Below are 72,089 nucleotides of genomic sequence, written 5' to 3'. Positions count from 1 at the left end.
GATTGAAATAAAAATAAATCTCATTTGTAGCATCATTCGTAGTATTGTGGTGATCTGATTGTTTTGCTTAGTCAATCTCTCATTTTTTTTTATATCTAATATCCATATGTTTTAGGTCATGTTGTGAGATGGTTTGACTTTCTTCTTTAATGTTGTAATAGATACTTTGGAATTTCTTTGCAATGAGGAGTCTATGTTGCATTTTCTGTCGCCATTCAGGGGGAGCTCTTTGTTAAACTTCTTATTTTCTTAGGGGGAGAATTTGGTTTAGGACAATATTATTGACATGGATTATGCTTAATGAAGGGAGAGACATACTTGCATTTGCTGTTTGCTTTTCTGTTTGTTTAGACTCTGTTATATTTTGATGGTTGCTTTGTTTTGCACTGGTATTGTTGTCATTGACCATAATTTGTCAAGGGGGAGATTGTAAGAACCATTATTTCTGTAGTGACAAATTATGTCTAGTTGCATTCCAGTTGCGTCTGGGACTCGGAGTGTTTTGTCTGGAGTTCGTACTGTTAGTGTTAGTCCACGTCAGCAAAGATATTTTAGGTTTTAATTGTTCAGATGGCAACAACTGTCTATTTCGGGTTTCTTGGTTTAGCTGGGTAGAAATACGATTTCTGGGTATTATGTTGACGAACTTTTTAATCGGAGATTAGGGATTACATTTCTTTCGTCTTGTTTCTTCTTTATGTTCCATGGCAGGTGATCTTTGAGCTTGGAGGTATTACTCCATAGTTGCAGATCAAAGCTTGAAGATGTTGAGTTCAGACTGAAGGGATTTCAGTATCATCTCCATCACCAAATCTGAAGGGAGTTCAGATTGAAGAAGTGTTGAAGAGAGCTCATCATTCACACAAGGGGATCTTGTGTCTCCAATCAAGGGTCTTGGTTGGTATGGGTATAGATTCACTGTATTTTGTAAAAGAGTGTATTGTTTACAATATTGTTGGTTTTTGTAAGATACATCTTTGAATATAGTGAAAGGTATTACCCTGGTTCGGGGAACCCAAGCACTAGCCGCCTAGAATGAGTTTCTAGGGCAGGTGAAGCTTGTAAAATTCTGGTGTTGAATCTTTGATTTTGTTCTTTTTATATTCAAGCTTAAATCAAGATAAAATCAATCTAAATATGAAAAAGATAGGTTAGACAAGAACTTGGGGCTAATAGAATTTTAGGCTTTTGCCATTCCAAGCTCGTGGAATCGCAGTACCATCGAGTGCTGGGAGTCGGTATGTAGCGTCACCAATCTTTTTCGCGATTAGATATGGTCCTTCCCAATTATCCCCGAAGACCCCGTGTGCTGGGTTCTTGGTATTTGGCATTACTCTTCGAAGGACCAAGTCTCCTGTTCACAGGACTTTTGCCTTGACTTTGGAATTGAAGTATCTTACGGTTCGCCGCTGGTAAGCCACATTTTTTAAGTACGCCTGATCTCGTTTTTCTTCCAGAAGATCAAGGTAGAGTGACTGTTTTTCTTCATTTTGCGAGATGTTGAAAACATCTCTTCGTAGGGAACCTGCCCCAATCTCGACTGGTACCATGGCCTCGCACCCATAGGAAAGCGAGAAGGGTGTTTCACCAGTCGTGGATCGAGGAGTTGTATTGTAAGACCAAAGAACTTGCGAGAGCTCGTCTGGTCAGGTCCCCTTACGTTCTTCGAGTTTCCCTTTGATGGTGTGCTTTATTATTTTGTTAACAGCTTCAGTCTGTCCGTTGCTTTATGGGTAAGCAACTGCGGAGAATGCTTTCTTAATTCCCAGATCGTCACATAATCGTCGCATCTCTTTACAATCGAACTGCTTTCCATTGTCTGAGATGAGTTTGTAAGGGATACAAAATCGACAAATTATGGAGTTGTAGACAAACTCGTGCAGCTTAGTCGCTGTAATGGTTGCGAGTGCTTTGGCTTCGGCCCATTTTGTAAAATAGTCTACTGCGACTACTGCATATTTGACTCCACCTTTTCCTTTGGGTAGCTCGCCTATTAAGTCGATCCCCCATACTGCGAAAGGCCATGGACTTGTGATAGAATGTAGATTACTCGGAGGTTGGTGGGTATATGTGGCTATCCGCTGACACTTGTCGCATTTCTTCGCAAAAGCGAAAGCATCCTGTCGCAAGGTTGGCCAGTAATACCCTTGTCGCATGATTTTTAATGCAAGGGAGTTACCCCCTGTATGATTGCCACAAATTCCCCCATGTACCTCACGTAGTATGTAGTCGCAATCTTCACCGTCGATGCATTTGAGTAGCGGTTGATTAAAACTTCTGCGATATAACCTTTTATCGTACATGACATATCGGGCAGCTCGTTGTCGCAGCTTTCTTGCTTCTACCTTGTCATCAGGTAAAACACCCTTTTCCAGGTATGCGACTATTGGAGTCATCCAGGTGACTTCTTGAGTGGTATCTATTTCCATGATCACTTCTTGATTGATAGTTGGGCGAGCCAGTACGTCTACCGGAATTACATCGAGCAATTCGGCTTCTCTAGTTGAGGCCAAACGGGCCAGTGCGTCTGTGTGTGAATTTTGAGCACGCGGTACTCGAGATACGATTACTTTCTTGAATTTCTACATGAGCTCGCATACAATGGCTAAATACTTAACCAATCTTCCGCCTCTGGCCAGATATTCCCCATTTACCTGGCACACCACGATTTGGGAATCGCTAAAAGCCTGTAGATATTCGATTTTCATCTCGAGAGCGAGCTTCAATCCTGCGATTAAAGCATCATACTCGGCTTCATTGTTAGATGCAGAAAATTCAAAACGTAAAGCAGCGTGTACCTTAAAGTTGCTAGGACTGATTAATAAGATCCCGCCACCAGAGCCTTCGCTATTTGAGGCTCCGTTGACGTACAATGTCCACATCTCTCTATTGGTTATAACAGTGTCGATTTTGTCTTCTATGAGTGCCACTTTGGTGCTGGGGAATTCAAGGATAAAATCTGCCAAGGCTTGCCCCTTGATCGCAGTTCTTGGTTTATACTTGATGTCGAATTGGCTTAACTCCATTGCCCATTTCAACAACCTCCCTGATGTCTCTGGTTTTGCTAAGACTTGCCTCAAAGGATAGTTTGTCAAGACTTCAATACTGTGAGCCTGGAAATAAGGTCGTAATTTTCTCGACGATATTACCAAGGCGAACGCCAGTTTTTCCATTTGGGGATAGCAGGTCTCAGCATCCAGTAATCGTTTACTGACATAATTCACCGGGTATTGTCGCCATTGATCTTCGCGTATTAGTACCGAACTAATCGCGTATTCTGACACCGCTAAGTAGATGGATAGGACTTCGCCGGTCACGGGCTTTGATAAGATTGGAGGTTGCCCCAAATGCGTTTTTAAGGCTTGAAAAGCCTCCTCGCATTTTTCGGTCCATTGGAACTTCTTATTGCCTTTTAAAATCTGAAAAAACTCTTTGCACTTATCAGAAGATCGCGATATAAAGCGATTTAAGGCAGCGACTTTACCTGTGAGGCTTTGGACCTCTTTTGGCTTAGTTGGTGATGGCATTTCCACCAATGCCCTGATCTTCGCGGGGTTGGCTTCTATTCCTCGCTGGTTTACCATGAATCCAAGGAATTTCCCGGAGCCAACTCTAAAGACGCACTTTAGAGGGTTTAGCCGCATCTTATATCGACGCAATATATCGAACATTTCCTGTAAATGGGCAATATGATCCTTCACATGTTGAGATTTTACGAGCATATCATCAACATATACTTCCATGGTGTTTCCAATAAGATCTGCGAACATCATGTTTACAAGTCTTTGATAAGTCGCTCCTGCGTTTATCAAACCAAAAGGCATTACTTTGTAACAGTATAACCCTCGATCAGTAATGAACAAGGTATGCTCCTGGTCGGGCTCATACATCGGGATTTGATTATATCCCGAGTATGCGTCCATAAAGCTCAGAAGTTCATGACCTGCAGTGGCATCAACAAGTTGGTCAATGCTACGAAGGGGGAAGTTGTCTTTGGGACAGGCTTTATTTAAATCTGTAAAGTCAACGCATGTGTGCCATGAGGCATTAGGCTTGGGCATGAGTACGGGATTTGCTAACCAGTTAGGGTAAAACGACTCTCGTATAAAGCCGCAGGCTAGGAGGCGTTCGACTTCTTCTTTTAGCGCTTGGTAACTCGCGGGGTCCATTTTGCGGCGCTTTTGTCGGACACCTCGCACCTCGGGGTCAATGTTCAAGCGATGACACATGACCTGTGGAGATATTCCGACCATATCTGAATGTTTCCAAGGAAAAACATCAAGATTTTGTTTCAAAAAGGTCGTTAGTTATTCTCGCTGCTGAAAATTCAACTTAGAACCAATTTTTAAAACTTTGCTATTATCTACAGGATCTATTGGTACCTCAATGTTGTCTTCCGCGGCTTGGGCTGCGGCGGCATGATCAAGGATTCTTGGATCCAAATCTGGTTCGTCCATGTGCGGTACCTCTTCGATTCTGAGGATCTCCTGGCGAGGAGGTGGTGCCTCCAATAGGTAGATAATATTCACTGACCTTTTCTCCGCGAGCTTGACTGCTGCGTTGTAGTACTCTCGTGTGTCTGACTGGACTGTTGGAAATTATTTTACCAGGATCTTAGATCTACTCACAAGTATGTTTATTAACATCCTAAATAAGAACTTTCTAAAACGATAAATTAAACACATATAAAGTTTAAGAAACCTTACATTGGGTGCAGCGGAATATAATGACTCCTTCCGTTCAGATATCTAGCCCTTGATTCCTTTCTGTAGCAGAGCATTATCAATATCTGAACCTAGATCTCTTTCTCTGAATCTTTGATGCTGAAACTCCTTTGCTGATGATCTTTCTTCACGATCTTCCTCACTATGATTGAGGTATCACCTGATGTGTGTGGGCACTACTCATACACTAAGGATTTCGAAATTATCAAGGGAAGGAGAAAGAGAAGGGTCAGCCAAAGATAGGGAGAGAGAAGGCTCAGTTTTTTCTGAATGAAAAAGTAGAAAATTTAAGTGTAGAAATTTAGTGTAAATTTTCTGAAGCCTTCACTATCTATTTATAGCATTCCACTAGGGTTAGGTTTGAATTATTTGGCATTAAAATAATGAAAAAATCAGTTTAAATTTCCTACAAAAGTGGCTGGCCCTATACAAGTGGATTTGGGCCTCACTTTTTGCAATTTTGCAGTTTTATCTTTTCTGCATCTGATTTTCTCAAAAACGCCAATTTTCTAATTCAACCATTTAAATGTCAATTCTAACTATTTAATAACTATAAATAATTATTAAATAATATTGTCATTTATCATATTTATTAATTGAACCATACAAAGTATCATAATTAACAAATATGCCCCTATAACTCTTTCTTTACAATTTCGCCCTTACTTAGTGAAAATTTCACAAATAGACATAGTCTAGTTTGAGAATTATAATTGATTAATCAAAACCAATTACATGAGTCTTACAAGCAATATTATCTCAACTAGTGGGGGGACCATGGGTCTATATAACCGAGCTTCCAATAAGTAGATCAAGAATTTAGCACTAAAATTCACTAACTTATTAATTCTACGTTGAATCCACGCATTGAACTCAGAATTGCACTCTCAGTATATAGAATGCTCTATATGTTCCACCATATAGACACATCATTAGTTATCCATTGTTATAATCCTAATTTGATCAATGATCCTCTATATGAATGATCTACACTGTAAAGGGATTAAATTACCGTTACACCCTACAATGTATTTATTCCTTAAAACACTTGACCCCGTATAAATGATATTTCAGCTTATGTGAAATGAGTACTCCACCATTTATGTTCATTTGGTCAAGCTCGAAGGAGATCATCCTTTGCTTACTATTCGCCAGATAGAAGCTATAGATGCCATGTTTATGCTAGCGCTCCCACTCAATTGCACTACCGTGTTCCCAAAATGTACGTATCACCCTGACCTAAAAGTAGGCTTAACTAACAAATCAAAGAACACGAATAGCCTCTCGAGATTGAGCCTAATCATATCAGGATTAAGATCATTTGATCTAGGATCAACTAGGCGATATTGACTTGAATAGATTTTACGGTAATTTTAATTAAATCTAAGTCAAAGTTCAATATCGGTCCCTTCCGATGCATACTCCATGCATCCAACCTGAGCTTTACTTTAACCAATGTTCTGGAAAGAACATAGTATTTCTCCAAATACAAGTAAACTCTTGTTGTAGATTATCATATCAGTAAAACCCTGTGTCTGATAAATCTAGGAAACTTTATTCACATAGTCATGTTTACTTTCCAATGTGTTGACGGCACAATAAACAGGATCAAGTATGTGAAAAGGGTTTCAGATGAATTTATACATTATGTACATATAATCATGAAATAAATCATGTGAACCATGCAACATTAAATGTTATTTCTGATCTATATTAATAAGTAAATCTGATTATATTGAAATGAGTTTTATTTAGGGCATAAAACCCAACAAACTCCCACTTGCACTAATATAAAACAAAAGTGCGTTTCAAATAATCTCAACACCTTGATATACAAATCAAGTGTAGTAGTAGTAAACTCCTCGTAATAGGATCTGAAAGGTTGAATTAACAACAACCTTTTCTCCACCATTACTCTTCCTTTAATCACAAAATCATTGATAATGTGAAATTCCTCTCTATATGTCTACTCTCTTGGGATACTGGATTCTATACTTTTGGCAACTACTTTTGGTTAATCAGGAAATTAACACTAGTAGTTTAAGGCAATTTGGAATGGTGCCAAAAATGTATAGAACTTTCCTTAGACTGAATAAGTACCTTTCCTGCAACTTTAACATTCAGTCCCTCTCTGGTAGACCTAGAGACTTCAGATAGGTTTTTACACTTCTCCAAAATCACTATTCCACCCCCAGAGTAATCACCATCTTATCAGAAAGATTTACTAGCACAAAGGCAAATTTCGAAATCTGATATGGTGTAGTCTAAGAGTTTTAAACATACCCTTATAGACTAACATATAGTTCCTCTTCTTAATCTTAAGATTTACATGATTGTCTTCCAATGTTCTTCTCCTGGATTAATCTGATACCTACTCATTACTCCCACTCAACAACAGGTGTCTGGTCTAAGGCATACAAAAGCATATCTAAGACCTCTCACTGTTGAAATAAGAAATTCTTTCATGGCTTTATCTTTTCTGGAATAGTTGAGACTTTTCCTTAGATAAATAAAATCTATGTCTAAGAAGTTGTGAAGCTTCTATAGATTGCCATTAGAAAGAAAATGCTTCAACATCTTACTAAAGTAAGTTGCTTGCATTAGAGTAAGTAATTACCAGGTATACCACAAGCCATAGGTTTAGATAAACTCAAACCTATAATACTAGGAACAGGAAGTTTGTTAAGTCCATTGAATGGACTTATAAACGAAATTTCCTTCTATATCCTTGTAATAGAAAACTTTAGGTTATTCCATGTGAATGGATTAAACCATAGTTCTATTGGCTTTCTTCTTATTTTCTTATCTTGACAATCCATTACTTGTTTAAACTCACAATGGATTTTAATCACTAGTGTCTCCCAAGTCATAAGAAGTGAAGTCCCTAGGAACTCTCCCACTACGACAAGGTACCGTGAATTATGTCTAAGAAAACTAAATGATGTTAACCTCTTTGGTTGTGACAAGACAACAGAGGCAGTGGGATCATCATATGTCAAATGAGATGATAGAACACTTTTGGAATCAAGAAAAATATCTCCTTTATTTGCTACTTGTTTTTCAGACTTAGTCATTATCTTAGAAAAGTAGTATTTGTTTGAACAAACACTTTTTTATCTATTGACAATGGGATGGTCCACCCCTAATCACTTAGAATAGCTAACAAACCATGGTTAATAGTTCTAGCTTTTCTTAAGATTTTGATTAGGTCATCCATGAATCTAGTAATGATTTACATTAAGTATACAACCATTACATCATTTTGAAATTGTATTACCATAGAAGGAATTAGGCAACGACTAGTAACTAATCATCAACATGCAACTCGAAATTTCTGGGGAGGTAAGTTTGGATATAATTCAAAAATCAATTTAATGATCTTTGAACTGCATATCTACTAACTATTTCTCCACCCCTATCAGTTCGCAAGATCTTTAACCACTTACCTTAATGGTTTTAACCATTGCTAGAAATTAATGAAATTTTTCAAACATTTCAAATTTCTTTGCTAAAAGGTATAATCTAGAGTTATCGTTTTAAGAATACAACGAAAAACTCATATCCACCCCTGAATGTACATCCATCTGCGAATGAGATGAACTACTTTCAGTGGATATAGGCATATTAACTCTTTGCAGAGATTGATCTTGTCAAATCCACTATGAACAAGATACAAATGCCATAGATTAAAAAAAAATGGTAGTGTCTTTTGATGACATAGGTTTAGTTACATCAAAGAGTTCTTAGAATACTTCAAGTGGATCCTGGTCACAGAATACCTAACTCATATTCCATACAGTTTGAATCCATTAATAGAAGATGGATATTAAACACTTGAGTAAGTGTAACTGTATTGTATTCTGGAATTAGAAATATAAGAAAATTTCTGTTTGGATTCTAAAATTAAAGTCAAAGACTTAAATTCAACCAAATATAATGAGTAATTCTTTCTTGGACCACCACTACTAATACAAACTCTAAGTCAGATTTGCCCATACAAGTAGGAGATTTCTAAGATTGAGGATTTATATCAATTGGGAATAGAATTTCGGGATTATAATCATATGTGTCATTTAATTTCTTAAGAGAAAATATAATGACATGAAATGATTTATAGACCATTCATCCAATGATATGTTTTGAAGCTAATTCGAAATGAATAAGCTAAGAGGAATTAGGATAATTTCGTTTATAAATAAGAATCCAACGATGCTTCGATTAGCGAAAGACAAAGTAATCTTATTTATGTAATCTTCTTGTTTCATATTGTAAAAATACTAGTCTAAGGTGTCATCAATTGATGAACAGTTAGATGTCGCATATACAATACTTATCTTTCGAGATCTTACACTATTATGTATGTCTAATGGTGAAAATCCATTAGGGATTTATCTCATTAGAAAAACAAACATGTTAGACCAACAATGAAGATTCGAAATTAAACTACAACTTAATAACAGAAAATAACATGGTTCAATATAAATCCATACACAATTCGGAAATTATAAACATATAGCAAGTAGGAATGACTAGTGAAAATACTAAAACATACAATCCTATATAATTTCCAAGGTTTTCAACAAACTGATACAGTGTCCCGGTAGGCGAGAGTCAAAGCATCATTTATTGAATAGAGTTGTCAGCTCATCTAAAATAGAAACCATTCTAGCAACCTTTTATTCGATCAAAATAAGAATCCAACGTTGTCCCGGTAGGCGAGAGTCAAGGTTATTCTCATTTTATGAGCTTCCACCATTGTTTCATGTTTTATAAGTTTATCTCTAAGTAGTCACCGTAGGGGAGAGTCTAATAGAGACGAAAACTTACAAAACACTTACCAAATGAAATCTTACGGTGTTAAATGCGTTCAACGAATAACCATCCATAGGGGGATGAAGTCTAGCGTCTGGAGGTTATATTGAAAACATTTAACTTTTGCAAGACCAACAATGGAGATCGAATATCTTAATAATAATCAAGCTCATTATTTAAAGTGAGTTGTATTTTCTTTGATTCTCTTTATTTAATTTATTTATTTTAAATATATATTTATTTAAAATTTCCAATTTAGAATGAAAAATTCTAAATATAAATTTTAATTTAATATTTATAAATTTTACTTAGATGGATATAAAAATAACATGAATTATTTCCATCTTAGTAATAATTTCTAATAAATATTTAGAAAAATATTCAATTTAAGTTGTTACAAAATTAATATAAATTAATTTACAACTCAAATTTAATTTTCTATAAATATATATTGCATTTCGAAAAATTAAAGTATTTAAGAATACAATTTTCGAAAATGCATGTTAAAATAAAAAATTAATCTTGGAAAAATTATTCTAATTTAATGTTGGCCCAAAATTAATTAATAAAATTAATTTGCAACAAAAATATAATTTTCCTATTTAATTAAATATATAAGAAAAATTTCAAATATTTAAGTATGATGATGAAAATCAACTTAAATATTAATTTTCTATTTAATTAAATATATTAGAAAAATACTTCAAGCAAAAATATCATCTATCTAGATTTTCCTTTGACTAATTAATTCAATTTCTAATAATATACTTTAATTTAATTTATTTTAAATTAATCAATAAATGAAAAAATCATTGATTTAAGTTGATCCAAGAATTAATTAAAATAAATAATTAATTTACAACTTAATCTATTTTTCAAGATAAAATTCGAAATTCTATCATTTAAGAAATGCAATTTCGAAAATTGATTAATAAAATAAAAAAAAATATATTTTGAAAATTATTTAAATTTAGTTGAAAAAATAAATTTCAACTAAAAATAATTTTCTATTTAATTAAATGTCATGAAAAAAGAAATATTTAAGTATGATGATAAAAATCAACTTAGATATTTAATTTTCAAATTAATTAAATGTATTAAATTCAAGAAATAAATAATTAAGTGTAGAGAAGGCTTAATTATTAATCTCTAGTTTAATACTAGGAAAAATATACTTAAAATAAATTGTACCAAAATTAATTATATAAATAATTAATTTCACAATTTATAATATTTTCCTATTTAATATTAGAAATAATAAGTAGTCTAGAAATAACTATCTAGAAAATATCTTATTTGACTAAGTATCTTTTCTACAAAATTTGAAAAAATATCTAATTTAAGTTGTATTAGAAAAAAATCTAGAACTTAAATATTTTCAAATTTAAATTTAATTAAATATCAGAAATTAAGTTGTAACCACTTAATTCAAAAATATTCCATTTTAAGTTAATATTCGAAAAGATATCAACTTAAAAAATATCTAAAATATTCCATTTTAAGTTAATATTCGAAAAGATATTAACTTAAAAAATATCTAAAGAATCTTAATAACCAATGCCTAAAATTCCTCAACTTAATTTTGAAATTTTGAATTCAAAAGATATTCAGATTTAAGTTGGTTAGTTGAAGATAACTAAATATCAACTTAAATAGGAATATTTAATGAAAAATTTAAATTAAGTTCCAGAAAGAATCTAGATGGTTATAATTCTATATTTAATTAAATACAAGAAAATACATATAGTTTAGCTTAGAATATAAAATTCTTTAAACTATAATTTTCTTAAATTAATTTCAAAATAAATGAAATTAATTATGTTGCTAATCAATTTTATTAGGTTAAACTAGTGTAATTAACCTAGTACAGTTGTTCAAATCAGGCAAATGGGCCTTCACAATTGGGGTAGTTTGTGTGAGGGGGTGCTGGGTTCAGTATGTCGTACCCACTTCTATGGCTCCCAACTCTCACACAAGGCCCAAAAGAGAGGAATTTAACCTTAATAAGAACAACTGTTATTAATTGAATAGGCCCAAAAACTAAATGGGCCTAAATAAATTCTATCAAGAACTATGATAATTTATTTTAGCAACAATAACCTATATGCATCTATAATAAAATTAAACACATAGGCTCACACAGGCACACTTTGGATGGGTCCTATCATGTTGCTAGGTCATACACAGATGAAAGAAGATTGTAAATATACCTGTTACAAATTATTATCTTGACCAAGGGAGCCATCAGATCATTAGATCTGGCAAAAAGTAACCATGGCTATTTGCAATCAAGTAATAATAGGTTTTGAAAACTTACACATAAGCTAAAACACATACTCCTGCAACAAGGTTAGTTGGATAGTTGGATGTAGGATTTATTTAATTTTAAATTAAATTTTTAATTTCAAAATAATTAATTAATTAAAAAATAATTTTTCGAAAATTTTTAAAAAAATTTGAAAATTCGAAATTTAAAAAAGAAAAATTTAAAATTAAACCTACAATTTTGAAAAATTAGGTTTCAACCAACCTAAATATCATTTCAAAATTTGCTAACTACTTTTAAAAAATTAAATGTTATTTTAAAAATAAAAATTAAATAAAAATTAGAAAAGATAAATGAAATATCTTTTCAGATTTTAAATTTAATTTAAATAAATAAAATAACAAAATTTAAAAGTTAGCAAAATATCTTACATCTATTTAAAATTACATGATTATAAATATCTTATTTTAAATTTAAATAAGGTCAAAATATCTAAAAATATTTAATTTTAAAAAAAAATCTTAAAAGATAAGATATAATTAAAAATATCTTAAAAGATAAGGTATCTTAAAAATATCTTAAAAGATTTTATAAATATCTTATAAAATCTGACCTTAAATTTAAAAAATAAGATAAGATATAATCAAATTTAAAAATAAGATAGATTTTTAAGCAAGAAGATAGATACTAATTCTATTCAAATTCAAATTACACTAATATCTGAATTAAATTTAAAAAATATTAAATTAATTCAAAATGATAATTAGAATTGAATTAGGAATAGTAATAGTATAAATACAAAACTATACCAAAAATTGGAAGTTAATTCCATGAAAAAGCATGAAAAATTGAAGAAAAACAAAAAATTTCGAAACTGTACGGACAGATTTGCGATCGCAGGAAAATATCAAGACAAATTTCCGATTTTTTCAAATCTTCAAAAAATCATAACTAATTCAAATAAAATTCAAATTAAGTTCTGTAAAAGACTAACTTGCTTAATTTTTTCCATACTATCCAATAAAAATAATTTCAGAGATAAAATCGCAATTATTTTTCACGAAAATTTCGCAAACATCAATCAATCATCAAATAACACTCAATACAACATGATACCATCCAAAGAACATACAAACAATCGTTTTAAAGTCCAAATTTCTTGCAAGTAAATCAATTACCATGGCTCTGAGGCCAGTTGTTGGAAATTATTTTACCAGGATCTTAGATCTACTCACAAGTATGTTTATTAACATCCTAAATAAGAACTTTCTAAAACGATAAATTAAACACATATAAAGTTTAAGAAACCTTACATTGGGTGCAGCGGAATATAATGACTCCTTCCGTTCAGATATCTAGCCCTTGATTCCTTTCTGTAGCAGAGCATTATCGATATCTGAACCTAGATCTCTTTCTCTGAATCTTTGATGCTGAAACTCCTTTGCTGATGATCTTTCTTCACGATCTTCCTCACTATGATTGAGGTATCACCTGATGTGTGTGGGCACTACTCATACACTAAGGATTTCGAAATTATCAAGGGAAGGAGAAAGAGAAGGGTCAGCCAAAGATAGGGAGAGAGAAGGCTCAGTTTTTTCTGAATGAAAAAGTAGAAAATTTAAGTGTAGAAATTTAGTGTAAATTTTCTGAAGCCTTCACTATCTATTTATAGCATTCCACTAGGGTTAGGTTTGAATTATTTGGCATTAAAATAATGAAAAAATCAGTTTAAATTTCCTACAAAAGTGGCTGGCCCTATACAAGTGGATTTGGGCCTCACTTTTTGCAATTTTGCAGTTTTATCTTTTCTGCATCTGATTTTCTCAAAAACGCCAATTTTCTAATTCAACCATTTAAATGTCAATTCTAACTATTTAATAACTATAAATAATTATTAAATAATATTGTCATTTATCATATTTATTAATTGAACCATACAAAGTATCATAATTAACAAATATGCCCCTATAACTCTTTCTTTACAATTTCGCCCTTACTTAGTGAAAATTTCACAAATAGACATAGTCTAGTTTGAGAATTATAATTGATTAATCAAAACCAATTACATGAGTCTTACAAGCAATATTATCTCAACTAGTGGGGGGACCATGGGTCTATATAACCGAGCTTCCAATAAGTAGATCAAGAATTTAGCACTAAAATTCACTAACTTATTAATTCTACGTTGAATCCACGCATTGAACTCAGAATTGCACTCTCAGTATATAGAATGCTCTATATGTTCCACCATATAGACACATCATTAGTTATCCATTGTTATAATCCTAATTTGATCAATGATCCTCTATATGAATGATCTACACTGTAAAGGGATTAAATTACCGTTACACCCTACAATGTATTTATTCCTTAAAACACTTGACCCCGTATAAATGATATTTCAGCTTATGTGAAATGAGTACTCCACCATTTATGTTCGTTTGGTCAAGCTCGAAGGAGATCATCCTTTGCTTACTATTCGCCAGATAGAAGCTATAGATGCCATGTTTATGCTAGCGCTCCCACTCAATTGCACTACCGTGTTCCCAAAATGTACGTATCACCCTGACCCAACATGGACTCCTCACACAGAACCTACTCTAGCGGGAGTAGGGAACTTCATTGTGAGATGATAGATAGAAGTTATGATCTTCATCTCCTTCAAAATTGGTCGACCAATCACGGCATTATATGCCGAATACTGGTCGACTACTGCGAAGTCAGCCATTGATTTGGCTGTTACTGGGGCGGTTCCCAAGGTGATTGGGAGTTTGATCATTCCTTTTAATGCGATGATGTCGCCAGTAAAACCGTATATGCTCGACGTCACGAGTCGCAGGTCCTTCTCTTGCAATCCCATTTGTTTGAAGGCTTGGAAGTTCAAAAGATTCACTGAACTTCCATTGTCCACGAGTATGCGGTGCACATTATCTCCGCCAATATTGGCGATGATAACTAGTGCGTCGGAATGCGGGTGATGGACCATCTTGCATCACTCTCCATAAAGGTGATTTCGTCGCATTGTTTCTTAAATAATTTCTCTGGCCGCTCACTAAGATTGTTTACATTAGTGAGCGGCTTCTCCTTGGCTTCTTTGGCATATCGCTCTTGCGACTTGCGGGAGTCTCCTGCGATATGGGGCCCTCCAATGATAATTAAGATATTGTGAGGTGTTCTCGAACCACTCGCGTTTTGATTTTCTTCCTTGTCATCCGCTCGGGGATGACCTTCCTCGTTCTTCTTATACTTATCGAATTTTCCTCTCCGAATCAGCTCCTCGATTTCGTCCTGCAAGACCCAACATTCTAAAGTGGTATGACCAATATCTTTATGATACTTACAGAACTTTTTGGGGTCTCTTCTGTCGCGGTTTCCCCTGATGGGGGGCGGCTTCTTGAAGACTCCATTCCTCTCTTCAATCGCATAAATGTGGTCTCGGGGCACCGCGAGTTCGGTATAATTAACAAAACACGGTCCACCCTTCCTCTTCGGAGAGGACTCCTTCTTGGGAGGAGATTTGGCCAACTTTGGACTTCGTTGTCTCCGTGGGCTGCGTCTTCTCGGGCTTCGACCTCTAGAATTCTTCCCTCGGGGACTGCGAGATCTTGATCACAGTATTGGTGATGTACGTTTATCCTTGCCCTTCTCCAACTCTGTCAGAGAATTCTTAATTCTCTTATGAGGTTCAGCCATAGCGAAGAATTCGACTAGCGATTCTGGCCTTCGAGCTTGTAACTCCTTCCAGAAATCAGTTCTCGGTAAAATACCTGTTATCAACATGCAAACAAGCGAAGACTCGGGAGCCTTCTCGACTTTTGTTACTTCTGCATTAAACCGTTTAAAGTAGTCTTGTAAAGACTCACCGGGTTCTTGTTTGATGTTGGCCAGAGTTGTATAAGGGGGCCTATAGGTCATCGTGGCCTGAAAGTGCGTGAGGAATAGGTTGACAAAGGTTTCCCACGTCGATATCAAGGCCTCAGGCAATTGGGTAAACCAATCGTCGGCGTTTTCCTCGAGCGTTGTCGCAAGAATCCAGCATTTCGCAAGCTGCGGTACCTGATCCACTTCCATTATAATATTAAATTTTTCAAGATAATCTATAGGATTAGAGGTACCTTTATATTTTAGGGATTCGGATAGCCGGAATCCCTTGGGAAGTTGAGCTTGTCGCACTTCCGTAGTGAAAGGAGAGGTCCCATGCAGCTTGTATATGGGCTTTCTTCGCTGCTCGAGCATTTTCAAAGCTTGCAAAAGCATGCTTTGATCAATTCCTCCAGCCATAGGAGTCGGGACTGCTGCGACTGCAGGAGTCGCGACTACCGTGGTGAGGTTTGTTGGGATAGTGACCCCAGTAGTCGCTATCAGTGCGCTAGGCGGGTTGTTGTGAGTATTTACACCTTGATCACCTGCAAGGGGATCACGGGGGGTTTCGTTGTTATGGGGGGCACGAGAGCACGCTCTGAAAATTGCGTTGAGGTGATCACGTAGATCACCTCGATGTACCTGATAGTGTCCTCCCTGCTGCGTTTCTACAGAGCCGGACCTTGTGTATCTGCTTGGTGTACGACCATGCGAGGATGAAGAGGCAGATTCTGCGTCGTTGTCTCTCGATGGTCGACTGCGAGGATTGCGTCGCTCAGGATCTTCGTCAGCCTGCGTTCCTTGGTTAGGATATCTCACAGATTGGTCTCTCGAGGTTGGCCGATTCAGGTCCAGACCCTCAGGGTTGGCTCTTCGTTCCCTGCGAACACGGTTATTACGACGTCTAGAATTCGTTACCTGAGGGTTGTCTGTGCGAGTAGTAGGGGCTCGAGGGGGGCGTCGGGCCCGGTTTTGTCCATCCACTTCGGCCTGTAGTGCACGCAGTTGGTCCTGGATCGCAGTATATTGATCAGTTGTGAGCTGGATGATTCCCTCAGATACCATCGCCGGAGTGACCGGTGGAAAGTGCATGGTTGCTGGTGGTGTGGACGTTTCCCCGACTTGAGGACCAGCTGTTTCAGGGAACAGATTGAGAGGTCTGATGTTGCTCCTCCCTACTCTGCCATTAACGACGTCCACAGGTGGTGTTCTAGCTCCAGATAACGGTACATTCATCATTCCGATGTTGATGGACCCATTGTTTGCACCTCCGTTTGTTTGATTTCCAGCCATGATGGTATTCTTACTTGAAATGAATAATATTTTAATTCTCCTTTTCCCACAAACGGCACCAAATGTTGTCGAGTGAATGTCGCAACACCAATTTTATATGATATTATTAAAAACAGAAAGAAATCTATATGAAGAACAAGTGCGAGTATTCAACCTAGAGTGGCGAGTACTCAAACTAGGAATGAGAAATGATTAACAGAAAACTGGAAATAACAATGAGACAAAGGATTATAGTGGTTCACTCAGATCACGGTCTGCTTAGTCCACTGTAGCAAGAGTTTCGTAGGTGCCATTTCACGGTGGATCACCCCTTTATATACAAAGCAGGTGTCCGATCAGTTATACAAAGATTGCATTCATTGTCAATCCGTTTTTACACATTGAATTATAATAATTAAACTAAACAACGTTAACATTAATAAATGAACGGCAGTTACTAAGTTCATCAACGTATGCGTCTTCCGAATCTGCGAGTTGACTGTTCATATTCCGATGTTAAACTCGCAGGTTTATCATTATGTTTAGGATGTCTGCATCCTTGGATAGTCGCCTTTTGTGGACATCACATGACGAGCTGATAGAACCTAGACATACGAGTCTATATTTGTTTATCAAGGCTGTAGTGTTCTTAGGACCAACTCGCATTTATAGAAAGTCGGTCTCCTGGTTTATACACGGACATGGGGAGGATACTCGCACATAATTCGATATATGCGAGCTACTCTCTTGTCTCGAATGCGATCAGACTTTGGTCATGCTCGCTACCTCTCGCTGATTCTATCTTAAGCGAGGTTTGTAACTTTGAGGAGTCCCTCATGGACATCTCAGCTTTCATTGGAAATCTAAGTATACGTGTCCTCTAAACAAGGGTCTGGTCTCGAGTTTCTAGGTGAGAGAAATCTCACTATAACAACGGGTAGGGTTAGGTTCTAATGCGTTCAAGCTTCTAATCTTTCTACTCCTTTTTAGATCACGGTTGGGATTAGAGATATTAGATTCTAGTTTTAATTAAAATTCACTCATAGAATCTGAACCTGTCTTCCCCACCTAAAAAATTTACCTCAAGTGATTAAATGACCTAAAGTATAAATTGTAAGTCATGGTGTCTTGTCTTTTGACATGCAAAGTTTGTATTGATTTTGAGTGCTCTATTTTTTTTCTTCTTTTGGTTCTTTGGCAGTGGTACCATGGCACCAGACATGGCTGAAGCTTTAGCCATTAAAAAGGTGTTAAGTTGGATCAAGGATCATGAATGGCATAATGTTGAACTCGAGTCTGATTGTCTCTCAATTGTCCAAGCTTTTCGAAGTAACATCACCATAGTTTCGCCTCTTGGGGGAGTGGTGGTGATGGACTATCGATAATTCAAGGAGCATTCCATCGTTCATGTACATGGCATATATGTAACAATGTATTCAAACGTGTTTGTGATCCTCATTTCAAAACAAGCTTCAAAAGGCTAATGTACAAATACATGTCCGAAGAAGAATTTGAGATGGAATGGAAAAATCTAATGGACGAATACGATCTACATGGAAGTGAGTGGTGCGTAAACAGTTATAATGAAACGCACACATGGGGAGAGGCATTTGTAAGGGATCATTTTTGTGGTGGAATGAGAACTACACAGAGGAATGAGTCAATGAACTCAGCCTTGAAGAAATTCCTTGAAGCTTGTTATATCCTATCCGAGAATTTATCTCATGCATTGAATTGGCTTGCATGAAGTTGCAACACACAGAAGCTCAGAAAACCTTCATAAGCAAGTTCGCCACTACTCAATTGCCGCCGTTCACAGATCCGGTGAGGCCCTACTACAAAAATGCAGCTAAAATATACACTCAAGACATTTACTATAAAGTTGTCGAACAAATAAAGGATGAGCGTGCATATGTAGTTTTTATCCCAGAAGACTTTGGGGATCACCTCCTTCTTAGCCTTAATAGGTTTCAACATGGGAAAATACGCTACAAGGTTCGGTAATACAAGATTAACAACCACTTCAGTTGTGATTGTTTATTGTTTGAGACTGACGGTTATCCATGCAAGCATATATGGGCATGCATGAAATACTTGAACATAATGCTTCTACCCCCCTCGTTGATTTTCAAGCGTTGGACAAATGATGTGAAGCTTACAACGCTAACCACAAGCAATGAAGTTGGTTCCACTGAACAAGACGAGCTCATACAAATGGTAAGGTATGGCTCCCTTAATTCGGACACTAACTTGTTGAACTTTTATGCTTCGAAACTAGACAACTCTTTTGCATATGTAAAAAATGAGATAGCACGCCTCACTGCATACTGTAAGAATGCTTTCGATCAAACCTCATCAAACCAAGATGGACAAGCGTCAGAATCATCTCGTGGACATCAAGACAATCCAAACATTGTGAGGGATCCGATAAATGTGAAAACCAAAGGCATGGGAAATTAACAATGTAATATATATTCCTGACATATGAACACAACCATTTAACAATTTGTTTTGAATTTTGGTTTTGCTTAATAAAACTTTATAATAAAAAAAGGATGAAAACAATAGAAAATTATGAGTGACAATTCTTGTTATTGTGTCATTTATAGGTTAACTGTTTAATTAGTCAACCTTAATCCGATCTACTATACTATAAAAAATCTTATGTTTAGTCACAAATCACAATAAAATTTGTGCCTAAAAGTAAAATAGTTGTGGCTAATTACAAATTATTATTCTTATGTTGTGACTTAAAAATTTGTGGCTAAAAATATTAGTCATAAAAATCACAAATTGTTGTGCCTAAATGTATTTTAATTAGTGACAATACTTATTGTGACTAAAACTAAATTAGTGACAACTTTTGTCTAAATACTATATTTTAGTCACAAGTAACTTTTTGTTGTGATTAAAAATCACATTTGGTCAAAAGAAAATTATATTGTGACTAAAAAATTGTCACTAAAAATAACTATTTTTTGTAGTGATGTTTAGAGTTTTAACACATTAAGGATTCGTTTGGAACATCGTATTATAGGTCGTATTGTATTGTATTGTATTATATTGAATTGGATTATACATCATATTTTAATATAATACTATATTAAACTTTAATTTATATTAAAATATTATATATTTAGGTGTCCATATAAAAATTAAAACCACATATAGTTTTACATAAAAATATTACATAAAATATAATTTAATATAATAAAATACGATACCATACGACCTAATACGGCGTTGAAACGAGCCGTAGCTGTATTCATATGTATCGATTAAACTTATCCTATATATATATGCAGTTGATGGATATAGCCGTAGCTGTATTCATATGTATCGATTAAACTTATCCTATATATATATATGCAGTTGATGGATATAATTAGTATCACATATTTTGTTTTTAAATATATATGTGTTTATTAATTTGTTTCATTTATTTGAATAATAAACTGAATAAAATTATATAATTAAATAATTTATCATAAAATATCAATACAAATAATAATCTTCTTAATATCAAGTGTGTACAAGTTATCATATGTAGGGAATTTTCTTTCTACTCTAAATATATTTTTTTTTTTAAAAAAAAATATATTTTTTGTATTTAGTTGTAAATTAATAATTTTAATCATGAAATTCTTAAAATAAAGGTCTTAATTCCTGTCAACTTCATTTCACACAAATTGACCCTAATTCATCTAAAAAAATTATTGTGTCATTGGATTTTATTTAAATTTTCACTTCTATCTGTCATTTTATATTAGGTCTCAGCTGTCATGACGTCCTGAAATTAATTGCCACAAAAATAAAATAAATTACCTTTAAAGTTTTGTAATAAATTTTTATTTTAATATTTTGTCTTTCTCAATTCTTATTATTAATAATTTTTTGAGTAAATGATTTTGTTTAATTTATAATAACACCTTTTTAAAATATATATTTGATGCGCATGATGATATATGTGATGCATGCATACACACATTTATACATCATATATTAGTGTAGTATTGACAGTATATATAATTAGTGTAGTTTCTTTTTTCTGAAAAAGTATAATTAGTGTAGTTGGCAGTTGCTTTCTTTCTTTTATTGAACCGAAGTTGCTTTTTATATATATGACGAATTTGATCATTTAATAAATCACTTCCCAATAAAAAGAAAAACAATGTATACATATACGATACAGCTCACAAATACAATTAAATAAAATAATTATAAACTACTCTAGGCTAATTCAAGTTATAAACTACTCTAGGCTAATTCAAGTATGTATGTGTTGAAGGTTCTGCTGGTTCAAGTTCTAAATTATATATTGTAATATATAAATATTTAAATTAAAAAATATTAGTTATAGAAAAGAAAATTATCCTTAAATTTCCATCATATGAGAGAGATGCCATAATACGTAACGACGTATATATCTACACCATTATATCATCATTAATATTTGATTTTATTTATTTCATTACATTTTGAAACTTAAAGGGTATTATATATTTCGATGTATATATCCTTTGCTAATTATACTCGATGCTACCTAGCAATGGGTTTGATTTTTCTAAAGGGACATACATGCCTCTGTACCATAAACAAACATTTTTTAAAAAGAAAAATATATCTTTTGCGTATCAACGTTTGTCAAGCGAAAGAAAAAGTATATATATAGAAAGACCAAATAATTACAAAGCGTGAGAATTAGGCAACAATAATAGTACTATGTATAGTAATTATATATGAAGCTGTTGATGATGGGGCTTTTGTTGTTTTGTGCACATATAGACAAAAATTCATAATTTTTTCACATAATAAATTTATATACATGGGTTTTTTTTCTTACCAATTGATCACTAGTTATAATTGAATTATACAATATATAACCACTTCAGGCTAACTGGCCATAAAAAGTTGAGTTTGAATTCAGAGGAGAAAACAAAATTTAATGTGAAAACAAACTCCTTACTAAGCAACCGAATATTAAGGTTTATATCAGCCTTATTATATGTTTATATATTAAAAATGCCTATTTAACAGCAATTCTTGGTTTAACAGAATATACTTAAAAATAAAAGAATATTCTATTAAATTTAACGATTAGGTTTAATCTCCCGTTAACAAATAAACCCAATAATTAAACTAAAAAATTAAACAATCTTTTAAATATTAATAATCTCTTTTTAAATTAAAAAAAAAGCCACATATCTCTAACAAACCTATTTTCACCTCCCTGAATTCGATTTTTCCACATATCTCTCTGAATTCGATTTGGCCGCACTCGCTTCTGATCTCGATCTCAAGGAACGCCAGATGATGATCCAAGGTGCTGCTGCTAGCTCCGGAGATTTCTTCTCTGAAGAGTCACATAACGTCTCTTTGGACGGTGATTTCAGTATTCAGGTTCAATTTCTATGACACCATTCATTCCTTTTATTTTCTTTCCTTAATTGGTTTGACTTCCCATTTTTGTTTAACTTGAGTTTTCAAAACCCAATAATTACTTTCTATATTTGCTTGCTTGCTTAGTGGGAAAGGATGCAAAATGAAATAGAACGAAGAAAAGGAAAAAAAAAACGAAATGATTTATTGTTTATTTTAGCAAAGAAAATCTGTGTATATTTATTAAAAAATGGAGTGAAAGGATATTATTTTACCCTCATTTGGAATTTTTTCTTAGTTGGTCTTCAATTACTATAAATAAGTTATCTTTACTGAAATTACGATTGTGGAAAACTTGAGTCTTTGGTTCATATGGCTGCTGGCTGTGTTTAGAGTAATGGTCCTTTTTTGTTTGTGTATATTTATGAGAGGGCGGGCGTCCCCACACACACACATATGTATACATATAAGGGCTGGTAGGTCTTAGGCTTATTTCTTGACTTGTCACTATGGATAATGAAGAGTAAAAATCATCATAGCAGATATACCACTGTCATTTACCTACTTTTTAGCTTTATAAATGGAAATGTTCATATAATAAATATAAACTTACATTACGTTAAAAAAAAAACTAAATAAAATAATCTACTACTCCAATAATAAATTTATTTACAATTTTATAATTACACTAATATTATTTTTAATACATTATTAAATAATATTTTAAATATAAATATTTAATTTTTTCAAACAAAAAATTTGTAATCTTTAAAAATAAAATATATTCAAAATCTTAAAAAGAACAAAATCTTAAATAAAACTAGCAATACGTGGCTCGGCACGTACATTTACCTAGTATAAATATATATATATATGATTTTTTTGACTTCATCTATCTCTCTCTCCTGTTTACATTATAGCTTAATTTCCCTTCATCTATATATATCTCTCTCTCTCCCTCCTGTTTACATTATAGTTTAATTTCCCTTCATCTATATATATCTCTCTCTCTCCCTCCTGTTTACATTATAGTTTAATTTCCCTTCATCTATATATATCTCTCTCTCTCCCTCCTGTTTATATTATAGTTTAATTTCCCTTCATCTATATATATCTCTCTCTCTCCCTCCTGTTTACATTATAGTTTAATTTCCCTTCATCTATCTCTCTCTCTCTCTCTCTCTCTCTCTCTCTCTCTCTCTCTCTCTCTCTCTCTCTCTCTCTCTCTCTCTCTCTCTCTCTCCTGTTTACATTATAGCTTTTTTTTCACTTCGTCTGCGCTCTCTCTCTGATCTAAGAACTGAAGATATACAGCCATTCACTTCCATCCCCCTCGTCTCTTCTCTCTCTCTCGGCAACCAAACGAACACATGGATATGGCTACACTCACAGTTGTCTTCGGTGTCTTAGGTAACATCGTATCTTTCGTGGCATTCCTTGCTCCAATGTAAGAAAATCGCTTTACTATATTTATAATTTTATAGATGCAGAAGATTATTATTAGTATTAATATATTTAAATTTAAATTATGTTTATTTCAGACCAACATTTTACAAGATTTATAAAAATAAATCAGCAGAAGGGTTTCAATCACTGCCATATCTCATAGCATTGCTAAGTTCAATGTTATGGATGTACTATGCATTGATTCATGAAGGTGTTGTGCTGCTCATTACTATTAACTCATTTGGCTGTGTCATTGAGACCATCTACATTAGTTTGTTTATCTTTTACGCTCCCAAAAAATTTAAGGTATTCATCTACTATTAATATTTTTAATTAATATTTTATTTTAACAATATTGAGTTCAGAGGATATAATATTTTTTGCTAATAATTACAGTGAAGATTAATAATTACAGTCAAAGCTCCTTTGTTTTAATTTTTCTTTTTTATTTTGTTAATAATTAATAAAATATTTATTAATTAAATATAATTGATTAATGCAGATTCAAACTGTGAAGATTCTTCTGTTACTGAATGTTTTCGGTTATGGGCTAATGATTTTATTGACTACTCTCCTTACTAAAGGAGAGAGACGACGCCTAGTAGTTGGATTGATTTGTCTCGCGTTTAATATTGGTGTATTTGCTGCACCTTTTTCTACCATGGTACTTCTTATATATACTTAATATATGAATATAACATATATATATATATCTATTCAACTTATGTATAATATATTTATTAATTATTAATTATTTTAATATAATATATATGCAGAGACAAGTTATCAAAACTAGGAGCGTAGAGTTCATGCCATTTTTGTTATCATTTTTCATCACACTAGGGGCAATCATGTGGTTCTTTTATGGTTTTTTAGCCAAAGACTTTTATATAGCTGTAAGTATACCCTTTTTTTTTATATATAAAAATAATAATATTTGTTATTAATTTGGCTGATCATTTATTAATATATTTGTTTTTTGTCTTATATTATACACAGCTTCCAAATATATTGGGATTTTTTCTTGGCATTGGTCAAATGATACTTTACTTCATGTACAAGAATGCCACAAGTGTAATAGTGGTTCACGAGGATCAACCAGAACTAGAGCTAGTATAACTTTATGGCCAATCCTTGGAACAAATAATGTTAGATATATATATATAAATAAATATTTATATAAATATACTAGACATAAAAATAGGGGTATTTTAATTAGATAATTTCTGAGAAAGTTTTCATACTTTTTTTTTTCTTTTATTTTTCTTTTTTTTTTTGGAAAAAGGTATAGTTGTTAGGATCTTACTTAAAAGATGTGTTTGTTTATTTTGAATGGAAAATTGAAACCACGTCATTTCACATTTGCTTTCCAAATTATCCCTATAAATATAATTGTGAATAGTAGTGTAAATTTGTGTTTATAATTTTTTCTTTTAATAAATTATATTTTATGTATTTTAATTGTTGAAATAGACCATATTTAATATGATTTGATTAAATAATTATTGAGAATACAACTCCCTATTATTTAAGATTAGTTACCGTTAACCTTAATAAAAATAAAACTTAGATGTAATTTTTTGTATTGAAAAAAGTGATGCAATTCTTTCACTAAATAAAAAAAATCATTATAAAAAAAATGTTAATTCATCAAAAATCAAACTATCTTTCGAATAGTATTCTACATCTCATGTATGATATGGGCTATAATATAATACAAAATTAACCTCACTCAAACTTGTCAAAACCAAAATAGAAATGCACACCGTGGTGGTTAGAATAAACACTAATTAACTTTTAAAATATGTATAGTGTTTCTATAAATATAATTTTAATTGGTAACTTATGCCAAGAACCCAATATATATATAAAAAATCAAAAATTTTGAAACATATCCACCATTATATTGAGCACAAAGATCATAAATAATAAAGCTGGTTTGCATATAAAATATGTTCTCTCATACATTCTCCACCCAGATGAGATTACAAATACATTGCATTTGAGAATTATAAAAATAGAAAACAACAAAAGCAGCCAATGATATTGATATACGTATAAGTTATATATCTATTTGGAATGCCTTCCATTTTGATGAGAGTTGCATCCTAAACAAGAAAATAATTTTTGTCAATTAAGGAAATCATGCTAAACTTGAAACTTTGCAAGCTAAGGGAAGTTGGTCCCTGCCAAATTTATAAACTTTGTAATCTCTTGTAGTATATGGAGAATGAAAATCTTTGAAGGGTGAAATTATAGATGAATGAAGACTTGTAATTATTCAATTGACATCAAAAACTGAAATCGCTTCATCTGAATCTTCACCTTTGGAAATAGATAGTTGCAAGCATAATAAAGATTGCAAAACAATATTCATTAACGAAGTTGCTTAAAAAGGGGTACAACAAGCACCACAATAATTGTGCTAAATAAATGGCATGTATTGGATTGGACTCTTGTGTTACATCTAATATAATAAATAAATAAATAATAATACAGTCAAAATCACACATCATAAGGCACCAACGGTAAAATATTAAAAAATAGTTAGATTTCCCCTATCAATATTTGTGAGGCTATAGCACAAATTTGTTCTAACAGACAAACTGATTTCAATGAATACTATTATAGACTAATATTCAAAACACATATTTCATAATTTTGAAAAAATGATATAGTTTACAATCATTCAACAATTTCAAGAATTCATGGATTTGAGCTTTGAAAGTACAAAATCTGTTTTTAAAATGGAAGTTTTATTAAATCCCTTTATCCTAAAATCTTGAACATTAATCCATGAAGAATCATCATATGGATGACATTGATTACAAAGTGATCAAATACTAAATTAAAATAGCCTATTGTAGTTTTCTTAAAGTATATATGTTACTATGATGACACATAATTAAAACATTAATGAAATCAGAGAATCTTCATAAAAAATTAGAGAACTCTAAAAGTAAAGAGAATACCTCACCACCATTGATGCCTGCTTCAGAGAATGTCTCAAAGTAATTGCATGCTCAAAATAAGGTGTACAATGGCCAGTAATAGTATATCACTTCTAATCATTTCAACACCTCCTTAATAATAGTATTGTTTAAACAATTATTGCACCCAAACTCATTAAATTCATGGCAAAATTTTTTATAGAAAAAGAGAGGAGTAAACCAGAAGAAGCAGTGAACATTAGGTTTTCTTAATTACATGTTTAGAATGATAAGGAGAAAAAGTAGTTAGTAAACCAATTATACCTCAAGCACAATTCTTAAGAAAGACTCTTCAAAAATACAACTCGCATTGACATGTTTCATACATACCAATCATACAAGCAAATGTTGTTATAAGAGGTGTATGTGTATAGCTTTTTAAAATTTGGAGGAAGCTCTTTAGTGTCAAATGCATTACCAGACACAACCAACCAAAATGTAAAAATTCATCTTTCAACTTTGAGCATGCTGGCTGCAAAATAGAAAAAAAAAAAAACAAAGTATAATTTGAATAAACTGGACTCATCAATTTTGACATGCAATTTTAAACAAATACATAATGTGATATAAAAAAAATATTGTAAAAAAAAAAAAACTAATGATTCATTATAAGAAAAAGACTAATAATTCATTATAATAAATGTAACTTACTATTTGTACCTAATTTAGCCCTTGTATTAATGAAGAACTCCTAATGAAGGTCATACACCAGATGACATTGAAAACTAAAGCAACATATATATAAGAAAATTAAGCTAATTTGCCCACTGAAAGTTTAAAATAGCTAGCTTCACATATTTCTCAATCCCATTTTTAGAGAATAAACTTCTACTATCTGTATCACATTTTAAGAGGGACATGCAAAAATAATCACCAATTAAGAGAATAAAACTACTCTCTTTAAAGACATAGCACCTAAAAATTAACTTGCTAAACAATTGATCGATGATAATGTCCAGCAGCCATGACATACTCTGCATATTGTAATAGTGCAAACCAATCATTATATAGTGATTTTCTTGATGATTTCACTTATGCATACTATTATAGTCTTATAGACTATATTAGTAATTACTTTTATAATAAAGAAATATTAGTTTAGGATATTATAATGTATTTATTGATTACCTATCAACTTATTTCGAAAATTCGGTATAAAGCATCTTTACGAATATTTATTGCCAATATGAACACAATATAATTGGTTGCTAGTAATAAACTCCAAAGACTTAAATTCATTGACAAACTCACCTCTATAATCTTTGTTGGGAACGTCAAGATATGAATCCGGTAAAACCCAAAGAATACCAGGTTGTACTATCTAAGCAAAATAACAGATCAGACAAATTCTAGAAAAGGGTCTATATTGCAAAGCTTAAATCATTATATAAAATGAAAGGCCAAGAAAACCAATACATTCAATAAAAATGATAAAAATAAGATCAAAACACAACTCAAAATCTTATCAGCAGAATAACATCTTTTGAAAAATAAATGGTTAAATGAGGTCATTAATAACTGTTGGAAATATTGTGAATATTTTAACAAAATATATAAGTGTCTTAGTGTGTGTGAGTTGGAAAGAGTCCCACATGGGATATGAACCCTCATTGACAAGGGTATAAAGAGTGCAACTTTGGCATTTGGGTTTGGGCCCCAAGGGGTACCCAGTTTTGTGCGAATGGGTGAGGACACACACACTTGACCCACCACACACGCGCGCGCGCGCCGTCCGTCCGATCCGAGCTTACAGAAAAATTATTTAATAAAATAATTATTTTTTATTTATTAATTTAATTAAGAAACGTGTTTAATTAAACTGATTACTTAGTCGTATCAGTTATGTTTATTCAATCCATTCAGAAAACGTTATTCTTCCCGTTATGTTTATTCAATCCATTCGCCTATATAATGCGATTGAACTCATGGGAAGAAAACATCTCTTTTTCGTATCAGAAAAATACAGTTTTTCATAAAATTAAAATTCCATCTGCGATATCAAATTTTTGGGTGTATTCGACGGTGCTCTACAAAGTGCGATTGGGGTTCCGATACAAGACAACGGACCGGGCTGTTTTATCCTGGGGACGGCGACGGCACTTCCGATCGCTTGCACACTCTGGGCAAAGGCCGCGAACGTCTTAAAGAGAGCGACTTAGTCCGCGACTCAACCCAGAATTCTTCATTCGGTAATATCGTTCCTCTTTTATTTTGCTAGCAGTTTACTCAACAATTTTAAGACGTTCTTTCTGCTATGACTACTACCGATGAATGTTCTGGTTCTTCTGCTGATATTAACAAGCCTTTTCGTTTTGAGGGTTTGCACTTTAAACGTTGGAGACAGAAGATGTTGTTTTTCTGACCATGAAAAAAGTTGCGTATGTGCTTCTTGTTTTGAAACCAGCTTGTTTACGAGACTCCACCTCGCCGAGAAGAAGGATGAAGTCGAGAAGTACGAATCGCGAGGTTAAGGAAAGGGACTCTTTGGGTAGAGAATGATTTTCTGTGTAAGAATTTTATTTTGAATGGTTTGTCTGATGATTTGTATGATTATTATAATTCTGACAAATCTGCCAAGGAGATATGGGAAGCATTACAGAAAAAATATGACACCGAGGAGGCGGGAACAAAGAAATACGCTGTCAGTAAGCTACTTGAAGTTTCAAATGACCGATGATAAATCAGTCGAAGCCCAGTCTCACGAGCTTCAGAAAATAGCTCACGAAATTCTGTCTGAAGGTATGACTATCGATGAACAATTTCAAGTTGCTGTTATGATTGATAAATTACCCCCTTCGTGGAAAGATTTTAAAAATACTCTCAGGCATAAAACAAAAGAGTTTTCGTTGGAAAGTCTGATCACTCGTCTTCGAATTGAGGAGGAAGCTCGAAAACAAGACCAAAAGGAAGAGGTGCTTGTTGTTGGAAACAACAACAACACTAATAAAAGATCCACTGCTGTTCTGAAACCCAATGGGAAAAATTTTAAGAATCAGAATCGCAAAGCGAATCCAAACCGCAACAATCAACCTCGAACCAATAACAACAATCAGAATTGGAACCATCAAAGGAACCATAATAACAGACAGCAACCCCCTAATAGAAATGACTCTGGTTTGTTCATGTGTTACAACTGTAACAAGCCAGGTCATATGGCACGAAAGTGTAAGAACAGGCCTAGTTCTGCTCCGCAAAGCAACTGGCCCAGAAGAGCTGCCTTTTACGGCTATGATTTCGGAGATCAACCTTATTGGTGGATCGAAGGGTGGTGGGTAGATGCGGCGCTTCTCGCCATGTTACGTTATGATAGAAATATGTTTAAAACATATGTTGCTGCTACTGAGGATCAGAAAGTGTTGTTGGGTGACTCCCACACCACTATAGTTGCTGGTACTGGAAATGTGGAATTGAACTTCACCTCTGGAAGAACTGTGATTCTAAAAGATGTGATGCACACTCCAGAGATGAGGAAGAATTTGGTCTCGGGCTACCTTCTCAACAAGGCGGGGTTCACTCAGACTATAGGAGCTGATTTGTTTACTTTAACTAAGAATGGGATATTTGTGGGGAAGGGGTATGCAACTGAGGGAATGTTTAAATTGAATGTTCAAGTCAATAAAGTTAATGCTTCTGCTTATATGTTGTGTTCTTTTAATACTTGGCATGCTAGACTTTGTCACGTAAATAAACGCATAATCAAGAACATGAGTAGTTTAGGCCTAATTCCTAAATTATCTTTAAATGACTTTGAAAAATGCGAATTTTGTAGCCAAGCCAAGATTACTAAAACACCACATAAATCTGTGTTAGAAAAAGAAACCGAGCCTCTAGATTTAATCCATTCTGATATTTGTGAACTTGATGGAACTTTGACTAGAAATGGTAAGCGCTACTTTATCACTTTTATTGATGATTGTTCTGACTTTACCTATGTGTATTTAATGAAAAATAAAAGTGAAGCTCTTGATATGTTTAAGATTTTTGTGGCTGAAATTGAAAATCAACTTAGTAGAAAAATCAAGAAGTTTCGTAGCGATAGAGGCACTGAATATGATTCTACTGCTTTTATTGAATTTTATAACTCACATGGAATCATACACGATAAGACTGCACCTTATTCACCTGAAATGAATGGCAAAGCTGAAAGAAAAATAGAACTCTTACCGAATCATGTTGCTATTTTATTGAATTCGGGTGCTGCTTCTCATTGGTGGGGAGAAATTTTATTAACTGTATGTTATGTGCTTAATAGAGTTCCTAAATCTAAAAGGAAAATTTCTCCATATGAAAGTTTGAAAAATAAACAACCCAATATCTCATATTTTAAAACTTGGGGTTGTTTGGCATATGTTAGAATTCCTGATCCTAAGAGAATTAAATTGGCTAGTAGAGCATATGAATGTGTTTTTATTGGATATGCTGTTAATAGTAAAGCATATAGATTTTATGATTTAAAAGCGCATACTATTTTGGAATCTAATGATGCTGATTTTTTCGAACATAGATTTCCATTTAAATTGAGAAATAGTGGGGGTGCATCATCTAGTAACATGACTGCTTTTAGGGATAATGAGCATGAAAAGGGTATAGAAATTGAACCTAGAAGAAGTAAAAGAGCTAGAATTACCAAAGATTTTGGTTCTGATTTTTGTGCATATACTCTAGAGGAGGATCCTTCTAACCTCCAAGAAGCCTTGACTTCACTAGATGCTGATTTATGGAATGAAGCTATTAATGATGAAATGGACTCTCTTGAGTCAAATGGAACTTGGCATTTAGTTGTGTTACCACCAAAGTTGTAAGACAATAGGTTGTAAGTGGATTCTGAAAAAGAAATTAAGACCCGATGGTACTGTTGAAAAGTACAAGGCACGACTTGTTGCCAAAGGGTTTAGACAAAGAGAAAATGTAGATTTCTTTGATACATTTTCACCTGTTACTAGAATTACATCTATTCGTGTGCTTTTGGCTCTTGCTGCTATTCATAATCTTGTTGTGCACCAAATGGATGTTAAAACTGCCTTCTTGAATGGTGAATTAGAAGAAGAGATTTACATGGACCAACCTGAAGGTTTTGTTGTTCCTGGTCAAGAACATAAAGTGTGTAAATTAGATAAATCTTTGTATGGTTTGAAACAGGCACCTAAGCAATGGCATGAAAAATTTGATAATCTTGTCATCTCACATGGCTTTAAAGTAAATGAAAGTGACAAATGCATTTACTATAAATCTGAAAATAATGTGTGTACCATTATTTGTTTATATGTGGATGACTTGCTAATTTTTGGATCTAATATTCATGTCGTGAACAATGTGAAATCTTTGCTATGTGAAAATTTTGACATGAAAGATCTAGGTGAAGCGAATGTAATCCTTGGTATACAGATCACTAGGACTGAAAAGGGAATTTCTTTGGATCAATCTCACTACATTGAGAAGATCTTAAAGAAATATAATTACTTTTAATCAACTCGCTTGTACACCATATGATCCCTGTAAAATTATTTAAGAACACTGGTGATGGTGTAAGGCAATACGAATATGCGAGCATCATTGCGATCTTCGGTATGCCACTGATTGTACTAGACCCGACATTGCCTATGTCGTGGGATTACTATGCAGGTTTACTAGTAGACCTAGTGCAGAGCATTGGAATGCTATAGAGAGGGTCATGAGATACCTCAAAAGAACATTGACTCTTGGATTACATTATCAAAAGTTTCCAGCTGTACTTGAGGGGTACAGTGATGCTGACTGGAACACTTTATCAGATGACTCCAAGGCAACCAGTGGCTATATTTTTAGCATAGCTGGTGGAGCTGTTTCATGGAAATCTAAGAAACAGACTATTCTGGCTCAATCTACAATGGAGTCTGAAATGATAGCGCTAGCTGCTGCTAGTGAAGAAGCAGGTTGGCTGAGAAGCCTGCTAGCTGAGATTCCTTTATGGGAAAAACCTATTCCAGCTGTGTTGATCCATTGCGATAGTACCGCGGCTATTGCAAAAGTACAGAACCGTTACTACAACGGTAAGAGGCGACAAATACGTCGTAAGCACGAGCCTTGAGAGTTTCTCTCAACGAGGTACATTAGAGTGGATCATGTACGCAATGATGATAACTTGGCTGATCCTTTGACGAAAGGCTTAGCTAGAGAGAAAGTCCTTAAAACATCGAAAGGAATGGACTCGTTGCCCTTAGATTGATGAATCACTCATAATGGCAACCCGAACTATGTCGGAGATCCCAAGAAATAGGTTCAATGGGTAATAACAAGTTATGAAGTGATAAAAGTGAGATCATGCTATAATTATACGAAAAGAGAAGCATGAATTCCTGAAGCGATTTAAGGTTGAGTTAATAGAAACTCTTAATGAGATCTATGCTCCAAGTGGAGTGGAGTACCGAGCTACGGGAGTACTCTTGATAGACTCACCTATGTGAATGTGGGAGTGGGTTTCCTATGAAATTTTGGGCAAAATTTCTAGAGCGTTCACTATACTGGGATAGACGTGCATGGCCATTAACGCACGGGCTTTTGATTACACCCTTGAAAAGGTTGTTGCGTGGTACAATGTTAGAGATAGAGTTCAAGACTACGGTCACTCTAGTAAAATCTAAATCGTATTCACTACGCAGAGGTTCAAATCGAAAGATACCTTTGTTTATGCTCAATCTTATTGTTGAATGATACTAGTAGATGGAAATATTTTTTTAAAAATTCAAGTGGGGGATTGTTGGAAATATTGTGAATATTTTAACAAAATATATAAGTGTCTTAGTGTGTGTGAGTTGGAAAGAGTCCCACATGGGATATGAACCCTCATTGACAAGGGTATAAAGAGTGCAACTTTGGCATTTGGGTTTGGGCCCCAAGGGGTACCCAGTTTTGTGCGAATGGGTGAGGACACACACACTTGACCCACCACACACGCGCGCGCGCCGTCCGTCCGATCCGAGCCGGGCCGGGTTGGTTGGTGTGGTGTGACACAATATTATTTTTTACAGAAAAATTATTTAATAAAATAATTATTTTTTATTTATTAATTTAATTAAGAAACGTGTTTAATTAAACTGATGGGACACGTTCAAAGGACCAACTCACCCCACTTCAGAAAACGTTATTCTTCCCGTTATGTTTATTCAATCCATTCGCCTATATAATGCGATTGAACTGATGGGAAGAAAACATCTCTTTTTCGTATCAGAAAAATACAGTTTTTCATAAAATTAAAATTCCATCTGCGATATCAAATTTTTGGGTGTATTCGACGGTGCTCTAAACGGTGCGGTGGGGGTTCCGATACGGTACAACGACCGGGTCGTTTTATCTGAGGACGAGGCAATTTCCGATCGTTTGCACACTCTGAGCGGCCGCGAACGTCTTAAAGAGAGCGACTTAGTCCGCGACTCAACCCAGAATTCTTCATTCGGTAATATCGTTCCTCTTTTATTTTGCTAGCAGTTTACTCAACAATAACAATAATAAAAAAAATACAAAATTAACGCAATGTAGGAATATCAATATACCTTTAAGCTTGATGGAAAACTCCTTTGAAATCAAAGCACCAAACCAGTATACGTAGAAGTAGAAACAGAGTAAATCTTCTTCATTGCCTCCTCCTCACTGAAACACAGAAAATCATACAAAAATAAATCCATTTAAATTTGTCCTCGAATTTCAATGATAACAATAAAGTTAGCATAGTACCTTCACAGAACCAAAGCAAGGGTTTTGACGAAAGAATTGACCATTGATCTTCGAAGGTAAAATTTGTCAAAATAGACTTTTGACAAATTGCAATTAGCAAAATAGATTTTTTTTATTACTTTTATTTTACACTTAACATTTAAAAAATTAATTTAATATTAAACAAAATTAATTAAAACCTCATAAAACAAAATACTAACCCTAACTTTCTTTTACAGCCTCCTCTTTCGTTTTGTTCTTCTTCACCTCTTCTCCTCACCCAAGTCACTCCTTCTTGCTAATAAGACTAAAAAGACCATGAATGCTCACAAGTGAACCATTCTTCTTTTTCTCTTCCTCTTCTCATCCTTTTTCTTCTTCTTGCTGGTAAGACCAAAAAGACCACCCATTATTCATGAATGGTGGCAAGTGGTGGTAGCCATAGACAAAAGAATTTGAAATTCATTCTAACAAAGGGAAACCCTAATAATTTCCTTGTCTCTTCTCATTTTGTTTCTTTTCTTTAATTTTTTTTTCAGTTGTAGCCATTAATATTTGTCTTCTCTCAATCTCTTATTGCAATAACTAATTATTCAAAATTATAATGGAATTAACAAGTGATGCATCAACCACAATACCCACACCACCAAATGAACATGAACAGGTAACATATATATTTTATTACAGTCTTTTGGGTTATAATTTTAATTTTTGTAATTTATGGACTTTAAATTTACACAATGCGACCATCATGGTCTTTTATGTTCTTTAACTAACTTTAAAGAACTTGAATTTTCTCTGAACGACCATAAACAACCTTAAATTTACATTATGCGACCATCATGGTCTTTTATATTTTTCAACCATTTAAAGAACTTGAATTTGCATAGAACGACCATAAACGACCTTGAACTTACATTATGCGACCATCATGGTCTTTTATGGTCTTCAACCAATTTTAAAAGAACTTAAATTTAATTTGAACAACCATAAACGACCTTGAATTTACATTAAGCGACCATCATGGTCTTTTATGGTCTTCAACCAATTTTAAAGAACTTGAATTTGATCTGAACGACCATAAACGACCTTGAATTTACACTATGCGACCATAATAGTCTCTTATGTCCTTCAAATAATTTTAAAGAACTTGAATTTGCTCTGAACGACCATAAACGACCTTGAATTTATATTATGCGACCATCATGGTCTTTTATGTTTTTTAACCAATTTTAAAGAACTTGAATTTGATCTAAACGACCATAAACGATCTTTAATTACACTATGCGACCATAATTGTCTTTTATGTTCTTCAACCAATTTTAAAGAACTTTAATTTGCTCTGAACGACCTTTAATTTACACTATGTAACTTGAATTTTCTCTGAACAACCATAAACGACCACTAAGGTCGGACACGGTCGCACAAGTAGCATAAGGTTGCACATGGTCGCACTATCTATTTTCATACAACGTGTGACCTTATTCATTTAGTTAAATTTGTAATTCTTTTTATAATTTTTATATTTATGTTCTTATCATTTATATATTTTTTATTCATTTCACACATTATTATTGTAGATGCCCAAAACTATATTAACAATAGAGCTACCATGTATACCTCGTGCCATTACTACTAATACAGCTGCAAAATCTAAAGTTACCGTCAAATCCCCGCTAAGTGTAATAGGACAAATAAAGAATTGGCTCACAAAGTCTGACCAGGATGTTTTTAAATATTACTCCCAATTGGGTCGTCTCTTGGACCTCGATACTAAAGGACTTTTTCTTGGCACCTTAATAAATCAGATAGTTTTGAGGAGGGTAGATTGCCAAAAGAGGCATGAGTTATGGTTTTTGATTAATGGAAAACATGTGAGATTTCTCTCCAAGAGTTTGCAATAGTATCTGGATTGTACACTGATGGTGGCCCGACACCTGAAGAAATGGAGCTTGTTTCTTCTAAGAACAAGTTAAAAGAAAAGTACTTTAAGAACATGATGTCTATTAAAATAACAGATGTTGCCAATGTTCTAGATAGCATATCTAGAGAAGCAAAGACTGAGATAGAGTACTGAAGTTGTGCTTTATCTATTTGCTTAGTGCATTTCTAATAATGCCAAGTCCTTCTTCGGTAATAGATCTTGAATGGCTACAACTAATAGACAATCTACCAATATTTGACAATTATTGTTGGGGAAAGCTGGCATATGAGAAAATAATAGAGCAAATCACAAAAAAAGATATGAAGAATAATCCAAGTGAGAAGGATATTAAGTGGAACCTCTTTAGTTGTCCTTGGATATTTCTGGTAAGAAATATGATTATGATTATAATTTAGTTTATTTATTTTTAGATATTTTTTTATTGTATTTTGAGATATAATTTTGATATGAATTTTTCTTTTATAGATTTGAATTTTCGAAGCAATGCCAAAGTTGGGTGAAATGGTAGGACAAAGAGTCCCGCGAAATCATATTCCTCGATGGCTTGGTTGGAAAATCAATTATAAACATAAAAATGTCATAGTTACAAGATTATCAGAAGTAATAGAAAATAATATTGAGGTTTATTTATCCACATGCAAAATTATTTATTGTATTGTATTAAAAAAATATGATCAAGAAACTTATGTTAGTTCATTTTTTTTGTGTATTAGTTTTTTGTACGACCTACATTAGCTCCAACCTCAAAGGAGAAGGCAGAATTATTTTATGAAAGACTTGGTAGCTATGAGGATAATGAAGATGACGTAATTGATCAGATTTCTTCATTTTTAGTGGGTGATGTCATTTTACGTAAACAGTGTGTCGCACCACATGTGGAGCCTCCATCTTCGAATGTAGGGCAATCAAATAGTGGGTGAATCACTATACAATTATAAAATATACTTTATTTGTAATCTATATATTATATTTAAATGGTTATACATACATAATTTATAAAATAATTTAATTTATATATTGGATCTCATATATATATAATGTAATTAAATAATCACATAGACTTATACAATTATATAATATACTTTAATTATAATTTATAAATTATACGAAATGATTATACACATACATACTTAATGAAATAACTTAGAAAATATAGTTAAATAATTTATTGTGATATATATAATGTATTAAATTATTATATTGAAATGTACTATGGTCGCACATAGTCACATAGACCAATATTAGGATATATTTTGAAATATACTATGGTCGTACATAGTTGCACATGGTCGCACAGGGTCGCTTAGACAAATATTAGGATAAATTTTAAAATATATTATGGTCGCACATGGTCGCACAGGGTCGCATAGACTATTATTTAAATATATTTTGAAATATACTATGGTCGCATATAGTCGCACATGGTCGCATAGATCAATATCAGGATAAAGTTTTAAATATACTATGGTTGCACAGGGTGGCACAGACCAATATTAGAATACAGTTTTAAATATACTATGATCGCACATAGTCACTGTGAAGACTCGGTTTGACTCTGTCAACCGAGTATATATATAATAAATAAATTAAATATAATATAATATATATATGTATATTAAAAAGAAAAATTTAAATTATATATAGTAGCATCACATCGTTTCCCTCTCTATATATATATATCTATCTATCTATCCTTTCTCTCTCTTCAAACTCAAGCACAAAAGAAAACCCACCATCACCACCACTCCAACGACCAACCTCCACCCACCGTCTGAACCCACGCGCCGGACAGAACCGAACCCCAGGTGCCAGCAACCTCACCCCCAAGCGTCGCCGCTCCTTTTGCCACCGTTAACTCGGGATCGCAAGTCAAAGTTTGGGGTTTCAAACTTTGAACGGATTTTTCGGTCACCTCCGGCGTCCGTTTAACAAATCGTCTTCACCATTAAACTCAGCTCGTCGAGGAGAACTTCCTACAGTAAACCATTTCTCCCGGTTCACTACTTTTTCCGGTGACATTTTTGTAGCTCCGCCCCTTTCCGGCAACTTTCCAGTGACATCGTGTACCGTTTCGACAAACGGTTGGCATGGGTGTGATCTACTCGTCGAGGTTGTCGTTTTGATATATACTACTCCTATTTTCGGCGACATTTCCGGTACACCAATTTTTACCGCCACCGATTATTAATGTGCACCGCTTACGTGAGACTTCGGAACCCCAAATTTTAAATATAGTCATATTATATGTCGTTGGACTCAGTTTTGAATGTAGAATGCGATGATGATAATTATTTAACCATTTGATGGTATAGGTGAAAGTAATATGTAAGTTTGGACTAAACAATTGGAGCTTGGGACTTAAGAGCTTAAGATTGTCTTTTGGAAAAAGTTTAACGACTCGGAAGAGGTAGGGACTCAACTTGATTATTGGACTTGATTTTTTATATGCGTTGTATAACATTAGACATATTCCAATTTTTATAATTTACAAAATTGTTTGAAAAATTGAAAACTTAATCTGCATATTTTTCTGGACTGTTCTTGGACACTGAGTGCCAAATATATTTTTTTGTGTGCAAATATTTATGCAGGTTATGATTTTTAGATTTATTCAAAATACAGCTGTTATGCGGCCGAATTTTCAAGAAAATAAAAAGGAATATGTTCTTTTGTTATGCTTATTATTTGCCTGCTTTGGTTATATTGATGATGGCCATGTTGATCATGTTCGGTGCATATTGTTTTTTCACAACCTAGTCTCTGTGTCATCATAGGTAGATCAGGTGTGCACTCATCTATAGGTGAAAGACCTAGAATCTGTACAAGAGTGAATTAAATCTGAGCTCCGGTATTATGGTGGATATCAGATGCGACGACCCGGTTTTGGATGTCGTTTTCTATGATTGGTATTGAGAGCTAGGGGTCTAGTGGACGGTGTGATATGCATTTGACGTTTGATTTGTGATTATTTGTGGTCTCTCTATTTTATTTGTACATATTGATACTGTTGATGAGATATTTTATTTTTACAAAGCTAACCATTCAGGAATTTTATTAAACCAAGGGTTCTTTGATATTAGTTGTTTTCCTACTGGGCTTTATAAGCTCACCCCCTATTTTCTCCCATTCCATGAACTCAGTTTGATGCTAGTAGATGAGGATGGTACCGTTGGGAAAGGAAGTCGTTATTAGTTTAGTCTTATTTTACTCTTTCATCTTCTAATTAGACTGATTTTGTATTTAAGCTGACATGGATAGTCTGGATGACTTAAATTAGCTATGTACTAGTTAGAAATGAGGAATGATGGATGCTAGGTATTATTTTGGTATTTTATTGACTTATTAAATCTATCTATTTGGTGATTACATAACTGTGGGGAAATTATTTTTCTTTTATATTGATGAGTGGTCCTGATTTTTTTACTAATATTTTCCTATTAATATAGGAGTTAATCCACTACTTTTAAGTTAGTATTTTATGATATAAATTAAAGGATCATTATAAGTTTTATCTTTTTTTAACAATGGTCAAAGTGTGACCTTTGACCACCCAAGTTATGGATATTACATATCTGCCACGGTCTAGGGCTCGGGTCGTGACAGAAAAATGGTATCAGAGCACCGGGTTTAATTACCTCGAAGTGTGTCACCAAATAGTTTAGATTAATTTTAAATAACAATAGTAATAAGAATCTTGGTATTTATATGTATAAGATATATTTATATTATTAGCATTTAATCCTCACTAATTGATTAGCTTTTGGTTCTTAGACCTAAGAAAATGCCTCCAAAAGGAAAGAAGACAAGGAGAACGGTTGGGGAAGACGCCCCTCAAGCTAATGTCCAACCTCCACAAGCTGAATTCCCTATGAACGCCCTTCTCGAAGCCTTAAGAGATATTCTGGCGTCAACAGATGGATCCTGCTGCTCGACAGAGTCATCATTTTAAAGTCTTTCATCGGATCCAAGTGCCTGAGTTTGAGGGTGGCCAAGATCCCATGGTAGCTGAAAGGTCGTTGAGGCAGATAAAGAAAAATTTCAAAATAATAGGAACACCTGAGGAATATCAAGTTACTTTTGTTGTGTCCAAGTTAGAGGGTGGTGCAGCAGATTGGTGGGAGACCTTGTCCAGGAAAATGGAAACTGATGGGATGACTTGACGAGAAATTGAGGAAGTTTTCAGGGAACAATATTTTAGTCCATCTCACAAGAGGGCTCTGATTGGAGTATTTGATGGTCTAAGACAAGGGGATATGACTGTGAATGAATTTTACATGAAGTTTGTAGAGCTATCCTCTTATGCATATCCTGGTGTTGTTGACCAACCCTTGGTGATTGAACAATTCATGCGTCGTTTGAGGCCTGCGATACGTGGTCCAATAGCCCCTTTGACCTTTAACAACCTGAATGAGTGTGTGACAGCCGCCTTGCGAACTGAGGCTCATGTTGAGGGGAATGAGAAGAAGAACACAAGCAGAGGAAGAGGAAATGACCGAAAGATGACCAAGAAGAACCAAGGACAGTGGTCCCAAGGACAATAATTTTGTGGGGGCAGCACTAGTAGTGGTTCATCTGGAAAGACTCGTAGTGGACCATACGGGTGTTTCAGTTGTGGTCAATAAGGTCATAAGAAGAAAGATTGCCCACAACGACAATAAAGATTTCAAGCATCTCATGGAGGACCCATATGGACCTATGTAGAGTCTACTCCTTTTCATGGACAGCCCAGGACAAACCAGTCTCAGTCTTCATCCTATGGTTTCACACCCCAATCAGGCCAGCAGTCTCAGTATCAACATCAGTTCAGGCCACAAGGTTCAGGGTTCAACATGGGGTACTCACAAGGTTTCCAAACTCCTGCTCCTAGTGGGAGTCAAAGAGGGTACAATCAAGGTGGAGGGTCTGGTGCAAGTACAAGCTATCCTAGTCAGGGAAGGGGAAACGCAAAAGTAAAGTCATCCGCTCAAGCCTACGCTCTTGGGGTTGATGATGTACATGGCGCTGCTGACCACAGAGTTGTTAATGGTATGGTTCTTATCTCACACTCTTGGGCTCATGTGTTATTTGATACTGGTGCATCGCATTCCTTTATATCTTTGATGTTTGCTAGTATGTTGGGTTTGAGTTGGGAAACTTTTAGTCCTGCATTGCATTTGAGTGTACCTATGGGGGGACACGGTGAGGTATCCACCATATGTAGGTCAGTTTGTATTGTGTTCGAGGGACACAAGTTATCTGGAAACTTATTAGTGTTGCCTATGGGGCAATTTGATGTAATTCCTAGTATGGATTGGTTGTCTAAATAACAAGCTATTGTGGATTGTTCACGTAAAAGAGTGACTCTTTTAACCCCTAGTGGCGATTTCATTGTTTATCGAGCCAACACGAGTGCAGTGAGACAAAATCCTATCTTAAGGGCATGTTTAGGTGGAAAGAGAAACTTAGAGTGTTATGTGAATCTGTTTGCGATCGATGATGAGTCTAGGGATTTAGACCAGTTCCCTTGGACATCAGTGGTTAGTGGTTTTCCGGATGTGTTTCTAGAGGATTTACCAGGGTTACCACCTGATAGGGAGATCGAGTTTTGCGTTGATTTGATTCCCGGAGCTCAACCAGTTTCTATTGCGCCTTATCGCATGGCACCTGCAGAGTTTGCTGAATTGAAAAAACAATTAGGGGAGTTAATGGATAAGGGTTACATCAGACATAGTACTTCTCCATGGGGAGCTCCAGTCTTGTTTGCCAAGAAAGCTGATGGGACTTTACGACTTTGTGTCGACTATAGAAAGCTGAATCAGATGACAATTAAAAACAAATATCCTCTACCGAGGATTGATGAATTATTTGATCAACTTGGTGGTTCAAAGTTCTTTTCAAAGATTGATTTGAGGTCAGGCTACCATCAATTGAGGATTAGGGAAGAAGATATCCCTAAGACTGCTTTCAGTTATGGACACTTTGAGTTTTTGGTAATGCCATTTGGGTTAACGAATGCACCTGCTGCATTTATGGATCTTATGAATAGAGTCTTTAGACCTTTCTTGGATAAGTTTGTTGTGGTATTCATTGATGATATCTTGGTGTATTCTAAGACACGTGAGGATCATGCTGAACACTTGACAATAGTATTACAGACAATGAGAGATCATCAATTATACGCTAAGAAAAAGAAGTGTGAATTTTGGATAACTGAAGTCAAGTTCTTGGGCCATGTAATTTCTCAAGATGGTATCACCGTTGATCCTTCAAAGATAGACTCTATTCTACAGTGGGAAAGACCAAAGAATGTCACTGAAGTTTGAAGTTTTATTGGGTTGGCAGGCTACTACCGTCGCTTTGTAAAGAATTTCTCACGAATTGCTATGCCTTTGACAAAGTTAACAAGAAAAGAAGTAAAGTTTATGTGGGATGATAGTTGCGAAGAAGCTTTTAGAGAATTGAAGGAAAGATTAACTTCGGCGCCTGTTCTCACTGTTCCTAATAGTGAGGAACCATATGTGGTATTCACTGCTGCTCCAGGTACTGGATTAGGAGGTTTCCTCATGCAAAATGGCAAGGTGGTTGCCTATGCTTCTCGACAATTGAAACCACATGAGAAGAATTACCCTACGCATGACCTAGAACTTGCTGCGGTAATCTTTGTCTTTAAAATTTGGAGATGTTATTTATATGGCGTAAAGTTTGAGTTATACTCAGATCATAAGAGCTTGAAGGATCTTTTTACTCAAAGGGACTTGAACTTGAGGCAAAGAAGATGGGTTGAGTATATGGAAGACTATGATTTCACTTTGCAGTATCACCCCGGGAAAGCTAATGTAGTAGCTGATGCACTAAGTAGAAAACCTCATGGTACTTTGGCATGTTTGGCTCTTGAGGACTGGAAAAGGACAATCACAATGGGTGATTATGACTTACAATACTATGAAGGGGAAGAAGTAGCTTGTATCTCTAACTTAGTGGCTACACCAGTACTACTTCAACAAGTTAAGCAACGTCAGTGGCAAGATGAAAAACTAAGACTTATTTGCAACCGAATCCAGGATGGTGAGCAACTAGATGGGTGGACAGTTAATAGTGAAGGGTATCTATACCATATGGGAAGACTAGTTGTTGCAGATATCCCTGATCTTAGGGAGACCATTTTGATTGAGGCCCATAGATCCAAATTTGCTGTACATCCTGATGTACCAAGATTTAAAGAGACAATATTGGTGGGAAGGTATGAAAAGAGATGTGGCCAGCTTTGTAGCTAAGTGTATAGTATGTCAGCAAGTAAAGGCTGAGCATCAGAAACCCTCAGGTTTACTTCAACCTTTGCCTATACCAGAATGGAAGTGGGACAAGATTACCATGGACTTTGTTACTGGGTTGCCATTGACACCTTTGAAGTATGACCCTGTTTGGGTTATTTTTGATCGTTTGACTAAGTCTGCTCATTTTATTCCAATTAGGAAGGATTTCAAGCTTACCAAGCTAGCTCGACTTTATGTAGACAATATAGTTCGACTACATGGAGTGCCTTCAAGCATTGTTTCTGATAGAGATCCTCAATTTACATCAAGGTTTTGGAAGGCCTTGCAACAAGCCTTAGGGACTGAACTTCACTTGAGTACTGTCCTGGTTGAAGTTATTTTACCAGGAACTTAGATCTACTCACAAGTATGTTGATTTAACAACCTAAAGATGAACTTCTAAAACGATGGAAAATTAAACACATAAAAGTATCAGAAATCTTACATTGGATGCAGCGGAATATATGTCTCCTCCCACTCAGATCTCTAACCCTTGATTCCTTTATGTAGCAGAGTATAATCAAGATCTGAGCCCGATAGTCCTTCTTTGTTGTTTCTGAATTCTACACAGCCTTCCTCACTATGATTGAGGTATTACTTGATGTGTGTGGGCACTACTCTATCACTTATAGATTTTGAAACAGTGAAGGAATAGAGAGAGAGAGGGTGGCGGCTCAGAGAGAATTTTTAGAGAGAAAATTCTGTTAGAATGATGTTGTGAATGTGTTTTTGAAAACTGAAGCCTTTGCCTTCTATTTATAGAAGACCACCCAGGGCTATGATTGAATTAATTGACATTTAAAATTGAAAAAATCAAAGAGAAAAGGAAGCTTAAGTGGCCGGCCTAGGCATTGTGGAAACAAGGCTTGCCACTTTTCCAACTTTCCTTTTCCTACATTGATAGTTTCCTGTTTTGTCAAAAACTGCCAATTCCTTTGTTCAACCACATAAATGTCAAATCTAATTATTTAATAATTAAAATTAATTATCAAATAATATATTGTCATTTATTTTATTAATAATAAAACTAATTAAAGTTTCCTAATTAATAAATATGCCCTTCAAAATCTCTATTTACTGTTTTGCCTTAATAAGTGATAAATTCTCAAATAGACACAGTCTATCTTGAGAATTATAATTGATTAATTAAAATAAATTAAATGAGTCTTACAAGTAATATTATCTCAACTAGTGGGGGGACCATGGGTCTATATATCTGAGCTTCCAATAAGCAGATCTAGAATTTACCACTTAAATTCACTGACTTATTAATTCTTCGTTGAATCCACACATAGAACTTAGAATTGCACTCTCAGTATATAGAATGCTCTATATGTTCCACCATATAGACACATCATTAGTTATCCATTGTTATAATCCTAATGTGATCAATGATCCTCTATATAAATGATTTACACTCTAAAGGGACTAAATTACCGTAACACCCTACAATGTATTTTATCCTTAAAACACTTAACCCTGTATAAATGATATTTCAACTAAGTGAAATGAGTACTCAATCATTTATCTCGTTTGGTTAAGCTCGAAGGAAATCACCCTTTGCTTATTATTCGCCAGATAGAAGCTATAGATTCCGTATTTATGTTAGCGCTCCCACTCAATCTTACTACCGTGTTCCCAAAATGTATGGATGATGGACATGTTGGGTTTTATGCCTGTAACGTCCCCTCTTCAGGAAGATGTGACTTATGAAGAACAACCTGACAAAATCTTGTCGAGAGAGTTAAAAGTGTTAAGGAACAGAGAGATTCCAGTAGTCAAGGTCTTATGGAAGAACCACAGAGAAGACGAGGCTACTTGGGAGTTAGAGTCTGAGATGTATATGAAGTATCCTCACTTGTTTAATTTTCCACTTGAGGTTGTACTTTAAAATTTCGGGACAAAATTTCTTTAAGGGGGGAAGAATGTGAAGACTCCCGAGTATATATATATAATAAATAAATTAAATATAATATAATATATATATGTATATTAAAAAAAGATTAAATTATATACAGTAGCAGCAGATCGTTTCCCCCTCTCTCTCTATCTATCTATCTATCTATCTATCATTTCTCTCTCTTCAAACTCAAGCACAAAAGAAAACCTACCATCACCACCACTCCGGCGACCAACCTCCGGCCACCGCCCGACCCCACGCGCCAGACAGAACCGAACCCCAGGTGCCAGCGACCCCACCTCCCAAGCGTCCCCGCTCCTTTCGCCATCGTTAACTCGGGATCGCAAGTCAAAGTTTGGGGTTTCAAACTTTGAACGGATTTTTCGGTCACCTCCGGCATCCGTTTGACGAATCGTCTTCACCACTAAACTCAGCTCATCGAGGAGAACAACCTACACTAAACCATTTTTCCCGGTTCACTACTTTGTACGGTGACATTTTTGTAGCTCCACCCCTTTCTGGCAACTTTTCGGTGACATCGTGTACCGTTTTGAAAAACGGTTGGCATGGGTGTCATCTACTCGTTGAGGTGGTCGTTTTGATATATACTACTCCTATTTTCGGCGACATTTTCGGTACACTAATTTTTACCGCCACCGATTGTTAATGTGCACCGCTTAGGTGAGGCTTCAGAATCCCAAATTTTAAATATAGTCATATTATATGTCGTTGGACTCGGTTTTGAATGTAGAATGCGATGATGATAATTATTTTACCATTTAATGGTATAGGTGAAAGTAATATGTAAGTTTGGACTAAACAATTGGAGCTCGGGACTTAAGAGATTAAGATTGTCTTTTGTAAAAAGTTTAACGACTCGGAAGAGGTAGGGACTCAACTTGATTATTGGACTTGGTTTTTTATATGCGTTGTATAACATTAGACATATTCCAATTTTTATGATTCACAAAATTGTTTGAAAAATTGAAAACTTAATCAGCATATTTTTCTAGACTATTCTGGGGCACTGAGTGCCAAATATATTTTTTTTGTGTGCAAATATTTTTGCAGGGTATGATTTTTGGGTTTATTCAAAATACAGATGTTATGCTGCCGAATTTTCTAGAAAATAAAAAGGAATATGTTCTTTTGTTATGCTTATTATTTGCCTACTTTGGTTATATTGATGAGAGCCATGTTGATCATGTTCGGTGCATATTGTTGTTTCACGACCTAGTCTCTATGTCATCATAGGTAGATCAGGTGTGCACTCATCTGTAGGTGAAAGACTTAGAATCTGTACAGGGAGTGAATTAAATCTGAGCCCCGGTATTATGGTGGATATCAGATGCGACTACCCGGTTTTGGATGTCGTTTTCTATGATTGGTATTGAGAGCTAGGGGTCTAGTGGACGGTGTGATATGCATTTGACGTTTGATTTGTGATTATTTGTGGTCTCTCTATTTTATTTGTACATTTTGATACTGTTGATGAGATATTTATTTTTACAAAGCTAACCATGGAGGAATTTTATTAAACCAAGGGTCCTTTGATATTAGTTGTTTTCCTACTGGGCTTTATAAGCTCACCCCCTATTTTCTCCCATTCCAGGAACTCAGTTTGATGCTAGTAGATGAGGATGGTACCGTTGGGAAAGGAAGTCGTTATTAGTTTAATCTTATTTTACTCTTTCATCTTCTAATGAAACTGATTTTGTATTTAAGTTGAAATGGATGGTCTAGATGACTTAAATTAGCTATGTACTAGTTAGAAATGAGGAATGATGGATGCTAGGTATTATTTTGGTATTTTATTGACTTATTAAATCTATCTATTTGGTGATTACATAACTGTGGGGAAATTATTTTTCTTTTATATTGATGAGTGGTCCTGATTTTTTTACTAATATTTTCCTATTAATATAGGAGTTAATCCATTACTTTTAAGTTAGTATTTTGTGATATAAATTAAAGGATCATTATAAGTTTTATCTTCCAACAAGGGTCAAAGTGTGACCTTTGACCACCCAAGTTATGGATATTACATATCTGCCACGGCCTAGGGCTCGGGTCGTGACAGTCACACTGGGTCGCATAAACACATATTAGGATATACTTTGAAATATACTTGGTCGCACAGAGTCGCACAAGATCCATAATAAGTACTTTAATTAGCATAAATTTTACAAATAAATATAAATAAAAGTTTGCACATATCAAACACAAGAAACATTAAATATATAATTTAGAGAACTAAATAATAATAAATCACACATGAGTTGTGCTTCTACCATCTGATGGCACTTGTGGACATGTTTGCAAATTATGTCCTGACTGTCCAGTGCTCCACAATTATATTGTTTCTTAAGAAATTCACCTTTGGAAGCTATGCGATTGGTTCTTGGTCTTCCTATAGTCTTGTCTTCAGGAGGTGTTATCACTTGTATTGCAAGAATATCTTTAGGAATGTCAGTTCATTGTGAGTTTGGAGGTACAGGATAAATAGTTTCAGCATATGCTAACAACCAATATTTTGATGTGTAGTATTGTGAACACATAGAACATATGAGTTCCCCAGTATTTTGGGGGTTGTGCCTTTCCTACTGCTACTATTGCATGGATACATGGAAGTTTCTCAATATCAAACAATTTGCACGTGCAACTCTTTGACCTTAAATTTACTATTGCATCGAATTCTCCACACATCACATTGTACTCATTCTCATTTAACTGGAGAGTTATCAATGAACCAACTTCATCCCATCTCTTGTGTAATATTTCTTCCCTCTTTGGTGTTAATGGAGTTGTAACTACACATTCTTTCCGTCGACGTTCAAAAAACCATTGTCCCATCGTGCTAATGATAAAATCAATCATAGCAATAATTAGATACTCTTTGGCCTTTCGCATCATATTGTTCACTGACTCAACTATGTTAGTGGTCATGACTTCATATCGGTTACCAACAAAATGTGCTCTAGACCACTTTCTGAACTTAACATCATTCTCAAGATACTTAGCGACACGTGGATATGTTTTGCGAAGTTGGTCAAAGTGTTTATTAAACTCTTTGATACGGTACGCTATTGCAGCTTTCTTATACAATTTAGTCCCAGCAGCACTTTTGAAACAGTGTTTTATATTTTGCTTTACATGCTAATAACATGCCCCATGAGAAGCCATAACATAAACAGGACGAACTGCATGTTCAATACTTTGATGTCTATCAAAAACAAAACATAAGTCTGAGCTATCAGGTATCAAGTCCTTCAACTTCTCTAAGAACCATGTCCATGAAGTGTTATTCTCACTGTCAACCAAACCCCATGCAATGGGGTAACTATGGTATTCACTATCTTGTGTAGTTGCTACTAATAACACACCTTTATGCTTAGTCTTGATCCAAGCTGCATCTATACCAATTACTTTTCTCATGTAAGTGAACCCTCTTATGGCCACACCTAAAGCCATAAAAAGAAATACTTGAATTTATTTTCTAAATCAAGTTCAATGTGGGTAACTGTACTTGGATTTTCCCGCTTCAACATGTGACAATACGAAGGGAGCAATGCAAAATTTTCTTTTGCTGTTCCTCTAATCAAATTTTGAGCCCATTGTTTTCCTTTCCATGCTTTCCAATAACTGACTTGAACTTTCATTTCCTCACGCATGAATCCTGCAAGGCTTCTTGGGTTAAGTGTGTCCTTACTATTCTTAAAGTGTCCCTGTACACGAGAACCAATAACACGACTGGATGCTTGTCTATGATTGGCATTTCGGTTCATTAATGAGCAACTATGAAGACTATGGTATTGTCGAATGACAAAGAAATGTGAATCTTTCATCTTTGTAGCACGCACTCTCCATGAGCAATTTTCACTAACACAACGAACCTCCTTTATAGACTTATTTTATTTGGTTGTTCGCATTTCAAATCTCCCATTAATGGCAATGATGCTAAGATAATAACTCAATTCATCCTTACTCACAAAGTGTTGACCCACTTTCAAATTTGATCCATCATGTCTGCCACTATACTGACTTGCTTACATTGTGCAACATTTCCCATAAACATATCATAATATTGATAAGGGATAATTTGACCTCCTCCGACTACAATGTCATTGTCAATTACATCATTATTTTCTTCAACTACTTTATCACATTCCTGAAGTTCATTGTTACCACTCTCATGTACAATATCATCTGGTGTGGGATTGGAATCAATGATGCCTTTACCACTCTGAGGTATATCTTTATTCGGGACATAACTTGGATCATTCGGAACTAGATCTATTATATGATACCCAAAATAATTATCGTAAAAGCTTCCATTATCAAAAACATCATCATCACAATCAAATTCAACATCATTACCAGTGAGTTCATTACCATCACTATCATCATCATTGACAAACTTTGCCTTTCCTTTATCATTATTCTTTTTTACGCACACATATAAAGGAATCACTTCTTTAACTTTGTACAACTCCTTCAATAGATCCTCCACATCAGAATCACCACAAATCTTACTTGGTGCCATCTTGTTGAATGTTTCACCTGCCACCTTATGAGTTATTTCAATTTCATACAAATTTCGATCAACAACTATTTTTTAATAGACTTTATTCACTATTTGATGAAACTTGATACTACGATCAACCACAAATCCCTTGTTGCAACCAGTACCAAACCATTCCCAAATACGATTATCGGTAATCTTGCACTCACCATTATAGTCCACGCATATAAAGATATGATCCATACCTGGCATAAAGTTAAAGTTTCAAATTAACAAGTGTAAAGTAAGAATATTAAATCACTTAGCTTATAGTTATTTTGAAGCCATTTAGATGCATTTAAAAATACGTGTTGGAATCCAAAAATTAGTAGAAAGCGACCATGTACGACCATGTGCGACCTACATGGTCGCATAGTATAATTTTCTAGTTACATCAAGCGACCATGTGCGACCATGTAGGACCTACATGGTCGCATAGTGTAGTTTTCTAGTTACACTGAGCGACCATGGAGACCTACATGGTCGCATAGTATTTTTTTTTTGTTTTCACTATAAACGACCATATACGACCAAAGGCGACCAAAATTGGTCGCACATGGTCGCATATCACATGTCACCTTCAACCTCGAACTGGAGTTATTTTAACACCAGATTTTTTTTTTTTTTAGAATAACCTAAATTTATCCTTTATATTGCTATATAACTGTAAAATAACAAATACCCAATCATTAAACTTGAGAGTAAAGTTAGTTACTAACCTTTACAATTGTTGGATGGAATTTTCACTTCTTCTTTAAGGGTTTCTTGAATTTTTTAGGTCAAATCTATTTTTTTTAATGATAAAGAAAAATTAATATTAATTGTATTTATTATATTAATTATTATATCAATTTTAAAAGAAGGCTATTTTGCTAATTAAAATATTTGAAAAGTCATTTTCCTAATAAAAGTTTTCATAAAGCCAATTTTGCCAACTCACTCTCTTCAAAGGGTTTGGAGCCGTTGGCGAACTCCATTACAACAAGCCAGTGCTCATAGTCACAGCCATCGAGAAGAATGGTTTTTTTAGGAGGACGATTGTTCTAGTTCAGCGGTGAATATCCAGAGCCGAAAGTCTTGAACTCGAGCGGCATTTTGATTGAGTCGGGTTTGAAATTCCAAATTAGACATTTATATTCACCCAAGGAAGTCAATTGAAAAGAAAAAGGTAATGGATATACACAATCATACTGAATCTTATATTAATGAATCAAAACAAAAAAATCAATTATAAACTAAATCTCTTAGGGTGTTCCCTCGAAACTCAGTCATATAGATTAGAAGATTTTAAATTGTATCCTTCGTTCTTACTTGAGGAAAAGGAAAATCCCAATAAATTATGGTTTAATTTTTAAGTTTGAGGGAGAAGAAAGAGAATCTACCACCGTACGTTTTAAATTGAATAGCAATAGTTAACGGAAGGGTTAACTTCTGTTAAAATTAAGAGAAGAAGAATAACAAAATGTTAACCCAACAATTGCTGTTAGATAGACACTTTTAATGTATAAAGATATGGGTCGATCGTGGTGCCATAAAAATGCAGATCGCATCATACTAATATTTTTAAAAAAGGTAAGTCTATACGACCTGTACGTCTGGTTTTCCATGTTATGCTCAAATTCTTATCCTTCTTTGCTCGCCCAATTATTTTTCTTAAGTAAATAGTTTATTTTTATATTTAGATTCGAATTTTAATTTTATTGTTTCACAATTTTTTTTTATTATTAATAAAATAATTACTAAACTATAAGTAATTTTTATAGCTAAAATTGAGCTTTGGAATCCACCCTAATAAAAAATTCCTATTAATGTTGAGCAAAATATAAATCTATGCTATTAACAAAAAAAAAAAAAACAAAACAAAAGGCTTCTACATTTTTAATTAGGTAACGTATCTGATAATGCATATATTGTAATTTACCATATTCGTAAATTTGATATAAAAAATTTTTATTCCCAAACTTTATGAAAAATATGGTGTGTGAATCAGTTTACCACAACTAAAACGGAAAGCAATCAATTCTTTATTACAATCATTTCAATTTAAAATTGTAATAACTAAAAGTATTTTGTTATTATTCTCTACTATGTTATTAATTTCTTTTAGTTAACTCGATGTGGAGATAATGAAATGCTTATAATATGTTATTTGTTTATAGTATTTTGTTAAGTATAATAAAAATATGTCATTTTTCTTTATTGAACTCCAACAAATTAATATGGGCTAAAGGCACCATTCATTTCAAATTTAGCCTACGAGATTACAAAATAATGTTATTATTGCTATTATTATTATTATCATTGTGGCAAATAGATATAAGTGAAATGAATACAATATATGTTTATATATATGTTTATGGTTATGAGTGCATGAGAACATCAACTAGTATATTCAAATTAATTTGAAATGAACTCTAGAATAATAACATACACGTGGATGACTTGGAGCATTTGGCTCTTAGAACAAAAAAAAACATAATAATAATAATAACAACTTCTAAGGAGTAAGTGGAGCAAGAGATAGGTATTGGTGGTTAGAGTTTGAATCAATAACCTTATTAAAGACATTTATGGTTAGTGTATGTTATTAAATTATTAATCAAGGTGCATATTGAGTACATGATATATAATTAATTAGTTTCGAAATTTAAGAACAGTTGTAGTCAAAGTTGTGCTCGCGTCATAAATATTAGAACTAGTTATTAAGACTCTTCAATGAAGGCTATATGGCACGATATATAGGGAATTTATTAGGGAAAAATGAACCTTTTGACATCTGGCATCTAAGTAATAAGAGTGGAGAGTTTGACTATATTTTGAAAAATTGAGATAGAGTAAGATCAGGTGGTTTCTACATAGGTAGAGGTATAATTCAAATTTTAAAATGATAGGAGCTTATGTAGTCAAATTAGAAGGAATCCTCAACTGATTATAGCCTAGAATGATCTAAAAATATGTTCATGCTATTTCATGGGATGTACGGTTAGATAGGACGTTGCTAAGGATTAGTTCTTAGTCTATAAATACTATTAATCAAAGTCATCACTCGTCACTTGAAAATCCAAACACACTTTCAATCTTTCTCTTCATTTGCATCCCCTTTAGACCAAAACCATTACTCTAAAGTCCATTTTTTATCGTATAAACTTTACCACAGAAGCTATAATCCTTCATTCCAAATTCTTTCTCTATCTCATCAAATATAAAGTTCTTGTGGTCTCCAAGACCATTAAGCCTCTTAGCTAAAATTAACATCATCACCTCGATCATTTTTTTTTCTTTCCTCTTAGCCAAGATGTACCAAGCTATCATCACCTCCACTACCACCATTATAATTATCATTTCAACATTTCCCTATACCACCATACATCATCATCAAGATTTGGGTCATCACAAAGTGATTTGATTTGCACGTGGCTGAAATATAAGAAAGGATTTCAAGATTTGGAGCACTAATATATTTCTCATAGGGTTTATATTCCTTTTTGAGAGCTAATGTATAATAATTGTGTGTTAATAATGATTCTTTAGTTGAAAAAAGTTTATATTTAACCTATATCTATTATCATTGAACACTCTAAATATTTTACATGGAAATTAGGATTTCGTGGGTCAAGCATACATTAATTCTCAGAGTTACTCCTGCAATCAAGCTAGATTCTCCACATTCGAGGTAAGAAAATTAAGTAGAAAAATATAATTTTTCTGTATGTAATAACATTCATAGGAAGAGTGGGAATAGTAAAAGAGAAGTTAACTAAGGTCTTCTGCCTGACTCTTATTGTTTGTTATTTAATGTATAATATATATTTAAATAATATGTTTATAAGATTCATGTTATTTATGTATGTTTACAGTATTAAAGCATGGCCATTGCTAAAGGTATACATTTAAATAATATGTTTATAAGATCCATGTTATTTAAGTATGTATGTAAATAGTGTGTTTGTAAGATTCACATTATTTAAACTGATTATGTGGTTTGGATAATGGACGATACAATGGATTCGCATTATTTAAACTAGTTATGTTGTTTGGATAATGGACGGTACAATAGATTCGCATTATGTAAACAATGATATGGTTATGGTATGATTATGATATAGTTATGATATGATTATTATGTAGTTGTGCTTTAATTATGATATGGTCATGATATGATTATGATTTAATTATGATAGGATTTATGATATGCTATTTAAACAATGTATAGTAGTTAAACATTATTTAAATTAGATTTATTGTAGATTATGTGACATGGTTTGACCGAAAAGATAATGGTTAAATACTTGACTGTTGGGTCTATATGGTAGATAGGGGCCATCTAGTAGTGGGTACGATTTTACTGAACCCAGCCCTCTGCCATTTAGTCTAATAGTTCGGGTTTATTTGCCAAAGTCGAACTCCGGCATAACCATTATTATGTGACTTAGCTTAGGAACTAGTGATTAGTTACTAGTGACAAGATTAAGCTTATATGTATTGCTATTTATCTAAATATGTGCGTCTAAATTTTAATTATATGTTTTCTTTTATGTGACTACGTGACAAGAATTTCCTTACTGAGTTTAGTAGCTCACCCTTATCAAACTTACCATGTGCAGATTAAGGTTGTAAAACTTAGAAAGCCGGTGGCAAGTGAGACCTTGGAGGCTTGTGTGTGTACTCGCTGAGGACCATATAACTGAGGGTGGTCTAGGGCACACTACATTTATTTTTTTAATTAATGTCGCAGTTATTTTTATTTATTAATTATTATGTCTTTAAGTCCAAACTGAGCTCAAATATGAAATATTTTATGTTTATAAGTAAAAGCGACATTACAGTTTTTCCGCATTTTAACGCTTGTAACTAAATTAGTAATTTATAAAAAAGTACGGCCATTACAAAAATATAAATAAATAACAATAAAGTTAAAAATATTTATAATATTTTAAATTTAAATTTCTTTATATAAAATATTTATATAATTTTTTTATTTTAATTTAAAGTTAAACCAATAAATTTTAAAATATGATTAAAAATATTTATAATATTTTAAAAAAAAATTAAAATTCCTTATATAAAATATCTACATATTTTTTATTTTTTAAATATATATAATAATATTATTAATTATTAATAAAAAATATTTTGTTAATTAATAAAATATTCTATTAAAGTTAATGTAAAAACCCAAAAACATCCGTTAAATCAAGAATTGACATTTTTTATATATATTTTTTTACGTGAATGTTAGTTATATTTATATAGCTCTAAAATATTGTTCTTGATGATAATAAATTAATCATTATCTCTTTAGTAATTATTATTCATAATAATAATAGAATTATCAATTGTGTTGTTCTTTATTTATTTTGCTTAAAATCAATACTATTGGGTAAAATTGTATTGGCAGTTAAATTACATACTACACCAAAAATGATATCCAGCAACACCTAAAAATGTCGCTATTATATATTTTTATTCACATTTGTAGCTTTTGTAACATTTGTAAAAAAATGTAGAATACGCCCATGTGAAGTAAATAAAAATGTCACTAATCATTTGTAACATTTGTGGCCGGGGTACTAATCATTGGATAGAAGTGCGTTTGGATAGGGGGCTTACTAATCTTGCTTGGTTGAACATGTTCACTTCTGCTAAGCTCCGTAATCTTGAATTTCAACTTCAGACCATGCTCCGATTCTTATGGTCATGGTTCCTGCTGCAGGTCCCAGTTTTGTTAAGCAGTTTCGGTTTGAAAATGTGTGGTTGAGGGAACCTCTTTGTTATCGGATTATAAAGGATAGCTGGGAGATTCGTGAGTCTAATGATATTATGCATAAAATTAAGTTTTGTGGGGACAAGCTGGCGGATTGGGGTAAGGAGGTTACTGGCAACTTTAAGGAATTAAAGGTTGAAAAAGTGTAAAAACAAAGTGCAGAAGTGGAAATTGGGTCGGGAAGAGGTCTCTGTAGCCAATTACAAACAAGCAAAGAAGAACTTGGCCGAATGTTATGTGCAACGGGAAGGTTTCTGGCGTCAAAGATCGAAGCAACTGTGGTTACAAGAGGGAGATAATAATAGCAAGTATTTTCATGCTTCTGCAACTACGAGACGAAGGAATAATTTTGTTGCAAAACTTAAAGATCATTCGGGTGCATGGGTTGACTGGGAGAGTGGTTTGGATGATCTTATGGTTTCTTATTTCCACGAGCTTTTTTCCTCTTCCCAAACCGACTGGAGAGAAGTTACAAGTAGCGTGCAAACTCGTGTATAATCCCAGCAGAATGTTGAGCTGCTATTACCGATTTCAGATGAAGAAGTTCGAAAAGCTTTGTTCCAAATGCATCCGGATAAATCCTTAGGGCCTGATGGAATGACCACGGATTTTTTTCAGAAGTGCTGGTCGATTGCTAAGGATGATGTCATCAATTTGGTTAAGCAGTTTTTTCATAATGGTTCTCTTCCTACAGACCTTAATAAAACCATTTTGGTCTTAATCCGTAAAAAAATAGCCTATGGATATGGGGGATTTACGACCATTGCGTTATGCAATGTGGTGTACAAGATTGTGTCCAAAGTGGTTGCTAATAGACTTAAGAGTGTTATGCCGTCTATCATATCTGATACTCAAAGTGTGTTTTTACAAGGCCGGTTGATCTCGGATAACATCATGATTGCTTATGAGATTATGCATCACTTAAAGAGAAAACGAAGAGGGAGGGACGGTTATATGGCACTCAAACTAGATGTTAGCAAAGCCTATGACAAGCTTGAGTGGGGTTATCTCCGGGCTATGATGGTAAGGATGGGTTTTGATGGTCGCTGGATTAATTTAGTTATGTAATGTGTATGTTCTGTTTCTTATACCATTTCACATGGTGGGAAGGAGTTGGGGCCCATTGTTGGTCAAAGAGTGTTGCGCCAAGGGGATCCTTTATCACCATATTTGTTTATTCTTTGTGTTGAAGGTTTTTCTAGTTTGTTGCAGAGTTATGAACAAAGTGGCTTACTCACGGGGTGTAAAATTGCTCGAGGTGCGCCAGTAATCTCTCATATGCTCTTTGCTGATGACAGCTACATTTACTGTAAGGCAACTGAGGAAGAAGCGTACAATGTGAAGGAGTTGTTGCATACTTACGAGGTTGCTTCGGGGCAAAGAATCAATTTCTCTAAGTCTTTTGTCTTTTTTAGCAATAAAAATGGTATTGAGGTGCGGGATTCCATTTGTGCTATGTTCGAAATTTACGAGGCCGATGAAAATGGCTATTACCTGGGTCTTCCGTGTTCGGTTGGAAGAAATAAGAATGCTATCCTTGGTTTTCTTAAGGATAAGCTTCGAAAGAGAATTCAAGGGTGGGAAGGGCATATCTTATCTCGTACGGGAAAGGAGGTATTATTGAAATCTATTGCTCAAGTCTTGCCGAGTTATGCTATGAATGTTTTCCTCTTGCCGTCAGACACTTGCAAGGAGTTAGAGCGGCTTATGGCCAAGTTCTGGTGGCACTCAGATTCAAGTAGTGGTAAGGGTATTAATTGGATGAGCTGGGAGCGGTTGTGTCGTCATAAACATGCAAGGGGATTGGGATTTCGAAGCTTGAGAGATTTTAATTTGGCTCTTTTGGGGAATCAATATTGCTGTTTGTTGGTTAATGCTGATTCTTTGGTTAGTAGGCTTTATAAGGCTAAATATTATGCTACTGGTAATCTGTTTACTGGTGGATTGGGAGACAGTCCTAGTTTCATTTGGCGTAGTATTCTTGAAGCAAAAGATCTTATCCACGCTTGTGCTCAAAGAACAATTGCTAATGGGGAAAATGTATCCATTCTTAATGATCCTTGGCTTCCACATAATTCAAACAACTATGTTGTCTAACGGCACCCTTCTCTTGTGAATAAGTCGGTCAGCTACCTCTTTCAAGTTGGTACTCGTGCGTGGGATGAGGATGTTGTGAGGGACATATTTGTTGGCCGTGATTAGGACCTTATTTTTTCCATTCAGCTCAGTGATTCAGCCGCTAATGATGGTTGGAGTTGGTGACTTGAGACTTGTGGGAATTATTCGGTTAAAAGTGCATATAAGTTCTTGCCAGAATCTAAGGGTGCTTGGTGCCGGGAGGCCAATACTGATTTTTGGAAGCGGCTTTGGTCCTTAAAAATTCCTTCTAAGATCAGTAATTTTTTATGGCGAGCTGCTTCGGGTGTGCTTCCAACGTGTTTTCAACTCCAAAAGCGTTATGTTCCTGTCAATGCTGACAACCCTTTGTGCAACTCTAGTACTGAAACTATTCCACATGAGTTGGTGGAATGCTCGGTTGCAAAGGCTGCTTGGCATCGTAGCATAGTGGACGTCGGGGCTGGGGCTGTAACGTTCAGCAGCTGGTTGTTGGGAATTTTCACCAGGGGGCACGAAGTTGAAATGGAGGAAGCAGCGATGGTGAGTTGGGCTATTTGGCGTGTGCGGAATGACTTTGTTTGGCAAAAGAAGAGTTGGCTTGCTTCAAATATTGTAACATCAGCTAGAATCTTGCTTGATTAATACAAATTTGCTCAGGAAAGGAAAGGGCTTTCATTGTCTCCTTTGAATGATGGGGGGCAGAACTGTGAGCGTTGGATTGCACCTAGGGGTGTACATCAAACCGCTCAAACCGCCCGCACCGCACCGCACCGCTAAAAAAATGCGGTTTGAAATTCTTCGCGGTGCGGTTGCGGTTTGAATTTTTCCCAAACCGCGCGGTGCGGTGTGGTTTGCGGTTTTGAATTATTAAACTGCGATTCAAACTGCACCGCACCGCATCTTTTAAAATTTAATTTTTTATATTTATTTAATTAAGCCCATACATATGAGCCCAACCCAAGCCCATAAATCTTAGGGAAAAATCCATAACTCTTCACAAACCCTCTCTTCTTAGCAACAAACCCAAGCCCATACATTGAAATTTGGAGTTGGAAGTTTGTGTTTGTTTTATTTTTGATCTATTGCTCAAGTATGTTAGTTGTACATTTATATTGTTGTTGGAATTTAATTAGTTTCAAGTTTGTCATTTTGATTTACGTGTGTTGTTAAAACTTTAAAAATATTGTTGACTTATTGTTGTTGTTATAACTTTTATTAGTCTTAAGTTTGTTGTATTTTCTTAAGTGTTTTGGAATAATTATATTAATGATAGTTTAATTATTTTATGATGATTTCAAAAAAAAAAAAAATTGTAATAGTTCAAACTGCATAAACCGCACCGCACCGCATCATTTTTTGCGGTGCGGTTTTTGCAGTTTTTTAGTATCGCGGTGCGGGTGCGGTTTGGAAAATTAGAAAAACCGCATGTGCGGGTTGGTTTGAAAAAAATGGTTAAATACTACACCACCCGCACCGTGAACACCCCTAATTGCACCTGTGTTAAACAAGATTAAGGTTAATGTTGATGGGGCTTTATTTGAACAAGAGGGCCGGCTTGGAATGGGATGTGTAGCTCGAGATCATCATGGAACCATGGTAGAAGCTTTCAAGAAGGGAAAGGTTCTGTATGTACAACCCAAAATTGCTGAGATTATAGGCATCAAAGAAGCATTGAGTTGGATTGCGACTCATCCCTGGGACAATGTAGCGTTAGAAACGGATAGTTTGATGTGTGTCCAAGCAGTCCAAAGTAAAATTTTTATGTCCTCACAGTTTGGTCTTATTGTTAAAGATGTTAGGAATTTATCTTTTATTGAATTATGTTTTGTTAAACGATCTGCAAACAAGTTGGCTCATTGCTTGGCAAGAGACTCTTGTTTCTCTACAGGTTGTGTGCCTCAGTTAGAGGATTGTTCCTCTGAAGTGAATTCTATTGTTTTGAATGAGTTTAATTAATAAATCTCTTGATTAATTAAAAAAAATGTCATTAAATAGTAATATTTGAAAATGTTACTAAAAATATTTTATATGTTTATTTTTCAAATTTAAAATGATTTTATTGACATTTTAAAATTGTTACTAAATTATATTACTCACATTTATAAAAAAAAAAAGAAAAAAAGAAATTACATTCACTATAAGATTTTAAAAGTTGTTTACTTAAATATGACACTTTTAAGTTTGACCAATTTATATGGTATTTTTTTTTTTGTTTTTGAGGTATTTTTATAGTATTTGATATGTCATATACATATAAATTAGGTTTTTAAATCCCATATTTAATATTTTTATTTGTTTAGGCATTTTATTTGGAACTTATGCTGGAAATTCGCTGCAGTTTGCTACCGACGCCAGAAAAATCACCAGAGTAGTTGTCGATGCCGAAAAAGTCGTTGGTGATACGAACCACACCAACAGTTGTGATGAAACCCAATACCAATTATGGCAGCCTCTAAGAATTCTCGAAATTTGGATATGGAACCGCGACCCAATGCTTAGTTAAGCATGAACCATGGTATGAGGGAAGACGCCACAAACGGTGGTGGAAATCCGTTTGATAAGTCAGGTTGAACGCCACAAGGAATACTCCTTGATAAGTTTGAATAGTTCTCTTAAGAACTCAAGAAGAAAACCTCTCAAAATTTTATTCCAAAATATTCTGATTTTTCAAAGTGTTTACACGGCTTTATATAGCCAACTTACAACCAAGAAAAAAAGAAACTAAAAGAAAGACAATTTTCCAAATAAAACAAAGACAAAATAAAAGAAACAAAATTAAAAAGGAAAGTTGCTAATTGCCTTGGAAAACGTGGTTAGCTTAATTTGGGACTAAATTGAGTCTACTTTGATGAGAAACACAAATTTTTGCTCTCCTTCAGTGTTGACCATGGTCTCCTCTTGTTTGAAAATTCTGTTGACTAAGTTGTTGAGTCCTTCTTTGAATTTCTTGGCTCGCGCCCTCGTGACCGGGCCAACTGGAACTTTACTTGTATCTTTAGCCTTAGTGTTCTCATCATTCACCCTTCTTGAAAAGGATTTGTCCTTAAATCTTCACTTGCATCAAACGGGCTCAAATCAGAAACATTAAAAGTAGCAGTAACATTATATTCTCCAATTAAATCGAGTCGGTAGGCATTGTCATTGATCCTTTCAAGCACTTAAAACAGACCATCTCCTCGAGGTAGCAATTTGGAACGTCTTTGGGGTGGGAATCGTTCTTTCCTCATGTGTAACCATACCCAATCACCGGGCTCAAAAACCTGCTTGTGACGACCCTTGTTAGCTTGCTTTATGTATTGCTCGGTCCTTCTTTCTATGTGGAGTCGTGCCCTCTCATGGATTTGCTTCACAAATTCTGCTGTCTTTTTGCCATCTTAATTCAAATGTTCAGAAACAGGTAAAGGTGATAGATCTAAAGTAGTCAAAGGATTAAAACCATAAACAATTTCAAATGGTGAAAATTTAGTAGCAGACTGCATAGAACGATTATAAGCAAATTCAACATGTGGTAAACAATCCTCCCAAGTCTGAATATTTTTACTTATGATAGCCCTCAATAAAGTGGATAAAGTTCTATTAACTACTCCTGTTTGACCATCAGTTTGAGGATGACAAGTATTAGAAAACAAAAGTTTTGTCCCAAGTTTTCCCCACAATGTTTTCCAAAAGTAACTTAAGAACTTAGCATCCCTATCGGATACAATGGTTCTAGGCATACCATGTAATTGTTGGGTTTTATGCTCTAAATAAAACTCATTTCAATATAATCAGATTTACTTATTAATAAAGATCATCAATAACATTTTATGTTGCATGGTTCACATGATTTATTTCATGATTATATGTATATAATGTATGAATTCTTTTTAAGTCCAGAACATATGAGTTTGTTAAAGATTATAGTGTTGTCAGCACAGTGGAATATAATCTTTATTATATGTTCAAAAGTTTATTCCCTGATTTGTCAGAACACTGGATTTAGACTGACATGGTATAATCAGCGTTAGGTATTCTTACACCTTGAAAAAGTGTTATGTCCTTTCCAGGACATTGGCAAAGTTTACTAGTATCAGATGTATGGAGTATACATCGGAAGGGACCGATATTGAACTTTGATTAGATATATTAAAACTTACCGTAATATCTATTCAATTCAATATCACCTATTGATCCTAGATCAAATGATCTTAATCCTGATATGGTTAGGTTCAATCTCAAGAGTGTTACTCGTGTTCTTTGATTTGTTAGTTAAGCCTACTTTTGGGTCAGGGTGATACGTACATTTTGGGAACACGGTAATGCAATTGAGTGGGAGCGCTAACATAAATATGGAATCTATAGCTTCTATTTGGCTAATAGAAAGTAAAGGATGATTTCCTTCGAGCTTAACCAAACGAAGATAAATGGTGGAGATCTCATTTCACTTAGCTGAAATATCATTTATACAGGGTTAAGTGTTTTAAGGATAAAATACATTGAAGGTGTAGCGGTAACTAGTGCCTTTTCAGTGTAAATCATCTATATAGAGGATCATTGATCACATTAAGGTTATAACAATGGATAACTAATGACGTGTCTATATCGTGGAACATATAGAGCGTTCTATATGACTGAGAGTGCAATTCCAAGTTCTAAGTGTGGATTCAATGAGGAATTAATAAGTTAGGGAATTTACTTGGTAAATTCGGTTCGACTTCTTGGAAGCTCGGTTATATAGACCCATGGTCCCCATACTAGTTGAGACCATACTGCTTGTAAGGCTTAGTTAATTGATTTTAATTAATCAATTATAATTCTAAAAGTTAGACTATGTCTACTTTATGAATTCTCACTAAGTAAGGATGAAATCGTATATAAAAGGGTCTCTAGGTTTAATTATTAATTAAGAGACTTTGTATATCAAATTAATAATTATTTTAAATGACAATATTATTTAATAATCTATTTTAGTTATTAAATAATTAGTTTTGGCATTAAATGGTTAGAATTGGAAAAATGGCATTTTTGGAGAAATAGAAATAAAATTGAGGAAACTGCAAAATTCAAGTGAGGCCCATAACACACCATGGCCGACCACCTCTTTGCTTGTTTCCCAATTATTATTTTTAATTTTAATTGCCATGTAATTGCTAATCAAAGCCTAGCGATAATAGGAAAGTGTTGGATCACACTAAATAAGGCAGTTAATCAATTACACAGTAAAAGAGGAAACTGCTTATTTGGAAAGTTGAGCTCTCCCTTTTCCCTATATATAGCAGCCCTTGTTCTCTTTTCTTGAATGATCATAGCTCACGAAATTAAGAGAGAAAAGAAGAGAGAAAATTTCGAAATCCTTGAGTGAATGAGTAGTGCCCACACACATCAAGTGGTACCTCAATCATAGTATGTAAGACTATGGAAAATCTGCATCAAAGAAGGAGAAAAGAAGATCCAGGTTCAAATCTTGGTGATGCTCTGCTACAGAAAGGAATCAAGGGCTAGAGATCTGAACGGAAGGAGTCATAATATTCCGCTGCACCCACTGTAAGGTTTTCTAACTTTATATGTCTTTGTTTTCATTGTTTTAGAATTCATATTAGGTTGTTAATCCAACATACATGATAGTATATAGATCCTGTAAAAAAATTTCCAACAACTGGCTCCAGAGCCATGATAATGATTTACTTTCATGTAATATGAATTAAAACGATGTTTTTTAGTTTTTTGTGTTGATTTGGATGGTTTCATGTTGGTTTATGTGCTTATGTGATGAATGTTAATGTTGTACGAAATTTTTCCGTGAAAAATATTTTTTCTATTTTTTAAAATTTTTTATTTGGATTCCTTGTGAAAAATTGAGCAATTATTCGTTTTTACGGAACTCGATTCCGATAAAAATTGAAAGAGTTATGATTTTTGGAAAATCAGGGTTCAATGGTGTTCCCTACAAATTGCGAATTTTGTGGGTTTTTCCCCAAAAATCCAATTTTTTCATGCGATTGTTTCCCAAAATTCATTTTTCCAATTTTAAATATTTCTAAATTGAAATATTTCCAATTTTAAAATATTTTCAATTTGGAATTCTTTCCAATTTTTGAATATTTCTATTTTGGAATGTTTCCAATTTTAAATATTTCCTATTATGGTCATATTTAAAAATTTGTTAACTTTTTTAATATTTATTTATTATTTAATTATAAGATTAGATATTTTGATATTTAAGATATTTTAAATTAAAAGATAACTTTGTCTTTTTATTTAAAATATTATATTAAAATTATCTTATATGACAAATTAAATTATTAATAAATTTGAAATTAACATAGATATTTTTATAGTTATACTTACCATAATATTTTCAAATTTAAAATTTGTTATTTTGTTAAATATTTAATTATTTATAAATTATAAGTATAAAAACGATATTTTTTTTCTATATATATATATCATTTTTTCCTTATTAGAAATTTACAAATCATATCTTAAATATTTAAATAACATAGATATTTTTGTAGAGATTTGAATATTGCTTAATTTGAGATATTTTGACATATAATTATGGTAATTATTATTCATTTATTATTTTATTCCTAAAATAATAATTATCTAACCAAATCTATTTTAAAATTGGTTTATTTTATTAAATTATAAGATCTGAAAGTGATTGAAGATTCTTTCCTTTCAAATCATTGATCTTATTAGATATTTAATTTAATTTGATTCAAATAAACCTAGATATTTTAAAATTAGTTTCCGTTATTTGGTTAGTTTAAGAATAATAATTTAATTATATTAATATCTTATTTTCACATTTGTTGCATGGACAATGTTTGTTTATTTTATATTGTTTAGTCAAAACTTTTTTTTAACAAACCTATTATTTATCTGATCTAAATTGCTATGATTAACTTGTTGACAGATCCAATGATCTGATTTTAATCATAGTCCAATTGTCAATAGATCTTATAAATAATTTGTAACAGGTAAATTTTGTACTTCTTTCATCTGTGTAAACCTAGTAACATGATAAAGCCCATCTAAATCATTTGACCTGTGTGAGCCTATATGTTTGCTTTTGGGCTTAGATGCATATATGAAGCCCATTTAAGTTTTTACTAAGTAAATGAACTAGGTTTTTTAAAATAAATTTTGACATAAGTAAATTTATTTAGGTCCAATTAGATTTGGGCTTATTCACTGAATAACAATTGTTTATTTTAAGGTTAAATTCCTCTCTTTTGGGCCTTGTGTGAGAGTTGGGGGTCAACAGAAGTGGGTACGACATACTGAACCCAGCTCCCCCTCACATGAACTACCCCCAATTGTGAAGGCCCATTTGCCTTATTTAAATAATTATATTAGGTTAATTATATTAGTCTAACCTAATTAAAATTGAATTAGCAACAATAATTAACTTTTAAAATATATGAAATTTATTTTTCTTTTTAATATTTTAAAGTTAATTTTAGAAAAATACTTAGTTAATGATATATATTCTAGATAGTTATTTCTAGTACTAATTATTATTTCTAATATTAAATAGGAAAATATCATTGATTGTGAAATTAATTATCTCTTAATTAATTTTGGTACAATCTAAGTTTAGTATATTTTCCTAGTATTAAACTAGAATTAATAATTAAGTTTCCTCTATACTTAATTATTTATTTCTTGAATTTAATACATTTAATTAAATTGAAAATTCAATATCTAAGTTGATTTTCATCATGATACTTAAATATTGTTATTTTCATGTTATTTAATTAAAGTTGAAAATTATCTTAAGTTTGGAATCTTATTTCAGAATAACTTAAAGCTGAATAATTTTCAAAATATATTTTATTTTATTTTATTAATCGTTTCCCAAAATTTCAAAATTGCATTTCTTTAATGTAGAAATTTCGAATTTTACTTGAAAAATAGATTAAAGTTGAAAATTATTTATTTTGGATCAACTTAAATCAATGATTTTTTCATTTAATGATTAATTAAAATAAATGAACTAAAATATATTATAATTAGAAATTGAATTAATTAGTCAATGAAAGTCTAGATAGTTATTATCTGTTTTGCTTGAAGTATTTCTATGGTAATATTTAATTAAATAGAAAATTAATATTTAAGTTGATTTTTTAATCATGATACTTAAATATTTGAAATTTTTCGTAGATATTTAATTAAATAGGAAAATTATATTTTTTGTTGAAAATTAATTTTTATTAATTTTGGGCCAACATAAAATTAGAGTAATTTTCCAGGATTTATTTTATTTTATTTTAAAGCACTTTCGAAAGTAGTATTCTTATACAGTTCATTTTTCGAAATGCAATATATATTTATAGAAAATTAAATTTGAAGTTGTAAATTAATTTAAATTAATTTTGAAACAACTTAAATTAAATAATTTTCTAAATATTTATGGAAATTATTACTAAGATGGAAATAATTCACGTTATTTTCATATCCATCTAAGTATAATTTATAATTATTACATTAAAATTTATATTTAGAATTGTTTATTCTAAATTGGAAATTTTAATTAAATAAATATATATTGAAAATATATTGATTAAAATTAATTTCAGAAGAAAATACAACCTTCATTAAATAATGTGCTTTATTATTATAAGGATATTCGATCTCCATTGTTGGTTTTACATAGCTATTGTTTTAGTGAGTAATCCTCCCTAATGGAGGAACGTTCATTAGCAAGTTAGCACCGTTTAATCTCGAAAGATAAGTAATCTTGTAAGTTTTTTTATATAGTTTTGATCACCCTAATGGTGGCGACTGTATAAGACTTGCAAGAATATGAAACAATGGTGGAAGCTCATAAGATAGAATAGCCTTGACTCTCACCTAAGCGGGACAACGCGGATTCCAATCTTGATCGAATAAAAGGTTGCTAGAATGTTGATCATGTTAGATGAGCTGACAACTCTATTCAATGAATGGTAGCTTTGACTCTCGCCTAAACGGGACACTGATAGCAGTTTGTTGAAAACCTTGGAAATTATTTAGGATTGTATGTTTTAGTATTTTCACTTGTCATTCCTACTTGCTATATGCTTCATAATTTTTGAATTGTGTATGAATTTGTATTAAACCATGTTATTTTCTGTTATTAAATTGTAGTTTAATTTCGAATCTTCATTGTTGGTCTAACTTGGTTTGTTTTTCTAATGAGATAAATCCCTAATGGATTTTCACCATTAGACTAACATAATAGTGTTAGATCTCGAAAGATAAATATTGTATATGCAACATCTAGCTGTTCATCAATTGATGACACCTTAGACTAGTATTTTACAATATGAAACAAGAAGATTGTATAAATAAGATTACTTTGACTCTCGCTAATCGGAGCATCGTTGGATTCTTATTTAAAACGAAATTATCCTAATTCTTCTTAGCTTATTCATTTCCAATAAGCTTAATAACATATCATTGGATGAATGGTCTATAGATCATATAAAATCATTGTATATTTTCTCTTAAGAAATTAAATGACGAATATGATTATATTCTCGAAATTCTATCCCAAAATGATGTAAATCCTCAATCTTAGAAATCTCCTACTTGTATAGGAAAATCTTAGAGTTAGATTAGTAGTGGTGGTCCAAGAAAGAATTACTAATTATACAGTTACACTTTCACAAGTGTTTCATAACCATTTTCTTTCAATGGATTTAAACTGTATGAGTTTAGTATTCTGTGACCAGAATCCACTTGCACTATTCTAAGAACTCTCTGTTGTAACTAAAAGATACAACCACATTTTATAAATCTATGGAATTTGTATCTTGTTCATAGTGGTTTTGACAAGATCATTCTCTGCAAAGAGTTAACATGCCTATATCCACTGAAAGTATAATCATCTCATTCGTAGATGGATGTACATTCAGGGGTGGATATGAGTTTTCATTGTATTATTAAAACGATCACTCTAGATTTTACCTTATGCAAAAGAAATTTGAAATGTTTGAAAAATTTCATGAATTTCTAGCAATGGTGCAAAACCATTAAGGTAAGTGGTTAAAGATCTTGCGAACTGATAGGGGTGGAGAAAAAGTTAGTTGATATGCAGTTCAAAGATCATTAATTTGATTTTTGAATTATATCCAAACTTACCTCCCCAAAAATTCGAGTTGCATATTGATGATTAGTTACTAGTTGTTGCCTAAATCCTTCTATGGTAATATAATTTCAGAATGATGCAATGGTTGTATAATTAATGTAAATCATTACTAGATTCATGGATGACCTAATCAAAATCTAGAGAAAAGCTAGAACTGCTAACCCTGGTTTGCATGTTTGTTAGCTATTCTAAGTGATTAGGGGTGGAACATCCCATAGTCAATAGATAAGAAAGTGTTTGTTTAAACAAATACTACTTTTCTAAGAAAATGACTAAATCTGAAAATAAAGTAGCAAATAAAGGAGATATTTTTTCTTGATTCCATAAGTGTTCTATCATCTTATTTTACAAGATGATCCCACTCCCTCTATTGTCTTAAAACAACTGAAGAGGTGAATACCATTTAGTTTTCTTATACATAATTCACGGTACCTTGTCGTAGTGGGAGAGTTTCAAGAAACTTTACCTTCTCATGACTTGGAAGACACTAGTGATTAAAAGCCATTGTGAGTTTAAACAAGTAATGGATTGTCAAGATAAGAAACTAAGAAGAAAGCCAAGAGAACTATAGTTTGATCTATTCACATGGAGTAACCTAAAGTTTTCTATTACAAGGACATGAAAGGAAATTTTCGTTCATAAGTCTATTCAATGGACTTAACAAAACTTCCTGTTCCTAGTATTATAGGTTTGAGTTTATCTGAACCTATGGCTTGTGGTATACCTGGTAATTACTTACTCTAATGCAAGCAACTTACTTTAGTAAGATGCTGAAGCATTTTCCTTTTAATGGCAATCTATAGAAGCTTCACAACTTCTTAGATATAGATTTTATTTATCCAAGGAAAAGTCTCAACTATTCTAGAAAAGATAAAGCCATGAAAGAATTTCTTGAATCAACAGTGAGAGGTCTCAGATATGCTTTCGTATGCCTTAGACCAGACACCTGCTGTTGAGTGGGAGTAATGAGTAGGTATCAGATTAATCCAGGAGAAGAACATTGGAAGACAATCAAGTAAATCTTAAGATCAAGAAGAGGAACTATATGTTAGTCGATAAGGAGAAGAACATTGGTGTGTTTAAAACTCTTAGACTACACCACATCAGATTTCGAGACTTGCCTGTGTGCTACAAAGTCTGCTGATAGGATGGTGATTACTCTGGGGGTGGAGTAGTGATTTTGGAGAAGTGTAAAAACCTGTCTGAAATCTCTTAGTCTACCAGAGAGAGACTGAATGTTAAAAGTTGTAGGAAAGATACTTATTCAGTCTAAGGAAAGTTCTATACATTTGTGGAATCGTTCCAACTTGCCTTAACTACTAGGGTTACTTCCTGAATAACCAAGAAGTAGTCACCAAAAGTATAGAATTCAGTATCCCAAGAGAGTAGACATATAGAGAGGAATTTCACATTATCAAGGATTTTGTAATTAAGGAAGAGTAATGGTGGAGAAGAGGTTGTGTTTAATTCAACCTATCAGATCCTATTACCAGGAGTTTACTACTATTACACTTGATTTGTATATCAAGGTGTTAATGATTATTTGAAATGCACATTTTGTTTTATATTAGTGCAAGTGGGAGTTTGTTGGGTTTTATGCCCTAAATAAAACGCATTTCAATATAATCAGATTTACTTATTAATAAAGATCAGAAATAACATTTTATGTTGCATGGTTCATATGATTTATTTCATGATTATATGTATATAATGTATGAATTCTTTTTAAGTCCAAAACATATGAGTTTGTTAAAGATTATAGTGTTGTCAGCACAGTGGAATATAATCTTTATTATATGTTCAAAAGTTTATTCCCTGATTTGTCAGAACACTGGATTTAGACTGACATGGTACAATCAGCGATAGGTATTCTTACACCTTGGAAAAGTGTTATGTCCTTTCCAGGACATTGACAAAGTTTACCAGTATAGGATGTATGGAGTATACATCGAAAGGGACCGATATTGAACTTTGATTAGAAATGTTAAAACTTACCGTAATATCTATTCAATTTAATATCACCTGTTGATCCTAGATCAAATGATCTTAATCCTGATATGGTTAGGTTCAATCTCAAGAGTGTTACTCGTGTTCTTTGATTTGTTAGTTAAGCCTACTTTTGGGTCAGGGTGATACGTACATTTTGGGAACACGGTAATGCAATTGAGTGGGAGCGCTAACATAAATATGGCATCTATAGCTTATATTTGGCAAATAGAAAGTAAAGGATGATTTCCTTCGAGCTTAACCAAACGAAGATAAATGGTGGAGATCTCATTTCACTTAGCTAAAATATAATTTATACAGGGTTAAGTGTTTTAAGGATAAAATACATTGAAGGTGTAGCGGTAACAGTAGTGCCTTTTTAGTATAAATCATCTATATAGAGGATCATTGATCACATTAGGGTTATAACAATGGATAACTAATGACGTGTCTATATCGTGGAACATATAGAGCGTTCTATATGACTGAGAGTGCAATTCCAAGTTCTAAGTGTGGATTCAATGAGAAATTAATAAGTTAGGGAATTTACTTGGTAAATTCGGTTCGACTTATTGGAAGCTCAGTTATATAGACCCATGGTCCCCATACTAGTTGAGACCATACTGCTTGTAAGGCTCAGTTAATTGATTTTAATTAATCAATTATAATTCTAAAAGTTAGAATATGTCTACTTTATGAATTCTCACTAAGTAAGGATGAAATCGTAAATAAAAGGGTTTCTAGGTTTAATTATTAATTAAGAGACTTGGTATGTCTAATTAATAATTATTTTAAATGATAATATTATTTAATAATCTATTTTAGTTATTAAATAATTAGTTTTGGCATTTAAATGGTTAGAATTGGAAAAATGGCATTTTTGGAGAAATAGAAATAAAATTGAGGAAACTGCAAAATCCAAGTGAGGCCCATAAAACACCATGGCCGACCACCTCTTTGCTTGTTTCCCAATTATTATTTTAAACTTTAATTGCCATGTAATTGCTAATCAAAGCCTAGCAATAATAGGAAAGTGGTGGATCACACTAAATAAGGCAGTTAATCAATTACACAGTAAAAGAGGAAACTGCTTATTTGGAAAGTTGAGTTCTCCCTTTTCCCTATATATAGCAGCCCTTGTTCTCTTCTCTTGAATGATCATAGCTCACGAAATTAAGAGAGAAAAGAAGAGAGAAAATTTCGAAATCCTTGAGTGAATGAGTAGTGCCCACACACATCAAGTGGTACCTCAATCATAGTATGTAAGACTATGGAAAATCTGCGTCAAAGAAGGAGAAAAGAAGATCCAGGTTCAGATCTTGGTGATGCTCTGCTACAGAAAGGAATCAAGGGCTAGAGATCTGAACGGAAGGAGTCATAATATTTCGCTGCACCCACTGTAAGGTTTTCTAACTTTATATGTATTTATTTTCATTGTTTTAGAATTCATATTAGGTTGTTAATCCAACATACATGATAGTAAATAGATCCTGGTAAAATAATTTCCAACAGTAATCTCACAATCTCCCTGAAAAACAAATCTGCAACATTAGAAGCACATTAGTTTTATGACATGGGATAAAATGAGCCATCTTAGAAAATCTGTCTACCACCACAAAAATTGAGTCTCTCCCACATTTACTCCTAGGTAAACCCAAAACAAAATCCATTGAGATATCAACCCATGGTGAACTAGGAATAGGTAGGGGTGTGTAAAGACCATTTGGCTGAACCCTCGATTTAGCTTGCTTACAAGTTACACATCTACCACAAATTCGCTCAACATCACTTTTCATGTGGCGCGAAAAGAAGTGTTCTTGTAATATGACTAAGGTTTTAGCAACTCCAAAATGTCCCATAAGCCCTCCTCCACGGGATTCTTGAACTAACAAATTTCATAAAGAACAATTAGGCACACACAACCTATGCTCCCTAAACAAGAAACCCTTATGCCTATAAAACTTACC

General features: G+C 33.6%; 2 protein-coding genes and 1 pseudogene across 2 annotated transcripts; 2 read left to right on the top strand and 1 right to left on the bottom strand.

Moving 5' to 3' along the window:
* Positions 1-23,278: 23,278 nt before the first annotated feature.
* On the top strand, positions 23,279-25,518 carry LOC115708220 (bidirectional sugar transporter SWEET14-like). Its single transcript, XM_030636437.2, has 5 exons — positions 23,279-23,761; positions 23,856-24,066; positions 24,263-24,424; positions 24,537-24,656; positions 24,760-25,518. The coding sequence occupies exons 1-5, from the start codon at positions 23,685-23,687 to the stop codon at positions 24,877-24,879; spliced, it is 690 nt and encodes a 229-aa protein (XP_030492297.1). The 5' UTR covers positions 23,279-23,684; the 3' UTR covers positions 24,880-25,518.
* A 1,753-nt stretch (positions 25,519-27,271) lies between these two features.
* Positions 27,272-51,231, bottom strand: LOC115706918 (multiple organellar RNA editing factor 3, mitochondrial-like; annotated as a pseudogene).
* A 4,603-nt stretch (positions 51,232-55,834) lies between these two features.
* LOC133039910 (uncharacterized) lies at positions 55,835-58,661 on the top strand. Its single transcript, XM_061119030.1, has 6 exons — positions 55,835-56,008; positions 56,064-56,318; positions 56,409-56,924; positions 57,012-57,941; positions 58,023-58,095; positions 58,216-58,661. The coding sequence occupies exons 1-6, from the start codon at positions 55,835-55,837 to the stop codon at positions 58,659-58,661; spliced, it is 2,394 nt and encodes a 797-aa protein (XP_060975013.1).
* Positions 58,662-72,089: the final 13,428 nt, after the last annotated feature.

The sequence above is a fragment of the Cannabis sativa genome, chromosome 1 (genome assembly GCF_029168945.1).
Source record: "Cannabis sativa cultivar Pink pepper isolate KNU-18-1 chromosome 1, ASM2916894v1, whole genome shotgun sequence".
In the NCBI taxonomy this organism is placed as follows: Eukaryota; Viridiplantae; Streptophyta; class Magnoliopsida; order Rosales; family Cannabaceae; genus Cannabis; species Cannabis sativa.
This window is presented reverse-complemented; position numbering and strand designations above follow the sequence as displayed.

Bases quoted from the DNA above. Each gene is read 5' to 3' on its own strand.
- LOC115708220 (XM_030636437.2), top strand. From the start codon at position 23,685: ATGGATATGGCTACACTCACAGTTGTCTTCGGTGTCTTAGGTAACATC. The intron at 24,425-24,536 runs GTACTTCTTATA...ATATATATGCAG, and splicing joins CTGCACCTTTTTCTACCATG to AGACAAGTTATCAAAACTAG. The intron at 24,657-24,759 runs GTAAGTATACCC...TATTATACACAG, and splicing joins CCAAAGACTTTTATATAGCT to CTTCCAAATATATTGGGATT.
- LOC133039910 (XM_061119030.1), top strand. From the start codon at position 55,835: ATGGTTCCTGCTGCAGGTCCCAGTTTTGTTAAGCAGTTTCGGTTTGAA. The intron at 56,009-56,063 runs GTTACTGGCAAC...AACAAAGTGCAG, and splicing joins TGGCGGATTGGGGTAAGGAG to AAGTGGAAATTGGGTCGGGA. The intron at 56,925-57,011 runs GTAAGGATGGGT...CATGGTGGGAAG, and splicing joins GTTATCTCCGGGCTATGATG to GAGTTGGGGCCCATTGTTGG.